Genomic DNA, 72,089 nt, shown 5'->3' on the forward strand with positions numbered 1-72,089 from the left:
ACTACTGGTTCTGTGGGCATGGTAGGGGGAGGATACTGTAGAATCTCCAGTCAGAGGTGGTATTTGCTGGTTCTCCGAGCTACTCAAAATTTCCGCTACCGGTTCTACAGAACTGGTCAGAACCTGCTGAATACCATCTCTGGTCCTAAAGCTACACAAGAGCACATCCCATTCTCATGCAGCCTCCACAGCATCTGAAAATTATGAGAGCATGGAGCATGCTTTTGAGAATTGAAGAAGATGGGTGTGGTGAATGCCAGTGTGTCACCCAAAATTTTGTGGTATATCATCTTTGACGTATGTCATAGATTTGCCATTGTTGATTGCAATTGTGTCCATTTCTGGGCATTATATTTAAGAAATAAATTGATAAATTGGATTATGTCCAGAGAAGAGGAGATATAAAGAGACATGAAGGAAAAAATATGAATATCAGCTGGAGATAGTATGTTTAGCCTGGAGAAGAGAACGTATCAGGAGATATGTTATTTGTTTTCAGTTATATTAGAAAAGTTATAATGCAGAAGACAGGACTTAATGGTTCAGAGTTTTTCCAGCCAAGCAACTATGGGATTAAATTACATGGAAGTAAACTGGGTTGATTTTAATACCAATAGTAAAATATGTTCAACAAAGAAATAAACTGTTTGGGAAGATGGTGTTTAAACAAAAGCTAGATGATCACCTGTCAGAAATGCTGTTATTCCTGCACTGTGGTTTAGAAGTTAATAGTTAACTGCACGCAAAAATGAATTATTGTGCTGCTCAAATGTAATTAGCTAGATCTACTAAGTATTAAGGTAAAATGTTTTGAATTGGAAATATTTTGAATTTGGAGCACTTAACAGTAAGCTCTGAATAAATCTGGGAGCTTGTAATGGGATTATAAGAGTCTTTCATTTTATCTACACTGCTTAGACTAAGAGTAGCAAGTTCAGATTCATTCATTCCTCCCAAGCGCTGGGTTAAGATGCTGTGTGAGCCCATTTCAATGCATCGGATGTGAGTTATGCTGTAACATGCTTTTTCTTTTGATATTTTGAATTCTGTTAGCCATATCAAGTCACTTGGTGACTGGGCAACCATATAAATTGAAGTGTTTGACTTCTATGACATTCATATAGTCTATTCTAAACCATTCCACTTTTCATTCACTTATATGCAGAATCTTCCTTTAAAATTCTGGAGGGTCAAACAGGTTAATTTTTTGTCTGCAAACACAATGTTCTTCGTGAACCACAGCTTCTGCCTTCTGCCTTGGATACTCTTCCACGAATCCCATGTTATCAAAGTGCATTTTTGATACAGCCAAGATGAAAGAAACCACCAGATCCACTTGGATCTTCTGGCTGAGATCAAGTGTAAATAGACTGCAGGTTCCTGGATATTGTTTTGGTTTCTTTGTGATTTTCTACAATGTTCTTCAATGGATTTTGATAGGCTAGCAATTTTAGAAAGTATGTTACTGTCTCATATTTTTCCATTTCAAGACATTGTCTCTGACTCTGAAGCCATGAGCTTCAGAGATTTAGAAATCGTTTTGTAGGCCTTTTCCAGGCTGGTAAGCATCAATTACTTTAAAAAAATGGTTTTCAGCAAGGTACGATGGGCTTCTAGAATCTGTACAGTGAAAAACTCATTGTAATGGTGTCGAGGGTGGAGAGGGATTTGGGAGTCTTCTATAGGGTAGGCAGGCCCAAATCACCCAGATTATTTTAATAAAGTATCCATACAATTGACCCTTCTTGGTCCTATAAATGAATTGATTAAACTAGGGAAGCAATTTTTCACACATTGCATGTTAGAACACCTTGTTTGTGAAATAAAGGAAAAAAGCACCAAGATTTGGTGTAATCTCCTCAGACTTTCTCTGTAAATAGGAGCCACATGAAGCTCTGATAACCTACAGTGGCAAAGATGTGCAAAATTTATAAAATTCAAAAAGATAAAACTGTCTGTCTACACATAAATATTTTACTGTTTCTAAATTCCTATGTTTCTTTAAGAGATGAAGATTAATAACAGACACAAAGGTTTAGAAAAATTTTCCATCCAAATCAAACATTTTTGAAACATGTATTTTTAAGATAACAACAGTTTGTTTTGTCCCTGAGTCCATGCTATAGATTTTCTAGGTACAAAGGAAAACGACAAAAAAGCTAGAACTCAGCCAGTCTTTCAAGTCTGTTATTACAACAATCTCCTACTGATTCAAAATCATTGCATAGCTAACCACAGCTTTAAATGTTGAATATTAATAATGCTCTTACACATGCATGATGTTTTTTTTTCTTTTTAAGCACCCTTCTGTTGACTTAATTGTACAGACTCAACATACAGACTCATATATATTTATGACTTTCAGTATTATTGCAATAAAGTCACATTTTGTAAGGCGGCCAATTTTTGAATTGCAGCCATAGTGAAATGAAGCAGGCATTTTACAAATGTATTAGATGTTAGTTTGCACAAGAATTGAAAGTCTTTTATGAAGTGTTTGGAAGTTGCTCTGCAATTGTGAATATTTGTGTTTATACATTAACTGGTGCAGATTACTTTTTAGGGTTTTCAGAAACCAAATATGAGATGTAAATATGGTGTTTACTATCTCCATTTTACATATAGAAAATCAGGATGTGGGGACTCATTTCTAGCCTTCAATGAACAACATAGCTGGATTTTCTCTTTTATAGATGCAGCTGCAAAAGAACAAAAATCATGCCTGCCGTGCTTTTTTTTAGGGGGGGGGGGAGGTCTACATATGTTCAAAGAGGTTAAAATTCTAATTATATTCTTCCATGTTGGGAAGCTTTGCTGCTTAGCCTTCAATTGGTGTTGGATCTAATTCTAGATGAGGAGAAAACATTTCTTTATTTTGATCTATGTTGCTGCAAAAAGTTTTGAAGTAGACAGGGGTAAAATTGTTATCTAAATAATTTGGGTTTCTGGGAAGTTTAGCTCCATGATTATATAATTATTTCGTTTATATTACAGGGATCTAAAAATTGTTTTGCTGCCCAAATCAATAGTCCTGTTTCTTAATGCAATAATGCAATAAATAAAGCAATTTGTCTCCAGCAATAGCCAGGCAGAACTATTGGGACATTGTAGGTAGGGCATGATGTAATGGCCCTGCAATTTGCTTTGAGCACCTCTGACCATCACAGGCATAAGACAGAACCTTGTGGTTGTAAACATATTTAAGGCATCTCATGTTTCCTGAATCTGGTAATTTCTTACCACATAGCTGGTGTGTTGATTTTTCAGTTGTCTTTATTGCATTCAATTCAATAGGAATATGATTGCAGTGTTGTAAGATAAATGGTATCACTGGTGAAGTCCAAGGCGTTCTTTCTCCCCCCCCCCACTTCCTCTCTCACACACACACAGTCTTCAAGTCAGAAATATTTGTCTACATGCACAGACGCACCAATAAATATATAAACTTGTCAAGTGGCCATTCAGTCTCTCTCAGCTTAAAGAAGCAAGACAATGGCAAGATTTCAGAAGTAGTTTGCCACTGCTTGCTTTCTAGAGCTGAACAAGAGAGACTGTCCCATTAGCAAGAAGTTGCCAACATGTTTTATTAATTCCTTCACACAAATGTTCTGGGAGAAAATCAACAGATGAATTCTTTGAATTATTATTTTTTTGCTTCCTGGCCCTCTTTCTTCTACTTAATACTTAGAAAATTTAAATGCTTCTGAAAAAATTATAATCAGTTTCATTGATGTAATAGTTACTGTTACAGGTGTTAGAGGAGATCTAACATTAGACACCTAATAATTGGATTCACTTGTGAAACCCAAAAATAACTCCAATGTTCCAGGCAGTTGATTCCTATTTTAAAATTCACTAAAATATGCATTATGTTTGACTATAGCCCTAATTGTGCACCAGCAACTTTTCCTGAATGTTGACCTTCCATAGGAAACATATATAATTAGGTGGTACTACGTTGGGTATGTGGTTTTAAATTACAAATGACTCCCTTGAGTTTTACTAGGATGTTAAGTAGATACAACTATGTTGTTTTCTTGTCAATGGTTTGCCTCTAACTTTTTCCCAGTCAAGCTTATAGCCATTGGCTATGCTAGTAATTGCTCAAGCACTAGCCTGGTCTAAACATGCATGTTTTTTTAAATCAGCCAAAATTTGATAAATGCTGCTGAATTCTATAAAAATTGAACTTTATTTTTAAATATCTCATCAAACTTTGATATTAAAGTTATACCTTGGCTAACAATGGCAACTGGGACTGGAATTGCTAAATGATGCAGCCATAAAGTACAGTATAATCATGTGACCATGCTACTTGGCAACAGCAGTTCTGGCAGACCTGGTTCCTGTCATTTGTAAGGACTGTACCAGTCATTAAGCAAGGACCTCACATGACCACAACTTACCAGTTCTTGCCACCTTCCCCATTGATTGCTTCTGAGAAGCCAGCAGGGAAGGTCATAATTACCACTCATTCATCACTACCTCAAATTTCAGGAGTTGCTGAACAAATGGATGTAAGCCAAGGGCTATCCTTATAGGCTCACCAAAATGTGTACTCAATCCCCTAAATTGTTTCAGAAAATTATATATTTAAATATCTCAATAGTAATAATATTCCCTAGCTTTCAGCTGATAAATCCTCCATGAAAATTTAGGCATCTAGAAAAAGTATGTTTGAGTTACATTGATAAGTCATCTTGATTTGCCAATTTCCAAGAAGCTGCTGTTACAAAGTCATTTAATCAAAGAGGATAAAAGTTGCAAGCACAAAATTAAAAGAACTTAGAATAATTTGGCTTATTTGTATGTGAAGGGAACTGGCATATTCTTTGATTACTATAATGTTGGTACATCTGACTCAGCCACATATTTGCCACCTGCTTTCTCAATAAGTCTTAAAGAGAAGCAGAAGATGCAATTTGGAAATAGAGTCTATTTTAACTATTTGAAACAGAGTATATTTCAACCCTATTTCAACTCCAAATTAAATAAATGCTCTAAAACCAATATCAAATAAAGTATATTTGTCACTCACATCATCTGTACTTCATGAGTCAGAAGTCCTATAACTTCCTGGAAAAGCATGATCATTAGCACATATTGATAAATACAAATATTATATTCTGAAACAACCAAGATGCTGACAGGGTTGGTATTCTTGGCTGCTATGCTAGAGCTCAGAAGTTGGTGCCAAGGAAAAGATAAGGACTCCCAGTGATTAAGTTTTTAAGCTTCTGGTCTGCTGCTATTAAGATTCCTTGCCAGGTCTCCATAGCGATAACTGATGAGCATCAACAACTGTTCAAAGCAGAAAGGCCAATCCATTGGAGGTAGGGGATGGATTTGCCATCAATTTCATGACAGTAAGGGTAAAGTGATTAACACCAGCTAATTCCTTTATAATCAAAACGAGCCATTTAGAAATTCAAGTTCAAGTATCATCATGGATGGGAAAAGAACAAATAGGTGAGAATGACAGAACCGGGGAAAGAAGCAAATATTTTAATATCACTTGGATTTCTATTCATTTTGCAAACCTTTTTTCATCATTTTGCCCTTTTTTAACATATTTAAATGAATTGTTTCAATTTTTGAGATAAGTATTTAGATTCAGAATCTTTATTTCTGTCAGGATAGTGTTCATCAAGAACATCACTGAATGGGCACTATTAGAAAAGTACCAAGATAATTGAGGTCTGCCTCTACTTTAGATATGAAACATTCTGTTCAATCATCCATTGTAAGTTTTAGATATATAGACCAGAATCCATAGAACTACACAGCTAATTCTTTTACCACAAGGATTTTGTTTTTGGATCATAACTCCATTTTTCCAATGGCATATGACAAATTACTTTGTAGTTAAGATTCTTCAAAAGATAATTATAATATGAGGATTTGTCATTCAAAATAAAAATGTACAAAACTCATGATACCTGTGTTCTTAAATACATGTAAATTACTCCCTAGATTTAAATATAGAGATATCAGAGGAGTAAATAGAAATAATCATATATTTATCATATTTCTTCTTGTTTAGTTATATTGATATGAAACTCTTGCACTTTATGGGGGGCAATATTACCCTCATGTATCCATTTGGGTAGGGTTTTTTCCCAGATATGGTCAATAAGTGTGGCAAAACCATGGATTACTTCTGCAGTGCAAATAAATGTTCCCCTTTTCCCAAAGTCAAAATAGGGTTTCTAAGATTTTATTTTTAAAAGATCAAGTCTTAAATTGTCCCGAGGTAAAAGTTCCCTAAAATCAACACAGGAAATGAATTTAAATAGGGTATCTCCATCGTAGTGGAAAATATTTTTAAGAATAAATGTAGCTGAAAAACAGGACGTGAATATTCCTATTTTCCTAATTAGAAGGAAGAAAACTATAATGAACTAGAAGAAATTGAAAAAAATTATCCTACCTCTGTTGTAGCTTTTAAAAAGTGATCATTTTTAATGAAGCAACCCTTTTCCAATACAACCTCAAAGAAATTAATTCATTCAGAAATAATGTTGATTTAAAGAGAGAATCCTGATGCTGCAGAAAGGGAATAATACCATTCAGTGTTGAAATGGACTTGGAAGTCCAAGCTTTCAAAATTTACATGCACATTATTTTTTAAAGCAAGGTGGACAAGGGGTGCCTGTGGATCCTAGTATGCTGGAAACATTATCTTTCCTACTTTCAGATTCTTTCTCCCATTGTGTAAAAGACCCTTTGAATGTAAATAACTAACCATAGGAAGCTAACAGCACAAAGTAAAGATCCAGCCACTAACATCAACTTATTTCATTAGAAATCCTCTGAGTCCCTTTCTTAGAAAACTGGGTGTAGTCGCAGCAAAAGCCTCACCGACCTTCTCAAGCAAAAAAAAAAAAGTAGTGGGAAGGATCCTGCATTGCTAGGGACAATAACAAAGCAACTTTGCCAAATTGACATCTGGTAAATGGATGTTTTGTGATCAGCCACGCTACTGTGGAAATCCTTTTGTGAAAACTCCAGTGACAAGCTTCAAAAATTCTAAACCCAAATAGATTTCTTATCCCTACTTTAAAGGGTACCTCTGTACTGAAGAGCCCATACATTTCTCTTTGGCATTCACTTATTTAACAGTTCAAAATCCTTTCTCCTTTGATATGTAATGTAAATCTACATATTAATTCACTTCCATTTTCTGCTTGGTATAGGCTTCCCTATGTATGGTCTTTCAAATATGTTGGACTACAGCTTCCATCACCCAGTATGGACCTTAGCTAGGGACATTGTGAACATATAACTTCAGCACACCTAAATGGCACGAGATTAAAGGAAGAACACTTTTGAAATGCTCCATATGAAGGCTATGTGTATTTCTGTTACAAGAAATGTCCATGATCAGCCTCATGGAAACATATTTTAAAAAGTTGCACACTTATAAATGTTTATGTTTGCATTTTTAAAAACAATTGATTTATGCACACACCAGGCTCTTCACTCAACTTGATTTTAATTTAGATATTTTTAATTTAAAAATAATAATCAGAAGCTGGGGTGCTGCAAAACATACGTATCAGCCTCTAATAAGAATGTCCCTAGGCTTTGTGGGCATCCTTTAAAAGTCCTTAGGAAATAAGGATTGCTGGGTAGCTACAACAATACTGACTCCACCTGCTTACAGAGGAAGGCTGGGTAATGGAGAGCAATGGCTCCAGTTGGCTTTCCGATAAAGGGTATTTGGGGACCTATCTGGATTTATCATGGACCTCATTCCCAGATGCACCGTTTTCTAAAAGTGCCCCAAAGCTTCCAAATGTACCTCTTGAGGTTGTCCATCTTTTTGTAAACACTTGATCATTAAATTACAGAGTCATTAATAGCATTGTAAGAAACTCTGAGTTACTAGTTGATAACCATGCAACTAATTAGATGGAGGAAAAGTAGTTGTACTACTTTGCCCTTTTCATAATCACACTTCCTCTGTAGTATTTGTAAACTGTTAATGTTAATTGCATCTACTCAAAATGGGCTCTCAAAGTTGTAGCTTTGCATCATGTGACATCCTGCACAGAGAATTCAGGTTCTATCTATATTCCACATGAAGTCAATGGCAAAATTCCCAGAAATATTCATTGTATTGCCGCGCAGTCTCAAGGCAATTAAGGATATTCCTTGATTCATGAGCAGCCATTACATCAACTCAGCAAAAGAAACAAATATACAAATTATTTATTTTTCACGGAAGGAAGTATGTTAAAATACATGTCATTAATCTTTAACTTGGGATCCGTTAGGCTTCTTTCTTGTTTTATTTGTGTTCCATTTTGCACAGGAACCTGGTATCTCCATTTGACATCACAATCTGTTAGGTTTTTTGTTTTTTTTGTCATGAGCATGATGTCAAAAAGAAAGGCACTGATGTCACAGGCTCTCTAGTGCAATAACAAGGGATGAAAAGAAATGACAGGGCACCATGTTCCTCCTGTAACTTATTTAAATTAGAATAAAGGTGATATATTCACTGGAAGCACCAAATTAGTCTAACACTGGCAACTGCTACAATAGCCAGTGTGTGAATTCATGCTACCTAAGGACCAAGAAACACACTCACACAAGAAACATGGTTTCTCTTAACAACCAAGATACATATATGTTTTTCCAACACTTAAAAAACCCATATATTGGAGATTCAAAGTTGACTTGCTGTCTTGTTTCTTAATGCTAGCAAGGCATGTTGTGTTTCATTCACTATGAGATCCAAATCAAAATCTGGAAATAGGATGTAGAGAAGATGGGACATTAAATTCAAAAACGTCATTGATCAGAAAACATATTTTTTGCTAAAAACAGAGGGAGGGGGAGAGATAAAGCTCAAGAGAAGCCCACAAAAGATCTACCATTTAATGTTGCAAGTTCATGAGAATGTAGGAAGTTCTCACAGGGGAGGGATGATTAATTTCAGAAAATGAGTGAAAACAACCCTCTTGGATGGAGAAAAGCATTGTGAAGAGCTAGTGAAGCTAAAAGTTAAAAGGATAATGCCCCACAGTGTAGACTTCCTGAAGTAGCTTAGTAGTTGTACTGGCGCTGGCATGGTTGGTAGACGAAGTGGCTTTGGGGTTTGGCCCGTGGTGGGCGGCACTCTCTGGCACGGTTCTGCCTCTTCATGACTTTCTGACTCAACTTATGCTTCTCTGCCAACTGCTTTGCCCTCTGAATCCGACGCACTTGATTGACCTTCTCCAAGATGGCAGCCTTGGTAGCAAGAGAAGTGGAGTGGTGTGTGGGACGGCGCTGTAAACAGTTTTCAGGTATTTCACTGCAGAAAAAAAAAGGCATACAGAGTGAGCTGGACTCAGCACTTTGATATGGTAACACCTACTTCAAAGGACAAAGGGCATATCATTTTCTCTAAATAGCAAAAGAGTGAGTCATAAAAAATTAATGTAAGCCACTCATCCACAAATGTGATAAGGAACACAAGCTACAACTCCCACAATCTACAACAAAATGCACAATAGCTGTATGTATGGACAATTCATGAAATGTCCCTTCCTCCTACTTTTTTCAGGGATAAAATTATGTAATTACGGATCTGTTCAGGCAGACAGTTCAGCTGTGCAATGAAAACCAAAGGCGAGGGAACGGGGACTGCTGATGGCCTTGTGCATCCAGGCAGCAGGGGGCATACTTGAGCATGTATCTGCTGTAATGTCCATTTACTGTCCTCCATAGGTAACAAAATTCCTGGGCTACATGATTCCAGCAAGTAGGAATCATGATATAAACAACATTGATAAGAACTTCTCGCCTGTATATGCTTCTATTCACAGAGAGGAATCAAACACCCAAATAGGAATACTGTCGTAGGCATAGCTGAAGCTCAGAAGTATGAATGATACTTTATGAAAGTTGAGAATATCTGAATATATATTTATTTTGCTATATCAAGGAATCCATTTGGTGGAAAAAACATTTAACTGGGAGAGTGATATTCCAGCCAGGCTAATAAAATAGGAAGTGGTAGTCAAACCAGAACCAGCATTTGCAAAAATGAAATTCCTTAAGCATTCTTTTTAAAACAAATAATATAACCCTGTTCACATGTACTTTGAAATAAGTCCCACAGATTTCACAGAGCCTTCAAAAATGGGGGAGGGGGAGAACTATTTCCAAATTGTTTCAATTCTTCCCTAACTATTTATCTCTTCTCATTCATTTATCTGGGTAAATTTTATATAAGGTTAAATATATACATAAAATATTCTGCCTGCAATGCTGGGAGATCTCAAAACACTGAGAACCCACCAGCTCAGGAAATATTGGGCTACAGAGTATTTTTGCCTAGCTGTGAATTTTGTGAAGAGGAACACGGGAGGCTCTTAGTAAATGTCTGGAACTGAACTTACTTCTCCTGGATGTTCTCCTCAGGATCCTCTCTTTCCACAATGATGCTGCTGGTGGTGGTGACATATACAGACATGCTGGGATGCTCAATCAAGAGGTCCTCCATGGGGCTGCTCTCCATACTGACAGCATCAGGACCTTCTGCAGTAAAACAGGGGGGAGGGGTAACAAACCAACTCTCATCCATCAAGCAGGGGTCAGGCTGAGAGGGCATGGACCTGCTGACACAGTCACTGAGGGAGTGGGGTGAAGACGTGGTAGGTGGAAGGGACCCATGGCGGCAACGGGAAGCGCAAACAGAATCCTTCTCACCTACCCACTGCTCAGTGCCAAGACTTGAAGCCAAACTATCTAATAAGAGATGGCAGCAATCACCGACCACACAAAATGGGAACAGCAAGAACAGCAGCAACAATGACACAAACAAAATTCAAAAGAAACATCATAGTGCAAAGCCATTCAACAAGAATGCATGGCAGTGCAGGGTGCGTACAGGAAGGAAAACAGTGCACACATTCAACATATTCAAAGGATGGGAAGGAAGAGGAGGGGAAGGGAGAAGGAAGGAAGGAAGGAAGGAAGGAAGGAAGGAAGGAAGGAAGGAAGGAAGGAAGGAAGGAAGGAAGGAAGGAAGGAAGGAAGGAAGGAAGGAAGGAAGGAAGGAAGGAGAAGAGAAAGGAGGGGCATTATTAGTGAAAAAGATACCCCAATGGCATTGGTGTCTTTTCTGAAGTCTTTTCTGATGGCTTAGGACTGACCCAAGATGTTTTACTATCCTGTGATGCCAATCCTCTGCATCATTTAAGACTGTAGCTGTGTGTCACTTGTGGCTTGCTTTCTGACATTCTCTGCCACATTGTCAGGTGTTCCATTTGGTATAAATCTCTCTCTCTGTGGTATTTTATTTGTGGACATAAAATAGGTCTACTTCAGTTGCCTGTGTAAATATCCCAATAATGATCATGTTGCACAAAGGAGGAAGATGAATATCCTGAACCAAATCAGGCAGTAGATTATGCTACTGGATTATTAAATAACCGAACAGACACAACAGTGAAAAGAATATTTGCAAATAAAAAGAATGCTTAATTTTCTCCCAAAGAATAATAATCAATTGCTGACGAACTATAGATACTAATATCTTTAAATGTGTACCATTCTAAATTCAAGGAGATAACAGCAAGACATTATTTTTGAAAAAAGGAACAAAAAATGATTCCATAAGGAAATTTGGGAACAGGGAGGATGGTTTAAATTAGATAGGTGGTATCTCCAGCAGACAAGGATTTTTCCTCCCTTCCTCAATAAAACATACCTTCTATCTTATTCTACTAAAATTGACCCACTCACCAGACTCTGGAAGAGAGATTTTTAAAAAAAATTAAAGCAACAATCCTATACATTTTTAGAGAGACCTATCAGCTTCAGCAGCATAATTTTAACAAATATTGCATCAAAATTTATCATATAATTGTCACTTGTTTGCAACTCCAGGAAGCAGTTCTGTCTTTTCTCAGGCTCACGTAGTAGCCTCATTGGCTTTACTTAACTGTTCCAGTTTCAGAGAGGGAAATGGGATTGTTTCAAAGAGTTGCATCAGGTGCTGTGTTTGTATACCACATGCAGGGGTGGGTGGCTGGGGGCTCGCAAGAGTTCGGGAGAGCCCCTAGATAAGTTTCTGTGCAGTTTGGAGAACCCTCAAATCCCACCCCTGGCTGGCCTCACCCACCCCTCCCGTCCCAGTAGTCCCCATGCAGCCCATTTTGGATGCAGGTAAATGCAGGGTGCCTGTGGGGGCTTGGGGAGGGCAAAAAATGGGCCTCCCGGAAGTTCGGGAAGGCCAGAAATGGGCCTGTTTCCGACTTCCACAGAGCCTCTCCACAGAGGCCTTTTTCACCCTCCTGGAGGCTCGAAGAAAGCCTCCAGGGCCTGGGGAGGGCAAAAAGCACCCCCCTGTCATGGTCCAGAAGGCTGATTAGGCCATGCCACCATGGTCACGCCCACCCAGCAACCGGGCAAAGAACCCCTTGCTAAATTTTTTGAAACCCAACCCTGGCCACATGTTTCAAAACACCTCTTTGGAATTAAATGTAAAGTATTCCACAGGGCTTATTAAGCATGTAAACCTCAAATGCTAAAAGGTCTATCAAGCCGGATGATCACCAAGTTTGCATTGCAATGACCCGATTCTCTCCCAGCTCCTGCATAATATCATTTGAGGTCTTTGTACAAGGACAAAAATGGCCTGACTATTCAAGACATCATCCTTCCTGCATATGAATTCATACCAAAAGCTGGGATGGTGGCACCCTAGTTATGCAGCCAGACAATTTTTCTTTCGGTTGTATGTTACAGCAGAGAACCTTTACATAGGAGATAGGAGTGGTGGTAGAAGGAGACAATGGCCTATTTTAGCCCAGAGACTGGGAAGAAAGATGAAACCTGTTTGTCACAGGCAGTTTATATAAGCAAAGAAAACCAAGCTGCACGGTATTTTTTTATAGGCGCCATAAAACTGATTTGAGAAACAGTGGTGAGGTTTGTTAATAAGGTTGCTTCTGAAAATCTACAGTACTAGAGAGCTCCCAATTCAGGCAGGGAGCGGAATTAGCCAAGAGTTCCCACAAAGAGGAAAGCAGGCCACGTCTAATCCTCCAGATTGTCTATTGTCGCAAACTGCAAAACAGACCTTTTGCTATTTGAACGGTGCCACAGCTAAGCTGGAAGAAAATGTGTTTGGCTGTTAAGGAGGGTGATGTCATGGGAACATGGCAGCATGTTGCTATGTCAGAACTGATGTAAACATCACTTGTGAAGAGCCCTCGGGAGTAGATTTTCAGGACACAAAGGCAGCTGTGGTTGACAGAGATTTGGGACTGCGTCCCGCACTACATTTCTGCACAAAGCTAATGCACATAGTATTCATTCTTTATTGTATTTGCCTTTATGTTGCCAGTTTCTTCTCTATTGCAGTCATTCCCAATGTGATGTTCCGGACGTCTCAACCACCTAACTTAGAATACTAGTGTTGCAATGCCTTCTTCCTTGATTTGTTGGTTTCAAACATAAGGTATGGAAGTATCTTTGCTGACTCAGATCATTGCAGAAAATAGAATATTTTAAAAGCCTTATTTTCACAGTGCTTCTATTAGAACCAAATTGGACATTGGTATGGCTATCATTATCCAAGCACAGCGGCACAGCATTAAGGTTACACATGGAGACATTTGCTTCAGTTACTAGGACACTGTGAGCATCCCAAATCAAGTTTCTAGTTAGATCTACTGACATTTGGGGAGGGGATTATCTAAAGAAAAATGAAGTGGTCTCTTGTTTTGATCAAACAATAGAGCTCTTTCCCTGTGCTATTTTCCTAGTTCTAAATTGCCCTGCCTCAAAGCATCTCTAACTGCAGAAGGAAAAAAGCATTGGTTGCTGTAACAAGTCTTATTCTATCCTTCATAATAGGGAAGGAAAACTTGTTTCTTCCAAAGGATAGCAGGAACTTCAAAACCACTCCAAAAGTACCAGGGGAATATAATGTGCTACTGTGACGAAGAGAGAAAACAATGAGGTGCATGTGGTGTAATAAGATTAACCTCACTGAATGAAAGTTTCCATTTAAATTATATCAACTTTTGTTTTTGTCTTGTTTTGGAGAAGTTTGCCCTCTAGTGCAGAGTTTACCAATCTTTCCAGCTTTGCGGACCGGCCAACGGGTGGGGGAGTGAGGAATCGGATGGTTCTGCATGAGCGGCGGGTAAGCATGTGTAATGCGCTCAGCTCCATTCATGCAGGCGGTGGGCACACACACACACCGCTCATGCAAATGGAGTGTGCACTCATGCACTTGTCCACTGCTTGTGCAATTGGGGACGCATGTGTGCACTCACCCTCCACTTCCACAGCCTGGTTCCGAAGGGCTCAAGGCCCAGTACTACCTCCTCTAGTGTGGGTTTGAAAGCTGGACATCTCTGCCCTGGTCTAATGGTATGTGGGAAAGACCTTGGGAGACAGGAGGAAGGAGAGCTGCAGACTGGATAGCTGGTGTGTAACTGGTACCACAGCCCACAAAAGGGGGAGAGTGCGGGAAACATTTCAGAAAGGACCTTCCCTAGTTTTCTAGAGAGTGAAAGGAAAGTATAGAAGAAATACTTTCAGTCTTGTAAAATTCTGTTAATATAACCTTATAATAAAGATAGAGCTAGTACTCCTGTGGGTGCTTCTTATGTGGACTACTTCACTGTGGTGACATCTGGACAATCAACACATCTTCTGGAGCTCTATACATTTCTAGGGTCACTTGCACAAACACACCAACACAGTATTACTTACACACCATTCTCACATTCCCCTCTAAGGATTACTAACAGTCAGTAGATAATTTAAAACAGGGGATACATGGAATCCCATATGGTCACTGTCAGAATTCTGATCAAAACCAAAATTCTCTGCAGCTTTTTAAAAATTAAATGGCAGTTCATGGCATTTCCCCTTCCCGGCTTCCATTTCAAATAGCAGCAGCAATTCTGAATTATCATGTATATAAAGGAATATAAAGTGTTTCATACATCAAACGTAAACTCTTTTTCAAAGAATTTAAATTATAATTCTCATAGACAACAAGTTGCATAATGTGTGCCAGTGCACTGATCCAATTATCTCATAGAATTTAACCTAGATTATGATTACTTCATCCAGAGGTGTGCCTGCAAATTTTGAAGTACAGAAGATTATCCTAACTGCCTAAGGACAACAGTAGCATATTATAGCTTGCAAAATATATTGTTTGCAATCTGTCCCCTGGAAAGAAGCTTTACTGAACTAAATGGTGCTTACTTTCTGCTTCTAAAACAAAATGAATTTTAATAAAAGCCCTCGATCTGTTGTAATTCATGTTAATTAAAAACCCGGCCTTTAGATTTAATTAGAAATCCAAATCATCTCACAATTAAACATTACTATTTATTCTGCTAGGTGAACTGAGATCTTCTGATAAAAAAAACTGGTTTCTGTTTAAAATTGTTTTTCTTCATTCTCTCATTTTCTCTTGGTTAGCCTACCATTCATAATATTAAAAAAGGAAAACTTTAAATCCATCTGATAATCCAATTTATTGGCAAAAACAAAGAAACCTATCCATTAGCTTGGTGCTTAAGCAGATGACATCCTCCCTCTGTTGCAGAAAAATAATGTTTACATCACTGCTCATCGCAGCTGATGGATTTGAAGGTGGATACTTTTTTGTTGATGTCTTAATAAACCTTGTGCAATTCTGGTACCAGGAAGAAGGTGATCATAATTATATCTCTGATTATCCAGAGGAACGTGTTTAGTTTTTTGTTTTTGTTTCTCTCCCTCCAAGCAACCAGCATTGCATTTTAATTAAGATGTATACAGACCATGGTTATTTTCATATAATCCTTACATATAATGATTGTTTTGATTTAAATGAATCTTTTCCAATTGATGCCCTCCAAACCGAATCAGTTTTAATTCCAATACCCCCTAGCTAGTACAATGGCTACGTTAGTTAGGGATATAGAAATGGAAGAAACACCAGGTTATATAACTGGATGGTATATAAATTTAATAAAGTATTATATTTTGTAATGGGGGTGGAGGTGATGGCTCAGTGGTTTAAAGACACTAAGCTTGTCAGTTGGAAAGCTGACAGCCTGGGTTCAAGCCTGAGCACTGCATGATGGGATGAGCTACTTGCCCCAGCTCCTGCCCACCAAGCATGTTGAAAGCATGCAAATGTGAGTAAATAAATAGGTACCACATCAACGGGAAGATAAGAGCGTTCCGTGCACCTTGGTGTATAGTCATGCTGGCCACATAACCACAAAAATGTTTTTGGACAATGCTGACTCCCTCAGCTATGAAATGGAGATAAATATTGATCCCTAGAGTTGGAAACGACTGGGCAAGAGAAACCTTTATCTTTATGTACTGTTATTACTTGTTTCAGGAAATTTTATGAAACATCCATCAGTCTCACCAATGTTGGCTGGGTTAGTTCACACACTGCAATGTGTAAGAATTAAAAGATGGAAAATTTGTGGGCCTTCAGGTGTTGCTAAATTGCAACTGTCAACATTTCCTAACCTTGGCCATTTTGTCTAAGCCTATTGGGACTTATAACTCCAGCTATAAATTCTGGAGGGCCACAGGTCAGGAAACAGTCAAGGCAAAGAACTATATCCTGTCCTCCAGATGTCTTTCTCTCATAATGCCACATTTGTAAACCTCTGTATCTCATGGGGAAAAAAAGGCAACTATATTTTCCCTTAGTCAGAAACTGCTGGTTAATGAACAGATTGTCTTCATTACCCTTTACTGGTTGTTCACTTGGCTTCCATCCCTGCCATTCAATACATTCTGTTTTTTTTTTTGGGGGGCTTCCTGTCCCTTCTCTAGAGGTTATGGGGTGTCCTCCAAAATGTTTTGAAAAACAACTACTACAAATGCTCATCACATGATCAGATGGCGGTATTGAGGGGAATTGTGATTTAAAGAAATGTGGACGATACCAGGTTGACTCTCCCTGTCTTTTTCAAGAAATAACTGAGCTAAAGCAAGGGGTGTGTGTGTGCTCTGAGCCTTATTATCTGGGTGCCTCTTTCCTGTTTCTCAACTGTTTCCCAGAATTCACCTAAACAACTTTGAGGCATTTTCATTTGAACCATATTGAGGAAGTTTAAATTGATTCATCTGTATTCCACAGCAAATAATTAATGAACAGTTGAACATTGGGAAGGAGTATTGGAGAAACAAGATTGTATGCTGCCTTGCCCCCATTTTCTCAGCCCCTCAGTGGGAGAGCATGCGGCATCTGCTAATTCTCCATGCCTTATTCATGAGTGTAGCACTCATTGCTTAATGCTCCAGTTTCTGTTCAGAAGTGCTAAAGGCTTTTCCTGCATGGAGCACATAAAGCCCAAGTCACAGATCAAATGCAATCATGTTCTTAAGGAAACAACAGTACTTTTAATCTGAAACATAATCTTAAAGCATACTCCAGTATATGGGCAAAAGTAAAAAGAGAAGTATAATAATTTAGTTCATGTTAAGATATTAAAATGTAATGTAATAAACTAAAGAGGATTGGTAAGAGAAACGAGTTAAAAACAAAGCTATGGAGAACATTGTTGACTCGACTTCTTCACTTAATTTGCAAGCAAACGATTGCCATTGGAAATAGTTGAGTCATATAATTTCCACTCAACAGCAAGGCAGAAATCTGGCTGGCCTGAAAAACTAGTCTGAGAAACACATAGAATTTCAAGCTAAAATGTAATTGTAAACAGATTATTTGGATTCTTGTCAGATTTCAGACATGGGTACGGGACACAAGTTCTTGTAGATGGCTAACAGGACCAGTGATCAAGGACTACCTGTGTATAAATTTAAGAATTGCTGCCTAACTTTACTTTTGTTTCAATCTCTCCTTGTTTCTTTTTTCTTCTATATCACTTTTAAAAAATGCAACTAGACACGCTCCTTCCATTCTGCAATTTGAGAAAGGTAATGTGAGAAACAGAGACAGTATGCTGCCGGTTCATACTGGTTCTAGTGATCCAGTAGTGACAGTCAGCAGTTGGCTCCGCCAACCCGCTCCCACCCTTTCCTGTCTTATATTTCCTTTGTTTGTAGTTCAGCTGATAGGTGCAGCAGAGTGGATTGCCATGTCTCATCTGTTTTATTCACCAGTGCTGAAGGTAAGGCAAGGTTTCATGCTTAAAACTCCCCTTTTTAGAACGCTCCACATGCATGTGAAGTGCATGCCCACAGAACCAGTAGTAAAATACTTTGAATTCCACCACTGGTGAGAATCCAATCATTTCCTCCAATGTTTCTCACCTGGCAGATCAATAATAAGCCATCCATCTTCTTCTTCCTCTTTAGAAACAAAAGGCTTAGGTTCCTCAACGACTTCAACTGTGCTGCTATCACTGAAGAAGAGGCTGGTGAAACGCTGGAACATGGTGGGAAATGGATTTCTAATATGGACTTTGAAAGAAAAATGGAAGCACGGCTATAGATGCTTGTTTCAGTGTGTGTAGCCAGAAGATGGTGCTTCTGTGGTGTAAATTTGGGGAGAAATTGATGGATGGGTCTTCCAAAAAAAGCAGGAGATGTCTGATGCTGGGGTATTTTTTCCCTCTGAAGTCTTATCTGACTTGAGTTCTGTATAGTGCAATCATAAGGTTCTTCACTTGGCTTCAGTGCAAAGTCCTGCAAAGAGTAAGGGTGGGGTGAAATAAGAGAGAAGAGAGAAAATAATTTAAATTATCTTTAAAAAAGCAGAAGTGTTTTGAATCACAAGGAACTCAGATGATCCTGAGAAAGAAATGGAATATAATTTCTGCCATGGATCATAAATTTAATTTGCTCTGATTATGACCTTTTCCTGATGTCTTTTAATTTCATCTCTGCAAGGAGCCTTCCTTCTTACTCTTACTGAAAACATTTCTTCAGTGCTGATTCAGCTTTTTGAAAATCCCCTCGGTCTTGGGGAAGGACTTTTCCTACAGGCCCATATTAATGTTAATATGTTTTACCTCATAAAAGATGCTTCCTGTTCCAAGTCCCTGAATTGGATTTGTTAAGAGGACAAATTCAGGATCTCTTTCGATATTCCATTTGCAAGTAATAGTTGATAATTCAGGATATCAGTCAATTACTTGTCTGTTTTCTCACCCCTTACTTTCATTCTATGCTTGAATGTTTCTACTCCAATGAATCCTTCCAATTTGAGGCCATCTCTTGGGATTAAAATTTTAAAATCTCCCTTCAGTTCCATGTAATTTTTCTTGGCATCAGTAAAGCACATATTTGTCATTGTCACCTTCTGAGATATTTTATTTGGCTAACCCCAATCTAGTCACATCTATGAGATTTCTTGATGGTCTCTCACCCAAGCACCCTCTTCAGTTTTTGAGATCTGGCAAAATTGTACAAGGTGTACTATACATCCCATATTTGACCATGCTAGCTAGAGATTTTAGAAATTGCTGTTTCAACCCCTCTGTAAGGCACAATGTTGAGAACATTATTACCTCAATATACCCTGATATTAAAAATTCCAATGTCCTCACTGTCTACAATAAGGAATTATAGCATGCTGCTGTTGCTTAACCCAGAACCCTTGATAATGTTACCTCTTTTTCACCATCTATTACCTTTTTTAAGATCTAGATTTTATGTAGATCAGTGGTATAACTTGCTTATTATTTCATTCTACCATAATTAGTTTTTATAATATACAACCCCAAGTTTCTTTGTGTGGTTTTCTGAATTAGATCCTTTTATAACAGAAGTTTGGCATTTTTACTAAAACAATATGCAAAACAACTTAGCACACTTATTTTACTTGCAGACATAGTATGCCACCACTAGTTTCTCTTACATTTGTGTTTTCGTTTTCCCCCCAAAGTCTATCTTCCCAGCCATAAAAAGGTTTCCTATAAAGCACTAGGCATAATTGCTAGTATTATTTTATTGTTGTTGCTGTTAGCTATCAGCTTTCTGTGCCGTCCAGAAGCCAGAAACAGACTAACAAAGGTTCATCAGCAGTCAATCTATTCCAATCTTCTTTACCGAATGCCTAAATGACTTGCACAACAAAACTAATGACATCCCAGTCATCTTGCCCATAGGACATGATCAGTTTTTCAGTCCAACTTACTGGTGGGCTTTAGGCTGGGGGAAATAGGTTGCTCTTACAATTCGAGAACTCCAAGGAAAAAAATTATCCCAACCCTTCCGCCAAAGGTAAATATTTCTACCATTACAAGATTTATCCCTCCCAAAGAATCAATCTGTAGTTTCAATCTGACATTTAAACTAGTGTTATGCATTTCTGCCTTGCAGTTCCTCAGTAGCTTCCTTCTAATATGAAAGATAATTTTTGTTTTTGTATCATTTTCAGAGAAATTAAAAATTTCTTTCAAAATTTTCTTGATTTTTTAAAAATGTTATCATATTGCTTGAAGTGAAAGGCAAGGCTATTTTGGGGATTGGGGTTCATTGTTATCCCTCTTTCCATCTTCATGAAGCCTCCCTGGCTGCTTTCACATCCTGAAAAAACCAAACTATTACAAGACATCCTTCCCTTGATGTAAGTGTGGGAAGTCAAGAAATTTAAAGACACTTTGAGAGACAGGTAAGAGAGATATGACAGTTATATATCTCTTTGCCACTGCAATCTACCCTTGAACATTTCATTCACATTCTTCTCAATTGAAACTTATTTCAAGACAAATTTTCTGCTATCTAGATCACTATTTCCCAGCCACCATGCAAAAGGCTGTGGAGTTCTGAGAATTGAAGCTTACCCATCTTATGGTTGCCAAGGTTGAAAAAAGTTGAAAAACACTGATCTAGATTTGATGAAGATTGGTAGAAAACTAATGCAGAGAATTTTGTGGTACAGCAATCATTTAAATTTACAGGTTTTTTTACTATTCCATTAACTTCCTCCCAGGCAAACTTAAAAAATCAGTATTATTTCCATGCTTGTTATCCTCACAGCAACCTTGAGAGAATTTATGCCAACAATCCTTACAGCAACCCTGGGATTACAACTGACAGGTCACTTCCTCTGCTGAAGAGAGATTTGAAAACAGAAGTCCAGCATTCTTAATTGCTATTCTGAATTGGCTCTAAAGTTATTCCATCCTTAGTAAATAAAGCAAAAAGCTTGCTTCTTTCCATCTTTTCAAGTACTTGAATGCAAGCAATGCATTCATCCAACTTGATGGAAGAACATCAAGAGCTGGTTCCTCTCTTAGCTACTAAAGAAGGATGGATCATAACTCTGTTGCCATTTCATGGCAGGAACATTTGCAATTGTTTGCTAGAAATGTTTTTTACACTGGTACCATTAAACCAGTTTTGAATCAAAATCCAGGAATTCGCTTGGTAGAGCACTCTGAGATACTGCCAAGTTTCAATTCCACTTCCAAACTAAATGTAGTAAAGATTCTGAATTAGCAATTTTACTTCTTACCTCGGTTGTAATTTACATGAAAGCTGGAACGTGACTGATTAGACTGTCTACTATTGACCTCACCCCTTTCCTAAGAGATCTGTAGGGGGCGTGCATAAGCGCACCAACGTGCCTACCATTCCTGTCATTGTTTCTTTTATTTTTCTTATATGTACCCATTTCATGTATTCATAATTATGTATATACTTATAACTATTATCTTGTAAGCAATTGACAAATCAAATCAAATCAAATCAAATAAATAAATAAAAACAAGGATAGAGAAAGTTCAAACAGCATTCTTCAAAATAAAAAAGGTCTTCTGCAGTCATGACATAAGCCTAAGATTGAAAATCAGGCTTGTCAGATACTACATCTTTTCTATCCTGCTCTACACAGTGGAGAGTTGGTCTCTGACAGAAAGTCACTTAAAGCGAGTAGAAGCATTTGAAATGTAGATTTAAAATCCAGGCACTAATATTGACTATACAAAAGTGTTTTTTTTTAATCAGCCTGTCAGTTCAGTGTAACACATCTTCAGAAGCATTTTTATAGATTACAATTATCCAAATCAGGTTTTCTGACTTTAGCTCAATCAAATTATATTTGTCAAATATTTGCCTAGTAGTAAAATGATTTTTTATTTTAAAAACACAGATCCCTACAGGATTATAATGTTCATCAAATTGTAGTAAGGATGGAAGAAATATGTTTCGTTTACTCTTGAATACAAGCTTTTTTAGTTCTCTATTTTTTTAGCTGATACACAACCTAATTTTTTTCCAAATCATCCCAAATTTCTTTATAATTGTCAGTGCAGTTCATTATCTATATTTAAAATATGCATTCGGGGGGTGGGGGGGTGGACCTTTAAAAAATATGATGGGAAATTGCTTGCAAAAGCTAAATAGTTAGAGAAATTTGCATTTAAAGTACAAATTTTAGTCTGGATTTACAGTATTAAAAATTCTTAATGAATCACACTTACTGTACTTACAGAAACAAGAAATTGGAAAAAAAACCTGAAATAGACAGAATGGCTAAGTCATTAGACAGGGAGAAAAAAATAAGCCTACTGACTGTGTAGCCAGAACTTATACATCAATTGGCACTGTTTAGAGTAGGGGTATCAAACTCAAAGCCCATGGGCCACATCCGGCCTACAGGTTGCTTAGATCTGGCCCGCGGGGCCATCCTGGAAACAGCGAAGGACCAGAGTGCCTCTGCCAGTGAAAACAGAGCTCTGAGGGGCCACGTGTGGCACTCCAGGGTTCCGTTTTTGGCCACAACAGCCTCCTGCAGCCCTTTGCCAGTGCCCCGCCTCCAGGCTCCATTTTTGCTGGCTAGCAAAACAAACTAAAAACAATACAAAAGGAGAAATGTTTCCCCTTTTGCATTTGAGCATTCAAGAAGGGACAGGAAAGGAGAAAGGAGAAGAGGAAAAACAAAGAAAAAGAAGGGAAGATGGGAAGAGAGCAAGAAAGGAAAAAGAAGGAAAGAGGGGAAGGAAGAAGAAAGAAGAATGAAGAGGGAAGGAAAAAGAAGAAAAGGAAGGAAGGAGATTATAATGAGAGGGAGGGAGGGTCTGAGGGAAGTCCTTTCGCATTTGGCAACCACAGGTGCCCCCCTCACAAATGATGTTGAGTTGGCCATACCCCATGGCTTTACACATTCCTGAGGTCAAACACACCCCTAATGCAGCCCTCAATGAAATCGAGTTTGACACCCCTGGTCTAGAGCAATTTTCTAGAAACATGAGGGCGGGAGCAATTTAAAAAAACACTTGAAGGAAGAAGTCTATAAATAGAGTTTGAAGAATGTGTGTGTGTGTGTGTGTGTGTGTATGCGTGTGTGGTATGTATGTGAATGTGTATAATGCAATGTAGAAGTACTTCAAAAGTTCAGCTTTAATAATGCAAATCTCACGATTGACATTGTTAATAGTGAGATTTGTTAATAGTTGCTTAGATACCAGAAAGAACTTCATCTGTTCTAAACGCTTTAACAGACATTGCACTAAGGAGGGGTATGTGCTACATGGTTCCTATTCTTCCTTGTAACTGCATGGTTTTATGATATGGTGGGTCTGCACCAGAAACAGTGGAAATGTTGTGGCCAAAAAGGATTACACAATGTAATCCTTTGGACATTTATCTCAAGCCTGAAGACCCAAGGAAAGGGTAGAAAAAGCATATCGCAGGACACATACGTAGCCTAACAGTATATATTTTGCATTTCTATTTCTTTCCCTCAAAGTTGGTTCCCCCATCAAAAAAAACCCCAAACCATCATTTGTCTGCATGTATCCATTTGAGGTTTGGGGCTGATTAAGAACCCAAAAGAGGAACTTAACCTTTGTAAAAACAAACTATCCAAATCTCCTTGGGCTCCAGTTCTAATTACTTACACAGTAAATGCCATACAAAGCCTGGGGATGACCTTTCAACCAACCAGAATTGTGCCTTTCTAGGATCAGAAAGTAAGACTTTGGAGAAAGAAGGCTCTTCCACCTCTCTGAGGCTACATCCATTATTAGTCTCGAACTTCTAGTTTCCACTGGTAAAAGACTTATTATTCTGTTTAATCAGGATTATATACTCAGTACTAAATCCCACTGAATAGGACACTCTGGTAAGCAGGACAAGATTGTTGTCTCAATATGGTTCTCTCATATCCCATTCTTCTCCGATGTTGGGTCCTGCAGATGTTTCTGATTGCAGTTATTATTTTGGTAGATTAGAATTCCATAACTACACAACTTAGTGCAAAGAATGCATATCTCACCCAGTTAGAAGATGCAATGATATAGAACTTTTCCTAGAGGGAATTCTGAAGTGAAGAGTTTAGGAAATTCTGGGTCAGAACTGATAGGATGTGATTTCCCAGCCAAAAATGTTCTTCATGTACTCTAGAAGTAGTTCAAATGAGTGAATATATGGATGAAATCTTACAGAAAGGAGACTTTTCCTCAGAGTTACCTCCACCACTTCTGCTGTCTACAGAAGGCCCACTTGATTCATCCCAATGTGTCTATTCAGTTAAATTTGCACAAAAAGATGGCTTCACTCAGCAACAGATGATTGCCTTTCTTTCCTTCATGATGACGTTTGTTCTATCCCATTGTCTTCTGGGACCTATCCATGGCAAGGTTGACTTGAAGCAATTACCTAAGGAGGGAACTTCAGTGGAAGCCATTATGATGCCAGCAAGCCTATCTCTAAGCTGACACCAGTGAATGAATCCAATAAGAGGATATAGGTCCCAGAAGACAATGAACAGGAATCATTTATCTGACATGTTTATGAAGTAAGTATACTGGCACTAACTCTTATCTTCAATCTTATGTTTTGTTTACTCTTAAGAACAAAGCCCACTTATTTCAACAGACTTCCAAGAAGAACATTCCTAATCATATAAACATTCCTTCCTGCTGTGAGATGGGCATTGGGAAGACATATAAGTTATTTAAACAAACAAATAAAATAAGCAAATACTTATCTACAGTGCTTCTATCAGATTCCTATTCCAGTAAACATGTTTAAGATCACACTATTGGTTTGCTAAACCTATTTCCTATGTGGTCAATGGAGCATGAGTACCCATTCTTTATTATGTATAGTGGAGGTCTTGTATGCTTCAGGCTCAGAAAAACCTGGATTATATTTCTGAGCAGATAGTAAGCTTATTCAATACAGTTTTAGTCAGATACATTTAGAATCTGGCCTGACCATTAAGTAGAATGAAGTAGCTGTCTCAGGCAGCCAATTGGGTAGCATCATATTGCTTAGTAAATATTATTATACTGCCTGGAGTGGAGGTGGGGAATGTGCTAGTGGGTGTACTAGCCTTACATGTTAAAATAACCATGTTGACTCAGAGCCATGGCCTTTGGTGCTTCAAAAGACGCAAGAAAAAGTCTTTCCAGCCTCGTTGATGGAGAAAAAAGAAAGCATTTCTGTCATAGGACTGTTGTTCTGGAAAAAGTATTAGTAGCACTAATATGTATTATAGTGCTAGCACAGTATTCTTCATTTGAAAAAACAGCAATTTCTGGAACTCACATGAAATACCAAACAACAAAGTATTTAAAAAATTGGTCCTGGATATATGCTACTGCCAAGCATGAAGGTCCTTGCATGAGTAGGATACTCTTTTCCAATTCAGACTGTGGAGGAATTCTCATTAAGTGGAAAGTAGGGAAGATGCTTCTTTGTACAAGTCATTTTATAATCAAGTACCCAAATGTTACTCTCCCAGAGTTCCTTTAAAGCCCCAGGAAGTCCAGTCTTGAATGTCTATGGAGATCCTCAGTCATCCAGGTCATGGTTGTCCCAAAGGTGTTTTTTCAGGAGGCAACTGGACTTTCTGATTTTTTTTCTTTTGAAGACGTTTCGCTTCTCATCCAAAATTCTTGGATGAGAAGTGAAACGTCTTCAAAGAAAAACAAGAGGTTCAGCAAGGAAGGTGATGATCTTCTTTAGATTTTCCATCAGCAAAACATTCTGCAATTTAGTCCCATTAATGGTACTGAAAAAAGAACTGACAAGAGTGTTGGTTGGGGATGAAGGTCCATTCCCATCATATTGCAAGGAGGTGGTTGAGAAGAAGAAATATGAGAAGCAATCATGGAACATGAGCTTCCCATGCACTGAGACTGCCATGCTAGCTGGGAATTCTAAGCACTGAAGCATCAAGACAGCACAAACTTGAGAGAGGCTGCAGAATGAGAACAAGAGGCAAGAGTAGCAGAGGTTTATCCAAAACAAGAGGCTGGTGTGTTTGCTAATAACAAAGCATTGTTTGCATCTTATTTTCACAATAGTAAGTGGTAAAAGGCCAGCTTGCTTTTTCTTCAAAAGAATGGTGCGTTTATGGAAAAAGTAGTTACCAAAATGTTAGGCTAAATAATAAAAAAGAAACTCATGAATTCCTGCTCTGAGCATGGTGTCAGATTCCGTGACCTTAATTGGCTCCTTCCAAATTAGGTCTCACAATTATGGGATGTTTAGCAGGCCTTTTCCTTACAATCATGCTCCCAGCTCATGGATTCCATAGGCCTGACCAAACAAGGGACCCCAGAGGAATGGCAGGGATCACATAACTCTCCCCCTGAAGTTATTTACATCAAAAGAGTTATCTGAACAGGTAACCATTGCAAAGTGGCCAGAGACCACTGCAATGGCCCCCACATCAAGTACAAGCAGACTCTGATTTGTAAAATGTTTGTGTTTATATAGAACAGAAGTGTACAAGCTTCAAGACTTCAGGTGGCTCCAGAAAAACCTGGAGTAAACTCTCTGAACCCTCATCAGAGTGCCAGAAAGCTGCAACTTTGAATGTGATAAGCAACCATATTAGCAACTAATGAATATTGCTTTCCAAACCTATTTTAGTTTTTCTATAAATTTTATTCAGTTTTTGGTTTCTCAAAGGTCAATGTAGCTTTTGCTTCATTTTTTTTAAAATATACTCCCCAGGGAAACAGTTCGTCCCAACTCCTGTGAAATGTGTCCTGTTTCAAAGGACCATTGTTTGTCACTAAAGTCATTTTGAGCTCTCAGAGCCTCAGAAGCTAATCTCCCAAAATTTTACTCCCCAGAGCACAACAAAGCATCACATTGATTCATATTTGTAATGCAAAGTTGCTCTATTCACCCAGCTCTCTTGGTTACTCAACCCATTTTTAGGTTCACATAACTCTAGGATTACCATATTTGGGCTTCTTCAGACATTAAGAAAAAAGCATTTCATTGCTGTTAGCAGTAAAGCATCTGGCAGGGTAAAGTTCTGGTAGCCCTAACGTGTACTGAACAATAGCCAAATGGATTGAGTTTCTATAACATGTTAAAACACAGAAAACAGAATAGATACGATAATAAACAAGTTTAAGCAGTTTGAGCAAATGCATTTTCTATGGTTTGAATTGACGAGGTTCAGCATGTTGCATGAATGCACCCAATTTGTTGTCTTTCTTTCATTCATTTTGTTACCAAGAGCTATTTTTACAGATATTCCCTTGCATACCAGCAGTCAGTCCATGCTGACTAACAGTTCCTTCTTCCTGGACCAACCAATCACAGTTATGTAACTACCGTCACATCGATCCTCAATCTGTGTTAGTGATGCTTCACTAAAGCTTTCTCTCAGTATGGCTTGCAGCAACTAAAAATGAACTAGTCAGGCTTTTTAGGTGACTATAAAAGTAAAAATACTTTTACATCAAGCTCGACTTATGGTGACCGCATAGAAACTAAGAGCTTTCTTGGCTTCAGTACAGGAAAAAGTTTGCTACTCCTCTTTTTTGAGAAGTCTATCAACACTCCAGTGAAGGCCTCATTCCTGGTATTTTTTGATAGTCTCTCACGGAAGTGCTAAACAGTCATTATTTTTTGTAGCTTCTATGGTCAAACAGGCTTGTGGTATTATCTCATCCGGATAGTTTTTCTGTTCCATTTTTTTTTTTTTTGGAATGAGAAACTCTGGAATGTATGTTGACTTTTTTTTTTTTTTTTACCATACTCAGTTAGTTGGCTTCCTCGTGACTGCCCATAGCAATCTGACTTCAAGGGTAATGTTTCTCAACCTTGCTAAGTTTTAGATGTGTGGACTTCAACTCCCAGAATTCCCTAGCCAGCATCATTGAAAAACCTAGAACCATGATGGCGAGCCTATGGCACGCATGCTGGAAGTGGAACACAGAGCCATTTCTGCTGGCACGCGAGAGGTCACCCGAAAGTGCCCCACTGCGCATGCGCACATGCCCCCTGCCAGCCAGCTGATTGTTGGGTATCTGCCATGCATGCTTGGGGAGAGATGCATGCAGGGGAGATGCGCATGCATGAGCAGGGTTAGGGTGCATCGGGAATTGTGTAGACATGTACAGAGGCACAGGGTGCACAGGAAAGAGTCATGCATGCACAGAGGCACGTGGCATGGGGGATCATGTGCACATACATAGAGGCAGGGGTGGGATTCTACTGGTTCGCACCGATTTGCTAGAACCAGATGTTAACATTCTAAGCAGTTTGGAGAACCAGTTGTTAGAAGAAATTACTGGCCTAATCCTGTAAGGAAGGCAGGAAGGAAACATTCTGGTGTTGCTTACAGAAACTGCCTCTCCGTTAACCCTTATTACATTCATGGTAGGACTAGACTTCCTGTCTCTGGAACTTATCTGGAGTTCTTTTCCCCTCCTTTGCTGGTACTTTGCTTGTGTGGAGTGACCATTCAAAGTTACAATGGCATTGAAAAAAGTGAGTTATGATCCTTTTTCACACTTACGACTATTGCAGCATCCCCACAGTCACGAGAGGCCAGGCGAGGAGATGCGTGCCTCGATGTGAATGATATTGAGTTGGCCACGCCCAGCCAGTCACATGACCACCAAGGCATACCCACCAACTAAGCCACGCCCACAGAACTGGTCGTTAAAAAATTTGAATCCTACCCCTGCACAGAGGCATGTGATGCATGCACATGTGCAGGGAGGGGGCGCGTGCATTGCATGCACTTTCGGCACACAACGTGGAAAAGGTTAGCCATCACTAACCTTGAATGTTAAATGGGCTGAAGGATACTATACATCCTAAATTCAGGATTTCATTGTAGAAATCTCCAGTAATGAAGCTCTGAAATTCCCTTGATGCTCTCATTTATTTATTTGGCTCAGCTGATGAATCTAAAACTTGCTTAATCATTTCTTTTCTCCACCAAAAAGGGAAAATAGAGGTCTTGCTTTCAGATCGTTTGATACCCTTCTGGTACCTACAAGCAAATATAGTTCCATGAACCGTCTGCCATGTGAGCTCTGGAGAGTTGCTTCTTTAATTACATTTCAAAGAAGCGAAGAAAGATTAAAACACACACAAATGGAAGTTATATTTAAAAAGGAAATGAGGCCAGGAAAGTATTTTAGGAAATCTACATCAGATCTGAAGGAATGAAGGATGTTAACAGAATAAGTGTTGGAAAGGACCTTGGAGGTCTTCCACTCCAACCCCCTGCCTAGGCAGGAAACCCTATATCATTTCAGACAAATGGTTGACCAATCTCTTCTGGAAAACTTCCAGTGTTGGACCATTCACAACTTTTGCAAACAAGTTGCTTCACTGATTAATTGTTCTAACTTTCAGGAAAGTTCTTTGTTCTAGGCTGTTTCTCTCCTTGATTAGTTTCCACCATTGCTTCTTGTCCTGCCTTCAGGTGCTCTGGAGAATAGCTTGACTCCCTCTTCTTTGTGGCAGCCCTTGAGATATTGGAATGCTGCTATCATGTCATCCCATTCCTTCTTTTCATTAAACTCGACATATCCAACTCCAGCAACTGTTCTTTATATGTTTTAGCCTCCAGTCCCCTAATCATCTTTGTTGCTCTTCTATGCACTCTTTCTAGAGTTTCAACATCTTTTTTACACTGTGGTGACGAAAGTTGGATGCAGTATTCCAAGTGTGGCCTTACCAAGGCATTATAAAGTGGTATTAACACTTCATGTGATCTTGATTCTATCCCTCTGCTAATGCAGCTTAGGACTATGTTGGCTTTCTTGGCAGCTGCAGCACACTGCTGGCTCATATTGCATATTTGCAAATAAAACCAACAAATGGGACAATAACCAGAGTTGTTACTTGCCAAAAAACACAGTCTTTCTACCAGCTTTTATTACAATGAAAAACATATGGATGGGCCCATGGAATCTGATTGAAATCTATGGTCTTCTGATAGAAGATGCTAGAATTCAACAGAGCATTCTTTTACGAAGGCATCTGTAAGATTTCACTTCACAAACATAACATGCTATCTTCCTTGCATTTATTTGGAGTAGTAGAAATAACATATTTGAGCCACAGAGATTGATCATATTTATGTTTAATTTGGACCAGAGAGATGTATTTAAATTTAAATGTGGATTGGAATTACATTATCAAGTGGGGTGAATCCTTCCATTTCACCATTATTTCAGTGACAAGGCTCTTATCAAGAGATCTTACAAAGTTCCCTCTTAAATTGGAAAGTAAAATACACTTGCAATTGAAAAGTGTTTAGGAAGAGGATTAATATTTGCTAATCCTGATAATACTGTTATTACTGTTATGTTGACCATTCAAAATGAGGATGGGGGGAAATGCAGATTGAAAGAGATAAAACCACATCTGTACAATAAAAATATTAAAACCAAAGATATAAAAATAAATAAACCCTGGTACCATAACTAAACTTAACTCACTCTGTCCTAGCGCTTGAGGGGGAAAGTCAGGTTGTGAATGCTTTTTGGGAAGTTTAATATTGTGGGGACCTGCCAAATCTCAGGGCTCCATAGGGTGGTGGCTGCAATGAAAAAGGCAACTTCCCAGATCTCATAGATGGCAACACTTATGGGAAGAGACTAAGCATGTGCCCATCCTATTCAATCTGATAGAATAGGCAGATGTTCTGAGGGAGAGGCAGTTTCACACTAAACTTGACCCCATGTCATGTAGGGCTTTAAAAGTAATAAATAGCACTTTGAATTGCACCTGGAAAGAAACTGGGATCCAGTACAACTTGCGCGACAAGGATGTAACATGGGTAAACCTAGGAGTATCATCAATCACTGCATAAGCTGCCACATTATACATCACTTGTAATTTCCAAATGTTTTTTCTATGGCAGCTCCTTGTAATGTGTGTTGTAGAAATAAATGTGGGAAGTGACCAAAGCATGAATAACTCTGAGCAAGGCCTCCCAGTCCAGGAAAGGGTGAAATTTACACACATGACAAAACTAAGCACAGGCCTCACTAGCCAGAGCTGCCACCTAATACCTTGACCAGGAGCTGTGAGTCCAGGAGGATTCCTAAATTGCACATCAGCTTCATCCAGGGGAAGGTTCCTTGTCCAGAGTCAAAGATGACACATGACCTGTGCTTGGGGAGAACCAAAGATCCAGGGCCACAAACACACACAGAGACAGACACAAACTAATGCTATTAATTAATTTGTATACACAGTGGATGAGTACCAAATTTAGCGCAAGACCTAAGGCACTCACCAAGACTGATGGCAGCACTTGGCTTCCTTTATCTAAAAGATAACTAGTGAATTCAGTTAACACTTAGAAGACCACCAGGAAATATCTGCAAAACATCCAGAAAAATGTCAGTGGCAACCCACATTAATATTACCAAAAGAGATACATGAATGTGCCTGTGAACTGAGGAAAAATAAAGCTTGATTCAAAGGTGTTTTCCTTTTTTTTTTTTTTTTTTTTTTTAGAATAGATCCATTAAAATGAAAGTGTATAGAATATAAAAAAATATTCACCAGCGGGAAAAGCCTCCAAAATAGTACACTGAAAACTGAAAAGCCTCACTGATTTTCAAGCATTAGAGAAGAAAAATAGAAAAGAACATGAGCATTTGAGTGTGGCGTGTGTGTGAAAAAGGCAAGACAGTGGCCACAACTAAGCAATTGAAACACCACCATCCCGTCCCCATTTTTATAGATATTGTATAATGTACAGTCACAGAAACCGTCTTGATTTTTTGACCCTTCCCCACAGATCCCTTGGAACAGACTACTCTGAAAAAAGCAGAGCTGGATGAAACACTAACAAGAGCCTTGTACAACTGCTGCATTTAATTGAAAGTCCCATCTGTATCGAAATAAAATTAATCATAAATAGTAGCCATACTCTTTATATTATGCCAGCTCTTCTGTGTTGGCCCTGAGAATCCCCTTAAACTGCGTGACATGGCAGGGGTTTACTTGTGAACATCTAGATAGATGCCTTCAGGATCAGAAATATTAAAAATTTGGCTATGCTGAGCAAAATAAAGCTGCTGGGTAGACATCTGCAGATGACCTAGTTCTGAAAGCATCTGCCCCAGGAAAAGGCTGGATGGGGGAATAACCATATGCGTCCCCCTTTCCCTTCCAAGGGGGAGGAGGAAATGATACCATTGAGATTATGGGTCAGTAAGCTTAATAGCCATCTGTTGTAAGGAGAAGAGATTAAACTCTTGGGAGACAGTGACTTTCCTCTCCTTTCCATCGTAAGGACCAGTTACAGCCTTCCAAGCTCTGGTATATAACTTAAAATACACCGAGTAATCTCCTTCACCAAACTCCAAACCTTTCAGAAACACCCAATTGTTCTAATACATTGTTCCAGAGGAAGATCTTCGGTATGTAGTGGGAAACAACTCATTTAGATAGTTTTGCCTGCCCACACTGGTGTCTTGCAAACTCTGTATTGTGCAGATTAACCTAGAATCATAGCTTTAACATAGAATCAAAACCTTGAGGCTTTCTAGCCCAGGGGTGTCAAACTGGATTTCTTCAAGGGCCAGATCAGCATTGTACTTCTCCTCCGAGGGCCAGCTGGAGATGGGAGACAGGACGGACCCCTCCTCATGGGTGGGATTCAAATTTTTTAACAACCGGTTCTGTGGGTGTGGCTTAGTTGGTGGGTGTGGCTTGGTAGTCATGTGACTGGCTGGGTGTGGCCAACTCAACATCACTCACATTGAGGCACGCATCTCCTTGCCTGGCCTCTCATGACTGTAGGGATGCTGCAACAGTCGTTAAGTGTGAAAAATGTTCATTAAGTCACTTTTTCAGTGCCATTGTAACTTTGAATGGTCACTCCACATAAGCAAAGTACCAGCAAAGGAGGAAAAAAAACCTCCAGAGAAGTTCCTGAAACAGGAAGTCTAGTCCTGCCAAGAATGTAATAAGGGTTAATGGAGAGGCAGTTTCTGTAAGCAACACCAGAATGTTTCCTTCCTGCCTTCCTTACAGGATTAGGCCAGTAATTTCTTCTAACAACCGGTTCTCTGAACTGCTTAGAATGTTAACAACCAGTTCTAGTGAATAGGTGCGAACCAGTAGAATCCCACCCCTGCCCCTCCTGCAGCACTTTGCCGGCCAAAACAGTGTGTGGAGGGGTTGTGCGTGGCGTTCTGCAGAACTTTGCTGGCCAAAATGGAGTGCAAGGGGGCTCATGTGGCCCCCCATGCCTGTTTTGGCCGACAAAGTGCTGCAGGTGGCCATCCAGGCCCAAAACAGGGTGCGGTGGGGCCACACATGACTCCCTAAGCCCCATTTTGACTACCAGTGCCACCACAGGCCAGCCCTTTGCCATTTTCAGACCGGCACAGTGGGCCAGGTATAAGCACCCCTTGAGTTTGACACCCCTGATCTAGCCCAATCTTCTTTTTAAGGAAGGACCAGCAAACAGGATGTTCTGTTTGACAAAAGCCCCACCTACTTCTGTTTGAACAATAGTGGGTATGGATCTGCCTTACCAAGATGATTCATCTTGAAAAGGCATATTGCTCTTGCTTTTTTAAAAAAAATAAAATTTATATTTGGCAAGTTGCTCTTCCTTGATGGAGACAAAGTGACGCCAAACTGCATCAGATGACTGATCCATATCACAATCATTTATATCTGCATGCAAAAGCCATTGTCCCAAGGGAAGGAAAGCTGCATGGTTTCTTCATTGATTGGAAGCAATTTTCATGGAGGCTTGCCTAAGGGACAATCCCCTTGAATCACCGTCAAAGCATAATGCCAGCTTTATCAGCCCAATTATACAACTTGAGAAATGGAAAAGCATCAACTACTAAATTTTGTTTTTCTGTAAAAGTAGAAAGGCTTAAAAACTTGCCCTGTCTCTAATGTTTGTACAACTTTACCATACACTGCTTCTAGATCTTCCTTCTGGTTTGCTCTGTCTACATGCATCACTCACATGAGGGATAATTTAATTTTGTCACAAATTTATGTGAGCATCACTTCCCTCTTCCCAGTCAGGAATTGATCTAGACTTGTGAGTGAGGTGGGGAAAAGCTTATCCTAAGTAAATGTTTCTGGATATAAGAGTGGAGTGCCTTCTCTTAACTTTAACTTAAAAAGTGTATCTAATTAGTAGCAATACTATTTGTGGCTTATGACCACAATTAAGAACTTCCGGGATTAAGAATGTAGTAACTAAGTGAGTCAGGCCCAGTTTTACATTTTATTTTTTGCTGTGGTTAATCACAAGTGAATCCAGCTCCACCCATTGTCTTCATCAAAAGCTCACTAGGAAAGTTGCAAATGACAATCATGTCACCCCAGGATGCTGCACCATCACACATGCATACTGGCTACCAAGCACCTGGATTGTGATCACCTGACTGTGGGGATGCTGCAACAGTCATAAGTGCAGGAACCAATCATAAGTCCTTTTTTAAAAAGAGTGTTGCAATTTTGAACAATTGTTAAATAAATTGTCATAAATAGAGGACTAGCTGTACCGATAGCAAAAAAGAAAGAGTTGTAGCCAATACAAATTCTTTATCTTTCAAGGGAAATGTTGTGGAATTACAATATTCACATACTTTCCTAGCTCACTTTTATTTTACTGTTATTATCCTTAATTCCAACCTCATCTGGTAATTTTGAATGTATTAGATTATCCATTGGACAGGACAAAGATGTAAAACAGATAACTGTAATTCTAAATAATCAAATGGCTGTCAGTACTTATGACCAATACACTCTGAAATCCTCTGTTAAACGTTATCAGAAAGATGATATTAATTTATACACAAAATGTTCTCATATTGCTTGATTGTATGAGGCAATAAACAGGCCAGGTTTAAAATGTAACACCAATATATACTGCAAAGTTTCTTAGTGTGTAAGAAAATGGAAATGCAATATATAATCTCATTCACTTTATCAATTGCACTAAAAGTATATGAATGCAAAAGTTGATATCGCCCAGGAAAACATCTATTACTTATTCTACAAGCAACAAAAAAAAGACAAAAGCTGAACTGGCTATTGGAGAACTAAACTCTGTAGCACAATTCTGGTACCTTCAGAAAAGTGGGGATTGCAGTTCTCACATTCTTGGCTAGTCTAATTGAACCCCAATATATGTGCAGGCTCTCAAGCTGCAGAAAGGTGTTTGGTGCATAATTTAGATAGGAAAACAATTTCTTATTTCATTTTGATTAAATCTTCGATATTTTTGCCCTTGAAAAATTGGGAGAAAAAACTAAAAAATAATATTTGGCAAAGAGATGCAGAGAGTAAGATAACTTCCTATGTTTCAGAGTTGTTACTGCATGATACCAAGGAGAGAGAAGGAGAGGTAGAAAGAGACTTTTCTGTTTAGCATTTAAGATCTGCCTGAAAACTACACAGCTTGTAGGAATCTTGATGTCAGTGTAGTAACAACTTTGGAGGACAGGAGCTTATTTTAAATATTTACATAATGATTCCTTATCAAGAATAGCAGTACCACCCAAGTGGCTGGAATTCTGTACACACTTTCCTGACAGTTCAGGGTGTTGAACTGCATAATATGAATGTATGGAAACTGTAAAGTTTTAAGAAAAGTAATTCAGTTAATAGAAATCCAATTGCTCACGATTGGAAAGAAGGGTTAATTTTTAAACAGAGACAAGAATAAATTATATCAAAGAAAAAGAAGTCTGTATTCAAGCATCTTAATTTTTTAAAAAATTATTGATCTATTCTGTATTTAATAGGCAACATTTTTGGCAGAGGGCACATTTTGAATTTTGTGAAAATGCATTAGGCACACAGGTAGTTATCAAATTATAATCACAATTGAACCCAAACTTATTGTTCCTAAGTGAGACAAATATTGAGTTTTGTCCCATTTTACGACCATTCTTGCCATAGTTGTTAAGTGAATTGCTGCAGTTTTTAAATTAGTAATACCGTTGTTAAGTGAATCTAGCTTCTCCATTGACTTTGCTTGTCAGAAGGTCTCAAAAGGTGATCACCTGATCCCGGGACATTGCAACCATCATAACTTTAACTCAGTTGTCAACCATCTGAATTTTGATCACATGACAGTGAGAATGCTGCAACGATCATAAGTGTGAAAAACAGTCATAAGTCATTTTTTTCAGTGCTGTTGTAACTTTGAACAGTCACTAAATGAACTGTTGTAAGTCAAGGACTACCTGTACTTATAAAATAGTTCCTATGTGAGACTTACCTAATCACAAAATAATTATGCTAGAAATGTGGTCACTTATATCTCTATATTTCTACATTTATCAGAAAGTAAATGCTCTCTAGCTTTCCAACGCTTATACCTCCCCAAAAAATCACTTCAGGAAATAAATATGAGGCTAGCAGGTGAGACAATGAGCCACTGTTCTATTTACTTTTGTTTTTAAAATCTTTTACAAGTTAGATAAGATTATGAGCCTGATGAGGACCAAAGAAAGAACTGGATATGATATGCTGAGGACATTGCATTGTCTATTTTTGTTCTATATAATCTGACTCTAATGCTTTTAAGACCTTGTCATCACCTCCTTCAATTGATAGAGCAGCCGAATTCTATCCATTACGATACTCTTGTGCTCTGGAAGATGACATCAATACCAACGCTAAAAAAAGTGCTAGCACTGTGTTCTTCTGGATTTCTCCTCTACTGCATTATTGGAAATTCATTTCATAATTTCAACAGGTTGTACATTGATTTGAACATATCAAGCCATAGCTTATTTCTTTTTCTGAGTTCTGTTTTATGAAGCCCAGGCTTTCCAAAATTAAGAACATAGGATGGGTACAGAATGATACAGAAAGAAACAGGTAGATCAGCCAAGTCAGAGTCTTTAAACCAATTTTCTTTTTAGAACTAAGACTTTTTAGGAGAAGCTTCAGAGCCGAATGGCCACTAATGGTTGCCAAGGAAAACTTTACAAAACATACCTAAGAATACTCATAAGGTCATTGTTACAGCATAAAAATACTATGTGCTTATGATCTTTGTGGATTTCATCAGCTTCTATTCAGATAGGACAGTTAATGCAAAAAACTAGCTTCACCCTCACTTTGGTGTCTCTACTCAACTGTATTTCTTATATCAAGAAATAGACTTTACAATCTTTGTCTATTTCAGATAAGACATTTTTCTTAAAATAAGATGGATCAGAACTCCATAGCTAGAAGAACATGAGTAATGTCATAGAAATTCTAATCTACATTTACAGTTTACAACTACAGTTCATCTTTGAGATACCTGGTGTGTCCAAATCCATCATTCCTAATTTCATGGATACAGATGAACTTCTGAGTATTTTTCTAGTCTATACAGCTGCAGAGGAAAATTTAAAATGTTTATACTTTTATTACACAAGTGGTTTACTTTAATATAGCAATTAATGTATTGTCAGATCTCTTGGCATTCTTAGTTCATCTACTACACATCTTGGAATCCTGTGCTATAAAAACAGATGGCAGCCAGATCAAATGAACACTATAGAGCACGGGTGTCAAATTCACGGCGTCACATGACGTTTTGTGATGTTTTTCCCATTTGCGGAGCTGGGGTGGGTGTGGCCTGTGCATGATGCATCCAGCGCATGGGCCGCCAATTTGACACTCCTGCTATATGATGCTTGATATATATGAAATCAAACATGTCAAAAATATTGACATTTCAGCAAAACTTAGACTATTTTAATATAGCTGCATTTTAGAAGTTACACTTCGGACTTTCTGAATCTGTTCTTTCAGATGTGCTAGAATTTGATTCCAATAATTCTCAGACAGAATATCAAAATCAAAAACATCTGCTTAATTATTTAATCAATGCAGAGATGAAAAGAAGGTTTTTCAGTTCAGGAATGCACTGGTTAAATAATATTCAGCGTAACAATGACATCTGAATATAAACACAACTATTCCTCTGCTTTCCTCTCACACAGAGTAAGAATCATGATTTCAGACCTAGTGCTGTGTAAATGTAAAATAACTTTTTAAGTTCCTGATGAAGACAAGACATGTGATTAGGAAATGCCCATGGAAATCTCAGGCACTGTAAGGACTGCTGAATAAGAGTAAGTGGAATAGGATTTATTTATTTATTTATTCATTCATTTTATTTATTTATTTTAGAGTCGTAGCTATTTCTCTGTGCCATTGAAAGTATGCCAAATAATAGAACATAAGTAATTTTCTGATTCAGAGCAGGTTATAGTTCATAGTTTTATAAAATGTGTGTGTGTCTAAATTTCAAATTACCCATTTACCATGACTTGTCATGGACAGGCAACTTTATTAAAAGAATTCTATTTCAGCTAAGCCGGAAAGACACATATAGGGCCTGCAGAAGCATAATTTTCACTTTGATATTAATTGTGGCAATGTCGCATTTTAAACCAGCCATGATTAATTATATCCAAATTTTCACACCCACACTCCCCTTCCTTTAGCTTCCTGAAAACCCCACATTTGCAGATCCCATTTTAGCAATGCATCTAAGATTTGACTTGCCAGCCACTATCATTAAATTATGCTTGCTAAAATACGAACTGAAATATGAACTACCCTGCAAAGCTGTCCGTAATGAAGATAAGTTGAGGTCAATCCTCCTCAGCCTTTCACTTGTCTTTTACTTGATACCGCTGCCAAACCTGCTTTTCCATCGATACCAGAGTAAAAAGGTGACATTGCTCCCCGCGGGCCTTTGCCATCCAATTATCAAAGGCCCAGGCCCGAAACTCCAGCCCTTCAAAAACGTGACAGCCCATCCACCCAGGTCAAAAGAGGACAGCTTCAACATGCGTAGGTGGGGAGAGGGAGGAGGGAGATTGGAAAGGGCTGGCCTTGGTGACGTCACAATGTCATATGCAAATGACGAGACCGTCAACACAGGTTTTTAATCCTAGGCAGCCAATGGCAACGGAAACCAGTTTTTAATCTTAATCCGTTGACGAAGAAGCGAGTAACAAAAGGAGGCAGCAAGAGAAGACAATGTGGGATGTGAGAAAGAGGAGGAATCGCAGTGAAATTAAGGAAATTAGGCGTTTGTTGTTGTTTTTCCCTTTCCCCCTTCGGGACTGGATCTAGAAAGTTGTCATTTTAACATGATCGCTCCCCTTCTTCTCTTCCCACCCCCAACCTCTGTTTCGTCTTTAAAGAGAAAAAGACACCCATTCTGCTTTATTGTATCTGACATAGTGGGCTTTAGTTCAGAAGCTGATGTCACTCAACAGGCAAGTCCTTTCGGAAAACGCCAGGCCCTGCCTGGTTTTACCCAACGCTACTTGCCAGGGATCTGGCAGGAAAGAAGGAGTTCCAGATCCTTTTTCTTTCCAGCCTCTCCGCCTGCCTTTCCCGAGTCCATCCAAGGACGCGCCTGAAAACCAGGTTGATTCTCGGTACCGTCTAAACCCCAGAGGCGGGGTCCGATCAGTCCCTTCGCCCAGCTCCACAAAAGGTGAAATCGCCAGCGAAGCAAAACAAACGGAAGGAAGAAACCGAGCAAGCCGGGTCAAGAGCCGCGCTACCTCTAGCTGAGCCTTAGCGGTAGTAGGGACCCATATCCCACCTCCGCCCCACCTCAGCGAGAGCGAGCCGGCCGGATTGCGGTGCGTAATCCGTCCCTGGCAGAGCTACGGGTAACCCGGCGCTCAAGGCTACAACTGAACGCAAAGTCCCCGCTCTGAGATCTGCAGCTAATTTACGAGGAACCCTTTGCAATTCGCCAGCGCCTGCTATGACCTCAATGAGAGGGAGAAGCGAGCCTCCGCACCAACAAGGCGAAGAATATATATCTATATATCTATATCTATATATCTCTAGATAGATAGATAGATAGATAGATAGATAGATAGATAGAGATATTCTCGTCTTCCTTTCCTCCTCTCCGCATCTTTCTTTCCTTCTCTCCCCGAATTTTAGTCATTTCTGCGGGTTGGCTGCCGAATAAGGCTGCTGGGTCTCTCCGTGCTAACCAGAAGATGAAACCACAACGCGTCCATAACAACACGTACTAAGAAATCTACAACTAAGCACCAAGGCGGAAAGATGTACTGCCAAATACAAAGGAGAATTAAAAATATCCCCCCAGAAAGAAAATCGGTATGAAAACGGCATGCCATACGCTACTGCGAAAAAGAAAATATGTAGCGCTGAACCAAAGAAACAGAAAACAAAGAAACAAAGACCCGAGCAACATCTACAGCATACAGGATCTATACCGCAGGTGGTTTCTTTCCCACAAAGAGAGGTTAAAAATAAACTCTCGGAGAGAGGGAGAGCATCGCTTACCTTCACTTGCCTTTTACTGTCATCAACTGTTTTGTAAATCACGCCACAAGAACACACACATTAAAAAAAAACCTACAAGTTGTTTGTTAAAAGCACCAGCTTTAGGCGAAGTCTGTGAGGTAGTTTTAATTGAAATCAACAACTAAGGTTCATAATAGAACTGAGGATTGTTTTTTTAAAAAAAAGAAAAAAGAAAGACACCCCACCGGAAAAAAAATATTAAACATTAGCAAGAGAAGGAGATGGTTGCGGCGGTTAATGTCAGTCGTGTCTCTGATCTTCTCAGAAGATATGCAACACTGCCAAATGCATGCAGATGCCCTTGCATCCGGACGCTCTCCCTCTCCAAATGTAGTTTTCGTATTTTTATTTTTCGGTTATTGCTGAATCCCCAGTTGATCTTGGCTCAGAAATTGGAACGTTCAAACAGCTGATTGTGGCGTCACAAAGGAGCCCGCCCGCCGCCGGAATGGTAACCGCTGGCACCGGCCAATAAGAGACGGCCAACGGCTGGAAGGCGGGCCTTTTTGTGCCTCGGTGGGGGGAGTTCTGAGGCTCCACGTGAGTGTTGAGACCCGTGGTGGAAAGAAGGGCTGGGCTTGCGACGCGATGGCAGAAGTATAGGTCTCTAATACAGAGTAGATCCGTGTGGTCAGTTCGTCCGAGGGATCTGCTGAAGCAGGCGGGGCGAAGAACCGAAAACAGGGAGGACACCCTCTTATGTAGAATCCGGTGAAATAAAGAACTTTTTCTGTATCGGCCCGTTCGGCTCTTAAGTGAGGATCTAAAAAAAGCTGCTCGGGTCGCGTTCAGATTTCCAAGGGATCACCCTATCAAAAAAAAAACCCAAAACAGAGACCCGTGGGAGAGGTATTTGTAAGATATTTGTTCAGAAATCACGTTGTTACCTAATGTGTTTCTGCCACCAACCACGAATTCACAGTAATTGTTGCACTTGTTTTGCATAAGAATTATGTGGTTACATATCCTGCGTTTCCTTCCCATTCTTAGACATGCACACTAACATTGGGTTGTTGTTTTTTTTCTCCACACGTATCTGCCAAACGAGATGGTATTTTGCCCATTTTGAAGTTGGCCCTTGTTTTTAAAAGTTTAGGGTAAAGTATGGTTTATTTTAGATCTTTCTCTTTTTACATAAGAATGGTATTCAGACGTTTTGCAGTTTTGTTTTAATCACTCAGTCTTTAATTATAGTCACAGACCAGGATACAGTTTTAGTTTAAAGATGGCAACCCCTTTGAATTAAATAGAAGCAAAGGCATTTATACTAAGGTTGAAGGACACTATGCAAATATCTACTGTGTGTACTTACAAAGTATGTGTGAGAAGCTCTCTTGAGTGTGGCTTCTCTCTCTAAAACCTTCAGATAAGCAGATACGTTTAAAAGATCCTGTAACATAACCCGGTGCCTTTTGCTATGCTGCAAATTGGTAATGTTAAAATTTATATAATCTATTGGAGGGCACTAGGTTGGGTAAGGCTATTGTAGCAATATTTTAAAAGGAAGTCAAAGTTTTAGTTCCAATGGTGATTAATTCTGCCTTAATATATACCTTTTGAACAAATCAGACAAGATATTAAGAAATAGAATTATATAACGCTACATTATAATCTTATCATATCACTAGGATATGGAGATGCTACATTTGTTTAAAAACCTGTCTTGAGGCATTTTAAAGGACATGTTTACACTCTTGCCTTCTTGACTATCCAAAGGAGCTCAGAGCTGATCTTTGGCCGTCTGCACTTCTGCTGACTTCAAAACACAGAATAAGCAGAAAATGCCACAGGCTAGCCAATATTCTGTCTTGCATCAGTGTGTGCCTTCGAAAAACATTTTACTATTGATACCTTGGCAGAATGACTGCAGGTTCCAAAGTAAAAACAACAACAACAACAACAACAACAACAACAACAAAACCCATACCCAAACTCCACACAAAATGGAAAGAGAAGAAATTGCTAATATACCTGTCTCATCATGCTTTCTGTTCAGGTTGTGTACTTTTGTTCAATTGATTGTAAAAATAACAAAAATGACCATTAGCAAGAAGGGAAGCAGCAAAGCTGCCCAGAGACATTTAACCAGACCCTATAAGCTAGGATAGTGAAGAACAGCTTCGTACATGCTACTGCAGCAATTGGTACAGGGGAGATACCTTCTAAAATCTAAATAGAATCTGAAGTAACAAAAGATGCTGCTTTGAATCTGGGAGGCAGAGAGAGGGAAGAATTCCCAGTGGTACTTGTGAACTCCTGTTTACATGTCATCCACATAATATACCTCCAAACCCATGCTCAAAACTTTGTCTCAGTTTTTCCTGTATTTAAAAACCCAGGGTTTTGTTTTTTTACTGTGAAACTCTTCAAAGATCAAACATCGCCAAATGCATTTTCCTTTCTGTGTGGTGATCTTTCTGTTACATGAGCCTTAAGATCCCCACCTTTACTCCATGGTCCGACAGGTTTCACAGCTTTGCAAATCTTTGACTTTATTTGCACTGTGCAGTGGTAAACTGTAAATCTCTCTTAGTTCTACCCATCACCTCCTCCCACAAAATGAGACATACATTTTAATAATAATGCGAACAAATTATGCCCAAACATTTGCTCATAAGCTGCTCCTTAAAGGGCTGGAGGAGTCCAGCAGACTTATTGTGATATGTTTAGATAAAGTGACTTCTATTTCACAAGTCTTTTAACCCTTGAGGTGCCTAAGAGGCTCTTTATTGCTTATGTTGTGGCAAATTAATCTAGCTGCCTGTGTCCAAATGTGGAGAATTGCCCTGTCTAGTGAAGTGGGGTTCTTATCATAGTCAAACTGAATGTGGTTTTAGTTGAGGAGCCATGGTGTAAAGGAAAAGCTAAAAAAAATCAGCTTGTTGGCTAAAATTATAATATAAAAATTACCAAATGAATAAATTGCCGTGTTATAGAGAGACAAGTCTTAAGAATTTCCCCCCCCCCCCTTGCATTAATCACAGCAGAAAAATGACCTTGGCAACAGTTTTATTTTCTGTTATGTCCTCATAATATGGCCTTCATCTTATTCTCAGGCCATAAATGAGATGTCCTTAGATGTACCAGATTAATATTTTCCTCTTTCTTCCAGTGCTCTCCAAGGGCAGCCTCAAGGTTGGCCAGTTCTGTTAGGTTTGGTCACCTTTATTTTGGAGGGAGGTCAGGTGACTGAAGTGATTTGAAGCAGCAACAGATGGGGATCAGCAATAGGAACAATGTTATGAAGGCAATGTTTAATGTCTACTTAAGGATGAGTGGATAGCACTTCAACTCGGGAATAGAGAAAGGACCCGTGAAGGGGAAAAGATTCCTATTGAACTTCACAATCCAGCTATGTAAATCTGAACCTTCATTTTAGATTTGTTTTCTGTTACTTTGTTACTGTGTAGTGTAGGGTAAACTACATTTAGAACTCAAGGCCAATTGGGTCATCCTTTCAGAGGTATTTCTTTATTTAACAAAGAATAATCATGGATGGGCAAAAATCAGTGGGAGTGGGAATGACTTTTGACTACCTGATGGCTTCCCCGATGACTTTGCTTGTGGGAAGCTGGCAGGGAGCATTGGATGTCAAGATCATCTGACTATGGCTGAGCCCAGTCACACTGCAATGGCCACAAGTTCATGAATACAACTGTTCTGAAGATCCTTAAAATTTCAATTCCCTGAAAGTCCTGGATTTTAGACCTGTTATTTAAATTAGCCCATTTGAGGTACCTTATTTCAAAAATGGTTGCCCTGTGATGCGCAGTTTGGGCTAAAAGGAGATCAGAGAGTTTTAGAGGCATATAAATTAAACCATTTTGAACACTTACTGGCTTCAAGCTTTTTGACCCAATTGTTGTGAAATGAAAATTTCATTCTAGTTTTAACAGCCTAAAAATAATGGATTCAAGAATTATAGAATTCTCAATCTTGTATAGCAATGTCTGTTATTAATTCTGAAGTTCAGCATATGTCTTTTGACCTCCAATCTGCTTTACATGGTGATGGAATATGTGTTAAAGAAATGTAGCATATTCTAGAAAAAAACATATTTGAGTAAAACATTTAAGGAGATCTAATTGGATATTTGCTATATCCCATCATTAAAATCCCCATGTGAACTCATGAATGTCAGGTGTTGCTATGCAATTATCTTATGCAGTGTTATTTTCCTTTTCACTTTCATAATCCACTTTTTAGAGTGGAGGATTTTTTGGTTTAGAAATAAGTTACATTGCAATACCTTCCTGATGTTTATTCCTTTTTTCCTCCTTTTTTTTAATCAGTGAAGCAGGGATGAAGTCAATGATCTCAGCACTGAAGCAACCAAAAAGTTCAGAGATGGAAGTTTCAGTATAATGGAAACCTCAATATAACTATGCAGGTGAAGAGCGATAACATGTCAGTCAGATCTCATACTGTCTTTGGTTGTTCTTTAGCTCTGGAAAACCTGGTGTGAAATCTCTTGGTAAGAACGATTGTTCCATTTAGCCACCAGGGACCAATTCTGGCATCTCATCTGGATCTGCATTTCCCACCTGAGGTTTCTGCTGCGATTATTCTAGAGTGATTTCATCTCTGCATAAGACTTGTTTAAAACATTGCCTCTTTCCTACTCTGACTAGTAGTATGGCTGGGCCAGCACTTCTGGTACAGAATGAGTTGGGCAGAAATAGAAATAAGAACAGACAGATTATACCGGAAAAGAGCATTGGGAAAGCAGCAGGAATTTATATGTTCCAAAATCAGCACGCTGATCTTTTTTTGAGTCATCATCAGTGATTGACACAACATGTTTCCATTTATTCAAGGCTAACCAGAGTTATATATTGTGTTCCCAACCAATTTTATTTCTGTGATTGGTTGTTCCTGATATTCCCTTGGATGGCAGCTGTGGAACCTTCAAAACAAAGCAAATAAAAAGAAGTATTCAAAACATTATGAAATAGTGAAATATGAAATGTCAAAGTGCTAAAAACCAAGCAATTTACATAATTTTAGGATAAATGTCCATTGCGGGGAAAAACACATGAGATTTTGGCATTCGTTTGGATCGAGATGGACAGCTATAGAAATTGAATGAATGAGTAAATAAATAAATGAAAATTAAAAGTTCTGAAATTGTGAAAAATTGTGGAGATTTGACAGATTCATGAGGTGTCACTTATTCTGATGGATTATTTAAGTTTGGGCAGTGGTGAAAAAGTGATAATTCCTATTGAACTACACAACCTGAAACATGTATCCCAACTTCTGATATACCAGTACAGAGTGTCCTGCAATGTAACTTTAATATTATACGTTTTATAACATAAACCAGGAGACTGAGTTCTAGTCCCGCCTTAACCATGGAAGTTGGCTGGGTGACTTTCAACTCACCTCACCTCACGGGTGTTGTAGTTGGAAGAAGGAGTATTATGTATGTTTGCTGCCTCTAGTTATTTATAAAAATAATAAATGCCGGATCAAAAAAATACGGTAAAATAAATATTAAAAATAAAAAATATTACAATTGCAAATAAGTTTGTTTCAGCAGTCAGGAGTTTTTTATCCTCCATTTCTCAAAGAATTGGGCAACTTTTCTTTAAAACAATGAAAAGGATTTTCTTGGCATGCTTTTCTTTTTTTTTAGCATATGGCACATGTTAGCCAGGAATCACCGAAGTGGTTGGCTGCCTCTATGAAGGGAATTTTTTCAGATTCTGTTATCTTTACCCGTGGGATGCCTGAATTTATTTTTATTTATTTTATTTTATTTGGTTTGTCAGTTGCTTACAAGATAATAGGTATAAGTAAAAAACATAGTTATGAATACATGGAAACATATAAGAAAAATAAAAGAAACAATAGGACAGCGACGGTAGGTACATTGGTGAGCTTATGCACGCCCCCTACAGACCTCTTAGGAAAGGGGTGAGGTCAATAGTAGACAGTCTAAGGTTAAAGTTTTTGGGGTTTGGGGAAGAAACCACAGAATGCCCCTACACGGTTTATTCGCTAACAGGAATCGAGCCGCCGACCTCAGCGGTGCACAGGGCCAGCATCTTATCACATGAGCCACCACGGACCTCATCTTGGTATGCTAAGGATGCTGAACAGCAGGCTGCCAGAAATACAAAGTCAGGCTGAATGGGCAGGTCTTAGTTAGGATTACCATATCAGAGTGGCAAAAATGCATAAAGAACTCCTAAGTGGCAGGAAAGAGCTTTAAAAAATGCTAACAGTCTGCTTCCATCTGGTGACATCTAATTTTTGCAGCCCATCTCAGCCTCGATGAACATTGCAAAGCAAGAACTAGATTTTTGAAGAAAATAAGAAGTTCTACAGGTGAAATTCAAAAAATTAGAATATCGTGCAAAAGGTTTGATATTCTAGGCTCAAAGTATCCCACTCTAATCAGCTAATTAAGCCATAATAGCTGCAAAGGGTTCCTAAGCCTTTAAATGGTCTCTCAGTCTGGTTCAGTAGGAATCACAATCATGGGAAAGACTGCTGACCTGACAATTGTGCAGAAAACCATCATGGACACCCTTCATAAGGAGAGAAAGCCTCAAAAGGTAATTGCAAAAGAAGTTGGATGTTCCCAAAGTGCTGTATCAAAGCACATTAATAGAAAGTTATGTGGAAGGGAAAAGTGTGGAAGAAAAAGGTGCACAAGCAGCAGGGATGACTGTAGCCTGGAGAGGATTGTCAAGAAAAGGCCATTCAAAAGTGTTGGGGACTTTCACAAGGAGTGGACCGAGGCTGGAGTCAGTGCATCAAGAGCCACCACACACAGACAGATCCTGGACATGGGCTTCAAATGTCGTATTCCTCTTGTCAAGCCGCTCCTGAACAATAAACAATGTCAGAAGCGTCTTTTACCTGGGCTAAAGAAAAACAGAACCAGGGTCAATGCAGCTGTCTACCAGGAGATTTTGGAGCACTTCATGCTTCCTTCCACAGACGAACTTTATGAGGATGCTGACTTCATTTTCCAGCAGGACTTGGCACCTGCTCACACTGCCAAAAGCACCAAAACCTGGTTCAGTGACTGTGGGATTACTGTGCTTGATTGGTCAGCAAACTCACCTGACCTGGACCCCATAGATTATCTATGGGGCATTGCCAAGAGAAGGATGAGAGACATGAGACCGAGCAATGCAGAAGAGCTGAAGGCCGCTATTGAAGCATCCTGGTCTTTCATAACACCTCAGCAGTGCCACAGGCTGATAGCTTCCATGCCACGCCGCATTGAGGCAGTAATTGCTGCAAAAGGAGCCCAAACCAAGTACTGAGTACATGTGCATGCTTATACTTTTCAGAGGTCCGATATTGTTCTATGTACAATCCTTGTTTTATTGATTGCATGTAATATTCTAATTTTCTGAGATTGTGGATTTGGGGTTTTCATGAGCTGTAAGCCATAATCATCACAATTATGACAAATCACAGCTTGAACTATCTTGCTTTGCATGTAATGAGTCTATCTCATATATTCGTTTTATCTTTTAAGTTGCATTACTGAAATAAATGAACTTTTGCACAGTATTCTAATTTTTCAAGTTTCACCTGTATGTCAGATTGAGAGACATCATAATTGAAAAGACTTGAATATTGGTCATGCAAATTGGGCGTGTGTTGTTCTACAGGGAGGTTTGTAGTGCTTCCAGGTACTACTAATCAAAATGTGCAATTATTTTAATAGAATTTTTGAGGCCTGAAAAAACAGATCTTTAGTCTTAGCAGTTCGTGTTTGTTTAGAAGAGAAGATACTACTAATGTCTGAAGATAGCTGGAGAAGGGTGTAATAGTTGCTGCCCAAAGTCTATTGGTTTGTTTGTGCATAATTTAGAGTGTTGCTTTGAGTATTGTACCATGGCAACTTAATGTAGAAAGAGGCTTCTCATAACCACATCCATTTCTCAGACTCTGCACGCTCACAGAAACAAATATTCTATCCTTGATTTCACTTTGTATGTGCGTTTTCTGACCTTCATGTACAGCCAAAGTGCATAACTTTTTCCATGCAAAGGGATAATCTTAGCCTTTGAGTGTTGGTTGAGGCTCATATCCCAAAAATGGTTGGTGATTGATTGGTAAATGCAATCACAATAATAATCTAAAATTCATTTTATTTAATTGTGGGGGTATTTAAATATAAAAGTTATATTTTATATTTATGGGAGACAAATTTCTTAAGGTGAACAGTCCTAAGGAATAAATTAGCATAAATGTAGAGGCTTCAGAAGAGAATGTTGCTTGACAGTACCCTTGTCAAAAGGCCAGTCATGCATCACCATATGCTTCTGATAACCACGGGATACTATTTGGCATTTGGGGCATCAGAAGAAGAGGCTGCTGGCAATTGAGGGTCATGGCAATGTGCCTCATGAAGCAATAGTCATTTTGCCCTTTGCATGGTTCACCAAGATCTGACCGGCTAGGGGAAACCAAAACCTGGATTGCTTGTCCCATTTGGCATTGGCTCTGGTATTGTAAGGCAACAGTGGATGGAAATTAAACAAGGAGCGAATCAACCTGGAATTAAGGAGAAATTTCTATAGTGAGGACAATTAACCAGTGAAACAGTTTGCCTTAAGAAGTTGTAGGTGCTTCATCACTGGAGGTTTTTAAGAAAAGACTGGACAGTCACCTATCTGAAATGATATAGGGTCTCCTGCTTGAGCAAAGGGTTGGACTAGAAGACCTCCAAGGTCCCTTCCAACTCTATTCTGATTGATTTTTCAACCCTGCCTTCTGAAGAGGAAGAGAAAGGAGAAGCATGATTGTACGATCAGGCATTGTGGGAGGCATTGGTGGAAGGAGTTGTGGGGTTGGGGATCCTATGTTTCTTTCCCCCAGGGTGCGGAATGGAGGAGAGAATGGGTATTACCTAACTACTAAGCCATTGTGGATTGCTATTTTTTACCCTGTTGAGAGCAGCAGTAAGCAAGGGTTGGTGTGGGCAGATGGCAGCTATTGTCCCAGGATTGGGATGCTAAAGTGAGGCATCCCATCATTGATTTCTGAATCACTAAACTAGAGGAGGGTTTAATGAGTCCATAGCCATTGGGGATGGTTAAAAACAAATGCCAAGGAGAGAATATATGTTAGAAACATTAAAGGTAAGCAAAAACATCCTGATGATGTAGGCAGGAGGAGCTATTGTAGAAACAAGAAAGTTGGCTGTTATGTCCTGAGGACTCAAGGAGTTCTCACTCAGGTCCACTCACTTTGTGTGGCCGTTATTCCCCCATTCCCATTGGTCGGTTCTCCCCAGCAGCCAGCTATAAAAGCAGGCTGCGGGGTCCAACTGGCTGCTGATTGCTGCGAGCCAGTTCCAGGCTTGGCAAGCACGGTCAGCCCTTTATTTGTAAAATAAAGTACTGTTGCACTCATGCTCTGGTTCAGCCTCTCATTGCTCAAACTTAACACTGGCGACGAGGATGGGATTGCTACCAGAAGCACCTTGCAACCGCTGAGTCACTAGCCACCGATCTACAGCCCAGAGAGAGCGATCGGCTGGCGACAAGGAAACGCTGATCCGCAGCCAGAGAGAGCGGTCAGCTAGCGAAACGAGCGATCAAAAAGAGCAAACGCAGATCCGCAGCCAGAGAAAGCGGTCTGAGTCAAATAGTTAGAAGCGTCTGTAGCCGCTTGTTAGCCTCGCTACGGGAAAGTGAAGCGCTGCGAGCCGCAGCCGCTCTGCATTTGGCGCGAAATTCAAACGGGTGTCATTTGAATTTCGAGCCAGTAGGAATCACAGCACAGCGCTGTAGAGAGTCACTAACGCCCACTTTTTTGGCGCGAATCAAGACACCTCCAACGGCTAGCAGCCAACGTGGTAACCCAGAGAGAGAGAAAGAGAGGGTAGCAAGAAACCTCTCCAGAGCTGATATCACTAGTAACTCACGAGCGTTCGTAGTCCCAGAGAGATTTTTTCCGCAGGTAGCCCAGCCGTTCCAGCACCATGAGTTCCAATCCAGTATTCCCGGCGTTTAAACCAGACGAAGAGAAGTGGGAATCGTATAAGAACCATTTCAATCATTACATCGATGCGGTCGGCCTGTCGGATGCGGGAGAGCATCGGAAAAAATCCTATTTCCTAATCTACTGCGGAGCCACCGTTTGCGATACCGCTGCAGCACTCGTGGCGCCGAGAGAATTAAAAAACGTTCCGTGGTCCGAGTTGCTTGAGATCCTCACAAACCACTACGCTCCCAGGCCTTCACAAATCGCCAGGAGGTTCACGTTCCGAATGAGGAAGCAATCAAGTAAGGAGACCATCAACCAATATATGGCCGCCCTCAGAACAGCAGCCCTGCACTGCGGGTTTGGAACATACCTGGAGGACATGCTCCTCGATCAATTGGTTTGTGGGGTCAAGGATCTCAACCTACAGAGGCGTCTGCTAGCTAAAAAAGACCTCAACCTCGCGCAAGCGGTAGAGGAGGCCCTAGCAGCCGAGCTAGCAACGAACTCAGCCACCGAAATTCAGGGCCCAAGCGCCAAGCTAACAGCGTTCCCAGTCCATTCCGAAGAGGTGGAAGCGGAGGAAGGCCACAACGATGAGAACGATGTCCATCGCCTCACCAATGACAGACGGTCGCAGGTAGGGGCCAAACAAGAATACACCGGTCCACCCAAGCACATCACCCTGTGCCTAGCCTGTGGGGGATCACATCAAAGGGCCACCTGCAAGTTTAAAGGAGCCGTTTGCAACAACTGTCATAAGAGGGGGCACATTGGCAGAGTCTGCCAAGCCCCCAAAGCGCTGCACAAAGACCCCCGTCCTCGCACTCGGGACCACAGAGGCAAGTATTAAACTGTCGCACGCACCACCTTGCCAGGCGTACTTGCCACTCTGTTAGTAAAATTTATCTCTCCGTTTCCCTAGAAGGTAAACCGTGCCACATGGAGGTTGACACAGGGTCAGCGCTCTCAATAATCTTGTGGAACACCCTCAAGAGGCTCCACCCCAGCCTATCTACTACCCGGCTTCAGAGATGCCAGTTCGGTCTGAAGGACTACCAGGGAAGGCCATTCCCGTGATCGGCAGAGGCAAGTTCTTTGTCAGTTTTAGAGCTTTTAAAGGCCACCTACCTCTAGTGGTAGTTAACGGCAATCTACCCACCTTATTGGGGCTCGATTGGTTTCCCCACCTCGGCCTAGGGTTAACAGGAGTCCATGCTGTCTCAACCTCAGACACTGACTCCTTATTCGCTGACTACGCAGATGTGTTCAGCGAGGAGCTGGGGTGTTATAATGGAACCCCATCTCGTTCACCGTTGACCCCCAGGCAGTCCCAATCAGATTAAAACCACGAGAGTTCCATTTGCTATTCGACCAAAACTAGATGCTGAATTGGATAAACTACTAAAACAAGGGGTCATTGAGCCAACAGATTTCGCCAAGTGGGAGACGCCCATTGTCACACCCTCAAAAAGATGGTAGCCTGAGAATTTGCTCGGACTACAAGACAACAATCAATAAATATTTACAAGTTAGCGCCTACCCGTGCCCGTCATTCAGCACTTATTGCACACATTCGAACCGGGCAGTATTTTTGCTAAATTGGACATGTCTCAAGCATATCAACAGTTCCCTGTTGATAACCAAACAGCGGAACTTCAGACCATCGTCACTCACAGGGGTGCCTTCCGATGCAAGCGTCTCCAATTTGGCGTAAGTGTTGCCCGGGTATTTTTCAATCCCTCATGGAGCGGATTTTACAGGGCCTCCTGGTGTAGTACCCTACTTCGACGACATCTTGGTCTCGGCCAGGGACAGACCCCAACTCTTCCAGAGAGTGCGAGCAGTGTTAGAGAGGTTCAGACAGCATGGCCTCAAGTTAAAAAAAAGAAAAATGCGCCATTGCCACTAGACAGGTGGACTTTCTGGGTTATAAAATTGACGCCTCTGGCATTCACCCCCTGGAGTCCAAGGTCAGGCGATCCACGAAGCTCCCACACCGACCTCCAAAACGGAGCTACAAGCTTTCTTGGGACTCCTAAACTTTTATGCATCCTTTTTGCCCCATAAAGCCTCAGTAGCCGAACCCCTACACAGATTACTAGACAAAAAGTCACCGTGGCACTGGGGGCACAAAGAAGACCAGGCGTTTAACGCCGTCAAATCACTACTTACGTCAGAGGCAGTGCTCATCCAATTCGACCCCAACCTTCCTTTAGTACTGGCAGCAGACGCATCCCCTTTGGAATTGGGGCGGTCCTTAGTCACCGACTCGCCAATGGCGCCAAGGCCCCCATCGCCTTTTTCTCCAGGACGCTCTCGGCCACGGAGCGAAATTACAGCCAAATAGACAAGGAAGCCCTAGCAGCTGTTGCAGCCGTGAAAAGTTTCACGAATTCCTTTTGGCCACTTCTTCGAACTGGTCACCGACCATAAGCCCCTCCTGGGCCTACTGGCGGCGACAAACAGACACCTCAAGTCCTCTCCCTCGGATGACAAGGTGGACACTTTTCCCAGCGGCCTACTCATACAAACTTATCCACCGCCTGGGCAAAACTCTATCCCACGCTGACGCGCTCAGTCGCTGCCCCTTACCCGCTCCGGCTGAAGACCCAGCTCCTGTCAATGCCATTTTTGAAATCACCCAGTTGGACCTGCCCATCACCGCCCTTGACATCGCCGCCAAAACCAAGGCAGACCAAACGCTCGCCCAGGTACTCGACTGGGTGAGGAGGGGGTGGTCGGGAGGCAATGTTGATAACAAATTCACACCCTTTAAGACTCGCATGCAGGAGCTGTCCAGTTTGCAGGGTTGTCTACTGTGGGGCACTCGAGTGGTCATCCCGACCTCGCTGCGTGCCCGAGTCCTGGAAGCGTTGCACGAGGGACACCCCGGCATTGTGAGAATGAAGGCATTGGCACGCAGCTACGTGTGGTGGCCGGGTCTAGACGAGGACATTGTCAATTGGGTAAGTTCCTGCAGCATTTGCCAGGAATCCCGTCCTGCTCCCCCCATCGCCACCCCTACCAGATGGGAGAGCGCCAGCGCCCCTTGGTCTAGAATCCATATCGATCTGGCCGGCCCCGTGCATGGAAAGATGTTCCTAGTGGTCGTGGACGCTTATTCCAAGTGGATAGACGTGGCGCAGCTATCCACGACCACCACACTAGCAATCACCAACGTGTTAACGCGCCTGTTCGTTACACATGGACTACCCGACTCGTTGGTCTCCGATAATGGCCCACAGTTCGCATCAGTAGAATTCAGCCGTTTTGCAGCCAACCTAGGCATTCGCCACATTTTCACTGCCCCATTTCACCCTGCGAGTAATGGGTTGGCTGAAAGGGCCGTCAGGACCACCAAAGAGGCCCTCGCTAGGTTTGGCAGAGATGACTGGCACCACAAACTCTCACGGTTCCTGATGAGCCAGCACTCAACCCCTGTGCAGTCACCAATAAGTCCCCAGCGGAACTTCTGATGGGCCGGCGCCTGAGGACTGTATTAGATAGACTGCACCCACAATACTGCCCTGACTCTCCCTCGCTTCCACTTCGGGGTTAGACATTTTATGTTACAGGAGCCGATATTCGCAAGGAATTTCGCTGGGGACCCACTTTGGATTCCGGGCGAGGTCATCGCCGTCACCGGGCCGAGATCGTATAGAGTCAGGCTGGAGGATGGTCGCGTCTGGAGGAGACACATAGACCAACTCAGAAGGCGCCTCAGCAACCTCGCAAACAAGAATCCAGAGTCTCCAGTCGAAGGGGAACAGTCCCATCCGCCACCCAGCCACACCGCACCCAGTGACCAGTCTGCGCCAGCGGTCGTTCCGGTCAGCCCAAACTCGGACAACAGCGCCCAGAGAGTTGACCAACCGGATCCAACCCACGAGAGTTTGACTCCAGAAACCAACCCGGTGGTTTCCGAGGATGCCCAGTCCAGAGAGAGTGTTGGCGACACTATGCCAGCTCAACCGTCACAGACTGATACCGAACAGTCAGACAATATTCCCGAGTTGCGCCGCTCCGGGCGCCAACACAAACCCCCCATCTACCTCAAGGACTATGCGTGTTCGCATCTGGGGGGGAAGGGGTGTTATGTCCTGAGGACTCAAGGAGTTCTCACTCAGGTCCACTCACTTTGTGTGGGCGTTATTCCCCCATTCCCATTGGTCGGTTCTCCCCAGCAGCCAGCTATAAAAGCAGGCTGCGGGGTCCAACTGGCTGCTGATTGCTGCGAGCCAGTTCCAGGCTTGGCAAGCACGGTCAGCCCTTTATTTGTAAAATAAAGTACTGTTGCACTCATGCTCTGGTTCAGCCTCTCATTGCTCAAACTTAACATTGGCCCTTTTAAAAGCACACCCTGCAAGGTTTACCACTGACCTTGTGCTCCAGCCCTGCCCTCCATAAACTCTATTATTTTACCTGTTTATTATGTATAAGATGACCTGGTCTCCAACTGTAGCTACTTAATGTTGAGAAGAAAGTAGATTCCTACAGTGAACAGAGGGTTCAAGTAGAAGATTTGCAAAACTTTTATATTTCCTACATTATATAGGAAATTATTTTCAAATTATATAAATTATAGATCGATCTATCATCTACCTACCTACCTAAAAATAAAATATTAATTGCATAAAATCAGGTTATAAATTAATGATACATATCAAGTAACATCACATTTAGGACATATGTATCAGTTGACCCCAGAATGGGGGGGGGTGTGATTGCTTCATTTAGCAACTGTTCACAGTTACAACAATGATAAAAAAGTAACTTTACAACTTTACAAATATGAAGATTACTACCAATCTTCATATTTCAAAGATCTGTAAAGCAAAGGAAAGCTAAAGTAAGGACGCAGGCACAGTTGTGGTTTTACTTAGCAACTGCTTTGCTTAACAGCTGAATTGCTGGGTCTAATTATACTCACTAAATGAGAACCATATTAATAAACTAAATATAATCTTGAAGGAAAATAACATGAATGGAAGAGTACTTTTTATTGACCAAGTGTTGTATCAAATGTCAGTGATTTTGACAACTTAAATAATTTTCATCCTTTCCTCTGTTGCCTCCTTGAATTCCTTGCTGGAAAATGACCAGGCAGGTGACTTCATGATAATTCTGAATCCCTAAATTAGAATAAAGTCAGAACATTAGCTTTATTACATTTATTTTCCACCTGTAATTCCCACTCTTTTCAAATTTACCAAGTTTAAAGTCTCCAAGTATACTCTATGTCAGGGGTCCCCAAACTTGGCAACTTTAAGACTTGAGGACTTCAACTTCATGGGAGTTGAAGTTCACAGTCTTAAAGTTGCCAAGTTTGGAAACCTGCTCTGTCCTCCCTGGGGATCCTAATACAGAACTGACTTGTGTTCTCCAAATTGCCTTAATAAAGTGCTAAATTTAGAAGACCAAGTCATTCCCTAACTGGTTTACAATATAAATAGCAAAAGGGAGGGTTCTTTCTTGCAACTATTGCAATCTCTGCTGTTAAGTTTTCTTTTCATCACACTAGAATTGTCATGTAACCCATAATATGCTAGGCTTTGAGGGGATCTTCTTGGTAATTTAAACCTTTTTCAGCCAGAAATTAGTCAACATGTTTTTTGTCTTAGTTTTGTAAACTTAATACCACAGGAATTATCTGTACAGGCAAATTTTAAGAAGAGAAGTTGGACCAAATCAGTCCAACATATCTATATATAAATGCAATGAAATATTTAACTAATACTTCATATTTATAATTTAAATAATGCAGATACCTGCTAGCGGATTCAGTAAAGCCAAGAATGTCACTGTGTTCATTCAAAGGTCGACATGCATCTTTAACCAAAGTGGCAAATCCCTTAACCTCTTGTTTCATTTTTAAATTGCTGATATTGACCTCAAAATTCTTTCCATATATGTTTCCATGTATCCCATCCATGAACACATCCTTATTTGTAATATGAGATAGATTGGTAGCTGATGTCAGGTTTAGTTCAACATTATCTAAGCTTTTGCACATCTTAGAATTTTATAAATATACTAAAATTAGTTTCATCTGTCTATCCCATTCTTATTTTTTTGCTTAAAATAACTTTGCACCTTTCATATGCATTAGTAGAGTCAATTATGCTAAGGAGTTATAGTTCTTCATTGCCATATTTTGAATAATGTCTGCATCTCATGAAAAAGAAGCTTACACAATTACTTGATTTTATCTTTTTAGAAGACAGCAACTGACTGAAGTGATTTTGCAGTGAAATCAATTTTGTTTTGGCTGGTCTATTTCCTTGGCTACCTTAACTCTATTTTATTTCTTAATTTCATTTCCCCTTGATTAGAAAATAAGACCTGTTCTTCATGGGACATCCTTAGAACATACTTCATAATAATCTTGTTGGTCTCTGAAACCGACTGTCTGAAATGTGATCATCTTACTAAATATAAATTGTTTGCCAGTGTCTCATAAAAAAATCTAAAGGAGTTGGCCCATAAGACCATTACTGTATTATATGAACAAAGAAAAATATCCTTCTGTATAACAGTGATACCATGAAATATACAAGCATTATTTACAATAACAGTTACACCTTTCTGCCAAGGAATACAATATAAAATATCTGAGAGAATTCCTGTTTTCTCGTCACAAATAAACCTGGGAAAGAGTTTTGGACTATATCATAATTAAGCAGTTTCATGTTTTGAAGCTTCAATGTTACTTCTCAACATTCTTAACAAGATGAATAGAATAGAATAGAATAGAATAGAATAGAATAGAATAGAATAGAATAGAATAGAATAGAATAGAATAGAATAGAATAGAATTCTTTATTGGCCAAGTGTGATTGGACACACAAGGAATTTGTCTTGGTGCAAATGCTCTCAGTATACATAAAAGAAAAGATACATTCATCAAGAGTCAAGAATCATAAGGTACAACACTTAATAATAGTCATAGGGTACAATAAACAATCAAATCATACTAGGCAGCAGTCAATATAAATCGTAAGGATACAAGGGACAAAGTTACAGTCATGCAGTCACAAGTGGGAGGGGATGGCTGATAAGGAGTTATGAGAAGATTAATAGCAATAGTATTGCAGACTTTGTAAATAGTTGGACAATGTTGAGGAATTATTTGTTTAGCAGAGTGATGGCATTTGGGGAAAAACTGTCCTTGTGTCTAGTTGTTCTGATGTGCAGTGCTCTATAGCACTTCTATGTTTTAATATGAAACATTAGCTGGTCAAACTTTTTAGAAAGGAGACCGTTTGGAGAAGACAGATATATACAATTCTATCTATGCTGTTTCCTAATGGAATAGTGTCTTTTACCAGAAAATTTGGGAGTTTTATATAGATAACTGTCTGGTTTGATACAGCAACCAAACAGGATTGGTACAGACTCCAACGGATGGCTAAGACTGCAGAAAGAACAACTGCAACCAGCCTGCCTTCCATAAAAGACCCGTACATTGCATCAGAGAGAGGGCTGAGAAGACCCCTCACATCCTGGACATAATTGTTTTAACTCCTCCCCCAGTGCTACAAGGCATTGTGTGCCAAAATAACTAGACACATGGACAGTTTTTTTTTCCCTTGTGCGATAAGTGCCGTCTTATGTCTATGTATATTTACCTATATACTATGGCTTTAGTATTATTTATTATTATTATCTTCTTTACTCCCACTCTTACTGATATTATTATTATCATAATGATTTGCCTTGTTCACTGAGTGTTTCTGCACTGGAGACAAATTCCTTGTGTGTCTAACCACACTTGGCCAAATTAAGTATTCATTCATTCATAGATCTATATTCAGATTGATCCTAGCATTGTGATTTCTACAGAAGATCCTCTGGCATTCAAAGAAATCAATCTCATTTTTTTGTGATATTCTCTAAAGAATACAGTAGTTTATTATTTATTATTTATTATTAGAACTCTCTGTTAAATTTGAAAATATTCAAAGTGACTGGTAAAAGTAAACCCATATGGAACTTTTCAGTCTCTTTAATAATGCTACCAGCTCTGATGTTGAAACTCTACACATTTGAAGATACAGCTTTGCCTGACCTGATGTACAAATGTTATTCTACACCAAAGGTCTTCAAACTTGGCAAGTTTAAGACTTGTGGACTTCAATTCCCAGAATTCCTGAGCTAACATGACTAGAGCAGGAATTCTGGGAGTTGAAGTCTTAAAGCTGTCAAGTTTGACGACCCCTGTTCTACATCTTCCATCATCATTTTTTCTACATTGACTAGGCTAGTTAGATTCCATTTTCTCCAAATCAATGCATTATACATTTTAAAATCTTTTCTCTTTCCCTTTAGGAACCTTCCTTCCTTCCTTCCTTCCTTCCTTCCTTCCTTCCTTCCTTCCTTCCTTCCTTCCTTCCTTCCTTCCTTCCCGCCCACCTTAACCTAGCAATACTCTTGATGGCATCATGAGTGCTTTTGTATTTTAATGAGCAAATGAAATTACTCTCAGGGAGTATGTTGGCAAAACTGACTTTTATCTGGATTGGCTGCTCAATCTGTTGTCCAGGAAATTATTGTTGATGGGCAAAATCATGCCCCAGGTTTGCTTTTTTTTTTTTTTATTAAGCATAAACAGCATTTTGACCTGTATGCTGTATATAAAAAGTGGTGTTTATGAACTCGGATATATGACCACATTAAGAATCACTCAGAGAAAGATGGATTATGTATGGTACCTGGCCTCATTTCACAAACCCGTCAAAGTGATAAACTAAGATTTCTAGGAAAAACTAAAGGCATTTGAATCATACTAAGCCATGATTTGTGCTTCATATTAATTTTGTGGGTTTTTGAACCCAGTTATTTGTATAGGTTATTGCTTGTTTTGCTGTGCAAAAGCAGACAATCGTAATTTATTAAAACAAATTTCAGCTGATTTTTCCCCTTTTTTCTAGAGTTGTGGAAACAAATCATAGAGATGTCAGCAATAGGTGAGGCCAAGGCACACATATAATTTGCAGATTGATTTTATACACTCCTTTAGATGCAGGTCTGACATCAACAGACATACAGTGCAGTGGGCTTTAATCCACAGTTATGCCCATTTCCCATTATGGATAATCAATACTGCCATGTTAAGTTTTTATTACAGTATTACAGGATTTTACGACAAACATCTGTTAAGATCATTACCCACAGAGATTTAAGAGAAATAACATATGTTCAAGTTAACTTAAGGACAAGTCTAAGTCTAACCCTAGTAGGATTATATTGCTCTGATGGAAATAACTAGAAATAGGAAAAAATGTTTATTTTATTTCTGTTATTGTTTCAGTTATTGATCAGTGCTAAATTTCAGCAAAAATACTCACATTTGCTCCTATTCAGCAAGGTGTTCTTTGCCCAAGGACTTGCTCATTACGGCACCTTCTTAATAATAGCGTTACTGTGAACATAATGTGTGTTTGTATACGTGTGAGAAAGGAAGAATTCTATGTGTCAGTTCAAGCTTTTTTGGAAAAAAAAGTTTGGGGAAAAAATGTAACTATGCGAGCTAATAGACTAACATTTCCAAAGTACAATATGTCTATATGCCTGGATTATTAATAATGATAGCAATAATTGAGGCACAAATTCAGGAATATTTTATGATGTTTTGTATATGTATCTTGTATATACTACACACACACACACACACACACAGAGCACAATAGTACTTAGACTTATATACAGCTTCATAGTGCTTTATAGCCCTCTGTAAGTGGTTTTACAGAGTCAGTATATTGCCCCCAACAATTTGGGTCCCCATTTTACTACCTCGGAAGGATGGAAGGCTGAGTCAACTTTGAGCCTGGTGAGATTCGAACTGCCAAATTGCTGGCAGCCGGCAGTCGGCAGAAGTAGCCTGCAGTACTGCATTCTAACTACTGCTCATATAGTTTTGTTACTTGGAGAAGCAAAGGTAATAGCTGTTTTTGACTGTCTTTTCTTTAGAGGAGATACAGCAGCACATTTGGTCAGAATGCAGCTTGCCTCCAAAGTTGTGTATTAACTTTGTTATCGCTTAGATCACAGGTGTCAAACTCGATCACGTCGCGTGACCTATTGTGATGTATCATGAAGTTTTTTGCCTTTGTGATGCATCCAGCCCATGGGCCGCCAGTTTGACAGACCTGGCTTAGATTATTATCCTGATCACTAATTCATCTCTACAGTATTATGATCTCATTGTGCATTTTGTCTTTTTTACTTTGAGCAATACTTTGGGGTGGATGGGTGGATGGATGGATGGATGGATGAATAGAAGGAAGGAAGGAAGGAAGGAAAGGAGGAAGGAAAAAAGAAAATTCCTGTGACTACAGTTCAGTGTTAAAATCTTCTGCACACAAATGAATTTTGTATGCATGGAATTTTTCTCCCATCATTAATGACAACGATCACATGCTTGTGAAGGGCTGTGGGTCAGAGCTACCCTGGTTTGATGTGCTATCAATCATTTTGTAGCCATCCACAACACACGTTCAAATCACTCTATTAACAGTGCATTGGCAAAAACAGTAGGCGTTGACATGCTGATACACATAACTGTCTTTTCTGGGAGATGGAAAAAAGACTCCTGTCTGGGTTTACTCTGAATGAGAAACCTCATTATGATAAACTTTCCTTTTGTGCAGCAAATAATAATAGTATCCCAATTAAGATTAACCTGCAAAAAAGAGGCAGGTAGTTTACTGAAATGAAGTTCAAAATTGCAATTCTTTTCATCAATATTATGTATACATTCTATATGCAATAAAAGCACACACATAAAATGCATATGTACAAACACATTGCAAAGCAAGTGATTATTTTAAGAATCTTATTTCAGTTTTGTTTGTTCTTTGTGGACCACAATTTTTATTCAGTTGTTTGAGATTGACCAACATTAGAAAGGGAGGTATTGTTTACATTGTTTTCCTTTATCATTTAATAATAATAATAATAATAAAACAAAGTAAAAAAACTTACTGAAAGGGAAAAAACAGTACAACATTAATAGCAAAGAGTCCATGCAGCGGGCTAGAGTGGGAATTTTAAAAAATGCAGGAAGAGGTTAATAGCAAACCGGTTACCTATCATTTGCAAGAAAACTGCTTTCAATCTCCATGTCACTAGGCATCACTATCAGTTTGAAGTCACTTTATTATTTTTTTTCATTATATGTTTCCTGATGCTTCTAACAACAGGTCCAACTTGCTTCCCCCCCCACAGCACAGTAACATGCTGTGTCATCTTCCACTATTTCTTTAGGATTGTGAGCCTTATTGTTTGGTACCAATACTTCTGAGTCATGCAAATGTGGTTGCAATGTTGTATTACTCTAAAGCAGGTGGGCAAGATTTTTGTCAGAGTGGCAGAGCTTAGTGCCACTCCTTCCTGTGTCTCCATTCTCTGCTAGCACATGACCTGCACAATCCATTCTGTTGAGCAATGTCACAAGTTCATGCAGCTGAGAAATAAAAATACTGCAGGAGAAATACAGTAATTGATGTGACTTTCCTTATTTGTTAAAACATCATTTTATTGAAATATTCATCCACAACAAAATGCTGCCAAAAGAAAAGCAAATGGAAGACAATCACTAAGGGGGCGGGGGGGGAGGATAATGTGTAGTGTACTTAGCAACAGAAATTTTGGGCTCAGTTGTGGTCATAAGTCAAGGACTACTTGTAACATGACATCAAACCATCCACTATGACCAGTATGTGCAGGACTGATTAACGGTGGTGTAAAACTGAGGTGCGTTGAGTTCACATGCAGACATCACATTTACTGGCTGACTTTCAACCATTTACAGTGTAACTCATGTTGTGGTATAAAAGGGAGAATGGTAGGTAGGCTATAGAGGGCTTGGACACAGATCATGAAATCAAGATAATACATAATAATAGTTTGAAGCCAGTGGTGGGAATTCAAGTTTTTTTACTACCAGTTCTGTGGGCATGGCTTGTTGGGTGTGGCAGGGGAAGGATACTGTAAAATCTCCAGTCAGAGGTGGTATTTGCCAGTTCTCTGAACTTCCCAAAATGTCTGTTACCAGTTCTCCAGAACTGGTCAGAACCTGCCAAATACCACCTCTGGAGGAGAGGAATACTTTCAGACTTGCCAAGAGTCTGTTAATCAGAGGTGGTATTCAGCAGGTTCTGACCAGTTCTGGATAACCGGTAGTGGAAATTTTGAGTGGTTCGGAAGACCAGCAAATACCACCTCTGACTGGAGATTTTGCAGTATCCTTCCCCTGCCACGCCCAACAAGCCACGCCCACAGACCGGTAGTAAAAAAAATTGAATCCTACCACTGCTGTTAATGTAATCTTTCAATAAAGGTAGAGTTTATATTCATTATTGTATGTCTTGTCTGGATTACCTCAAAGGGCTAATATCAATCTTGCAAGTCTGAAAGTATTGCTTCGCATCTCAGTGAGTGGCAATAGTGGCCAGTCTTTTCTGGGATTGAAAGCTAAGCAGGGCTTGGTGGATATTTGGATGAGATATTACCAGGAATTCCAGGGCTGTAGACTACATTCAGAAGTAAAAAACCTCTCAGAATAAGGCAATAGCAAACAATGTCCATGCTGTTGCATGCATACAATCTTCCATGGTCGAGCTTGGTTTGAGGGCAATAGTACTTTTCCTTTATTTTGCAAAATAAAGATAAGGATCTTTCAGTTATGATACCAAGCTGTGGCATGAAAATGCAGGCAGAAAAATGCCTCCTATCCAATATTGCAGTTCCCAGTCATCCACTGAAATGAAATACTTACATTGCACATGGATTCTTTCTGGCTTCCTCCAAGGAACAGATTTCACACCAAAGGTGCCATTTATGCTTTTCACCAGTAGAAAAGTTGCTTTTATTAGACCTTTCCTCATTTCTTATGGCTCCAGTATTGCACTGAAGTTCCAAAGTTTACTCATTTATTTTTGTAAGCATGCCTTTTAAGTTGTACAAAGCAGCAGGACACAGGAATACTTTTCTTGATACTGCCAAACAACACTGAACAGGAAGAAGCTGTCATCTATTTTTGCTTGTTGATGTCCTTGGGTCAATTACTGGCTAGACAAATATGCTTGTGTAATCCCATAATGTGGTGGGGGAGCAGGGAGGTTGCAAATCATTTCAGTAATACTGGAAGCCCTGTTGGCTACACTTACATGCCTTGGTTCATGTTGCTTTGAACTCTTTTGAGGGGACACTAAAGTTTCTACTAATCCCTCCAGATACCTAGGTTTGGTGTAGATCTCATCTTCAGTGTTAAATGTTTAACACTAAGATCTCTGCATTGGTTGCAATGACTATCCGAAGGATGATGAACATAAATCCTTGGCATAAGAATGCTGACAAGCCCAGTCAAATTTTAAAAATTTGTGAAATCTCTTGTGAGATTACAGTGATGTTAACTGTTAATAATCTCTGTCCTGTAACAACCAACTAATACAATAGGTGTTTTCACAGTATCTGGAAGCTGTAGGGGCTGGGGTGAGGAGAACAAGCTCATACTAGCAAAATTAAATGGCTCTGAACTTTGGAGGCTTCCTAGATCTAGGAATTAACCTTCTTCGGTATTGAATGGTGTGGCAGTTCCCCAGAAACAATTGATGCACAACTAGATGTACAACTTGCCTCTTGATTAGGAGGACCTTTTTACAAATTTCATCTGTCAGTCGCACTCATTCCTAGTCCGAAAGTCCCTATTCATTGTCAATCATTGTTTCCCCTCAAATTTTGGATTATTGCAAATATTGGGCTGCCCTTTAATACCACTGAGAATTTACAGCTGGTCTAGGATGCAATAGCACAGGAAGTTAGTGACTATAAAGCCCCATGACATAAGCCAGGTCTTATTTATTAAGTTTATGTACTACCCAGAGTCATTAGGAGTCAGATGCATTATCATCATCAAGACTATTTGTCTCCAGTCATCTCTGTTCATCTCACAAAGTTTAATGATGAGTATGGTCCCTATTAAATAATGCCATCTAATACAATTCAAGAAATTGCCTTTGCTATTATGGTGCCTGTTCTATAGAACACTGAATAGCTGAGTCTTCCCACAAACGTTGGACTAGGTTTTAGGGTGACCCTGTCCTATTATTCTATTGGCATCTGTGTTGAGTTTCTCCTGGTGCATTGGTGTGTTTTAATTGCTTTTAGATTTTTAAATATTATTACTGGTTATTCTATTGCTTGTGAGCATTGAAAAATATGTAAAGTGGACTGTCATAATTAATCAGTCTCCATACTCCATCTACTCTGCCTATCAGAAGTATAGGCAGTCTTGACTTCCAGAAACCACAATATGTGCTTATCTTGTAATCAAAGAATTTATGAGAGTGAATGACAAAAATTTGATATGAATGACCTATAATGAATGACCTATAAATTTGATATGTGATAGGCAAAGTGAAAGGAAAACTTATAATTAAGCTTTCCTCATCTGTAAAATTTATTTGAACCATTTCCCATATTGATCAGGGCTTATCAATTAATTATATACCTGGTGGATTTGGGAAAACCAATGTAACTCTCTTTTCTCACAAAAGTCTTAAGATTTTTTCAAGATCCCTTCTCTATAGAGATTTCATTGGAAATTTTAGGAATGCCCCCAAAGTCATAATCTGGTCTTGTTAACAAAAAGTCTGTTTCTGTTTATATCTTCACAAGCAGTTCTTTGTTCCAGCTAGCAGTATTTGTGAAGGTCAAAGTTAATTTCTAAAGCATGGTCTATAAATAGTTCACCTGTAAATACTGCATAAAGCTAGCTAAATTAGGTTTAACTGTGGGTTAGATGACCTTAAATTGGTAGGAACCTCTTTCATATCAACTCACCTTACTTGCTCAGGTAACTCAGTGTTAATTGACAGGTGTTGGCTTTTCCAGTTCTCAAACAGATTCATTTTCCATCTATCAGCAAAATAATTTTAACTAAGAAATGGGATTAAATTTAAGGAGTCTTCACATGTGCTACACCACTAACATGTTGCTTACTCCTAGTGGAAAGTAGTGACAGGCAAATCTGAAAAATTAAAATGCTAAATTTTGAACTGGCCTTGGGAAGCCCAACTTGTTTCATCATCAGTGAAATTAAAATAAAATTAAATGAACCAAATATCAAATATTAGGATTATTTCTCATGTAGTTAATATTTAAGTGATGTAAACTGTTTGCAATTTTTTAATGAACTCTGAAGCCTTTGGACTGGGAATCCCTATTGTACGGACCCACTGGGAGGTGAGGGGGAGAGAAGATATCCTATTATGATCCGTTCCATTAATGGAATCTGAATCAGAAAATTAATTCTGGAATAATCTTAGTTGTCTGGAGTGCATATCTTTGCTAATATATGGATGATTGATTATTGATTGACATGATTGAAAATCACTAAACTCTCCAATGAATTACATTTAAAGTCTTCAATCTCTGATTCTGTGTCTCAGATTGAAGCCACCATACTCTCCATCCATGGCCCAGAAAACCATGGCAACGAAACGTGGCATTCTTTCATTTGGAGTTGCCTACATTTGACTATGAGTTACATGTTCATCTGATTTTAGACTGAGGTCTGTTCTTGGTTAAACAACAGTACAAAAAAAATCAAAAATAAAAAGTGATTAAAATTTAAACCTAGATTGAAAATGTGATTAATTAATGAGTTACTCCTGAGATATTTCTCTTCTCTTTCTATTTACGGGTTACCATAAATACTGTGGTATTTAAAGTAAGTTTTTGAGAAGCTTTGGATAGTGAATAGCTATCAGAAGTGCAGAAGGAAAACTACAGTTTTGGTTTCTAAACTTAAAGAATTGTTTTTGGCTGACTCCACACACATGAACTTCACCTGCTGTCTCATGAATGCATTCCCAGCTGGGTTGCACACATAGAGGGATTGAATTTCCTTTCAGCCAGTACTTGCGTGCTGTCTTTCATTTAACTCAGCTGTTTGTTTCACTGATCCAAAATGCCAGTTGGTATGTCTATGGTCCTGCTTTGGAAAATTAATCACCCTGGAGAAAGGAGGACCAGATGGGTAAATTTAGTGACTGTCTGAGTTATTTAAAGACCAGGGGGGAAATAAAGAAAAAGTTAAGAGGAAAGGTATTTCAGAGTGTTTATTGTATGGCTACCAGGAATTCTGCATTTCCACAGTGCTTTCTTTAATGTGATTTCAAAAATGACCTACATAAGATTATGCTACAGTCTCCTGAAGGCATTGAGTGAACTTCCTAGCTTCAAAGTGATTTCTTATGCAGTCAGAAGGTGGAGGTTGGTAGATTTTGTAGGAAATAGTCAAAGAATTTGGTGAGGGTAACATGGCTAAAGCTTCTATTTATTCTCAGTATCCTCAGTAAAACTACACGCCCACTTGTAAAAATAAGGCAGGAGGAAGGGTGTGTTCTTTAGTAGCTAGGGAAAGTCTGGTCTGCTTTGATATGAAAGGTTCTACATCTGAAAATAGAAGCAGGAGAGGAATGGGAACAAAATCATCAGCTCAGTGAATTTGATAATGGACATTAAGTGTCTGAACATGATCCTTTATTCGTCTATGTCCTTGGCATTAAATTCACAATATGTGTCATTTTATTTTGGAATCAGTATTTTGGATTTATCGTATAAGAGTTTGCCACATTTTGAAATTAATTGGAAAGCTACATGACATTTCAAGGTGAAAATTTCTGTAAGGCTATTCCCTGAAGAGCATTATCTCCTTTTTCCTATCTTTATAACAATAAACAATTTTCAGAGTTCAGTCAAGGGATGTAAGCTATTATCTAATTTACTATTTAGTGTTAGTTAGTTTAGTGATAGTTTTGTAATTGGCCATAAGTGGGCTCCCTGGGCCCCTAGGCAAATCTCTCAAATAGGCCCTCAGAATGGGTTAAGATTATTTGGCTTTTGAGCATGCTCTGGGCTGCAGCAATTGAAGATGGGTTGGAGAAGGGGTCCTCTCGCCACTTCTTTCCTCCTCCTGCTGCTGCATCAGCTGCCACCACCACAGGCTCAGAAGAACATCAAGAGCCAGGAAGCTCTTTGGGGAGCTTCTCCTGCACTATCTGGACCCCTCAGCCCACCTCCATACAATCCAACTGATCAGAGAAAGACGAGGAAGCTGCCATCTTGGGTGCTGCTCAGGGGTGGGATCCGACAGGGTTAACTACCAGTTCGATCATTTACGAGGTTCGGTGATTTATGATGTGCTTCCCTGCACACCGGCACGCGCCTGTAAATCATCATCAGCATGCTGCATGCAGAGAAACAGCCTTTCAAAAAGCCCTTTTTCCCTGCTTTTTAAACTGCAGCTGTGCCTTGTATGTCAGCTGAAGTTGAAAAAATCAGGAAATAAAGGTCAGGGTAGGGTTAGGGTTAGGGTTGGGTTGGGTTAGGGTTTTTGCCCACTTGCCCTGGGTGGGCAAGTGGGCAAAAACATCAGCAGACATAGAACCGGTTCTATGTCTGCTGCTCTTCAGAGCTACTGGTTCTACAGAGGTGGACAGAACCGGTAGAAACCCACCCCTGGCGCTGCTGCTCTTGTTACTGCTGTTAGCTAAGACAAGAGCTGACATCAACGGCAGTGGAAAAGATGATAGGCAACAGCAATGGATGTTCCTTTCCTTCCTACTGCTCCTCTTATTGGGACTTTATGCAGGCAAATTTGTTGAAAGTTGAGACAAGAGGGAGCATGGGACTTCCTGTTCCTGCAGCTCCCAAGTCAGCTGCCTCTCCTGCCTTCACTGTCTGCATGTTCCTGCTTGCAGTGCAAGCTTATTGCAGTTTAGTCCAAAGTTGCCTGGTTTAGTTAAGAAAGCTTATCCCCCCAGCCCCCGAAAATTAGCATAGGATTACAGTTGTAAAAATTAGAACATATCATTTAACAAGCACAGAAGTGATGCATGGATTCAGCTTTAGCACATGTTATCATAACAGCAAATGAATAATAATAGAAGATTAAATTACTGTGGGATTTCTGGATACAACTGATAATGTTATGGCATATAATAATACAACAGATTTAACCTGTGGTTGAAAAGAAAATGTGGAAATTGATGTGGCAATACCAGGAGGCAGCAGAATAGAAGATGAAGAAATGGAGACCATAACAAAGTTTCAAGATTTGAAAAATGAAGTTGAAAGATGATGGCATAAATCAGCATGGTGATTCCAGTGGTTAGCAACATATTGGGTGATCTTGGATGGCACTTGAAATTTTGTTGATGAGCATGTTTTCTATGTCAATTAGAAAAGGCCACACTGTTTGGATCTGCACATATACTCCACCAATACATTACAACATCCTAAGTTTTGGGGAAGAACATGATGCATATGAAGACCAATACCAGCTAAGGAGCTGGCACTATGATTTCACATTGTTGCGTATAATATAATAATAATTTATTAAATTGTAATAAATAATAATTGTAAATAATAAAGCAATAATTAAAGTGTATGCAATGTAATTTTGTTCTCTTCAAATATTTCTGTCATCTTTGTTATCCAAAAGCCTCCAAACTACTAAAGGTGGCATTAGCTTATTAAAAAAAATTAGACAAACTAGCTCCAAAGACTTAGGATTACTTGAACCTCAACATAATTACTGTATCCTATGAAACACATAAAATATCAAATAAAATGTAAATGTGTTACAGTATTTTTGTATCTCTCATTTTTCCCAATAGTTACTTAATTCAAACATATTTCACCAAGTTCACCTGTCACACCCCTAGAAGTATTTGCCGGAAAGGTATTTCCCATTGTTATAATGAAGTCACAAAAGAGGGAATATAATGTTTTGGAAATTTTATATTTGATTTTTACTCTGGTACATTCACTCATTTTTGTTGTTACTGCTATAAGTTAGGAAAAAGCCTCTCATTTCTCCTTATTTTTACTCATGGCCATCTTAGTCTAACTCTTCATTTCTTCCTTCTATTTCTTTTAAATTTCCCTCCCTGCTTTTCCATTGTTATTTCAACACAGCCTCTCTGTTACTAGCTTTTCACCCATCACTGAAGACATTAAATGTCTTCCATGGAGCTCAACTGGTACTTTTACCTGATTTGAGGGGTGCGTTACTTTAATTTCTCCCCATTTTACATTCACAGTCTTTGGTTTACAGTCTTTGGTTAAGTGCCTGTAATTCAATAAATATTGTGATTGAATATGTCCAGTTCTGTCCTTAATTGCTACAATTAGTTCAATCTCCTGACCACTGATGCCTATGAGGGTGCCAATGTTTCTATTTTTTCCTGTACTTTGTATTGTCCTGTTGACCTTAAGGCTTATCTATGTACAAGAAATGTGATACAAGCTTGTATCAAAATTCGGTAAGAGAGGGGGTATAGCAAGGCAAGAGAGTAACCTAAACTTGTGATATAATTAGAACATAGAACATAGAATAATAGAGTTGGAAGGAAACTTGTATGTCTTCCCCAGTTCTGGTATTTTTTTAAAAAAGTGCCATTGCCTTGGCACTACCGACCAAGTTCCCTAATTTTAATTTTTGAAGCACTGCTTTCCTGCAAATTCTGTAAATAAATACTGGACAATAATTCAAATAGTGTAAACCAGGAGTCCCCAACCACCGGTCCCCGGACCGGTACCGGTCCATGGAACAATTTCTACTAGGCTGCCGGTTTGCTGGGCACCGCCATCTTGTTTTGATGAAAAAGTCCTTCCGGTGAGCTTTTCTGGGTAGAAAGCGGCGTTTGGGTACTGAAAGAATCCTCGCGCCTTAGTTTCATCGAAGGGGGCGGCGGCTTCGAACAAAACTAAGGTGCGAGGATTCTTTCAGCATGCATGGCAAGGCGAGCCAAGTGACCATCCCAAAGCCATCACGAAGCCCATCGACACATGTACAAAGGAGGAGTTGAAGGTGGCGGGGAGAAGTGGGGGACGGCTGGCTGGCCAGTCGCTCAGCTCGCCTTGCCATGTGTGCTGATGCCGGTACCGGGCCGCAGATGATTTTGTGATGCTGGTACTGGGCCGCGGCACAAAAAAGGTTGGGGGCCACTGGTGTAAACCAATAGCCTCATCTCCCCTCCTCCACCCGAAAATGCCTCCTTATGGGCTCAGAGTTTCTGCTGGAAGTATCTCTTCCTGCCCAAAAGAAAAGCAAACTGAGTTTATACTGCAAAGGGCTAACATATTGGTGACTTTTTCAGGTCATAATAAAGAGGTCTCTATTGAAACTTTATGTTGAAAATCTATTTAGTAGATTGAAACTTTTGTAAAATAACAGAGGAAACGTCAAGGCTTCAGCACAAGCAAAGGGACCATGTTATTTCACTTTTAAGACCCCCTTAAGCAAAGCTTTTGTGTTGCTTTCTTGGCAACAGCACAGAGTTGCTGGTCATTCCCTTCTTCTGGGATTCATTATCTGATTTATAAACTGCCTTGTTCCAGAGGCTCTATGTAGTATAGAGTAATCAAAGTGGAACGCAAAATAATACAGTGAAAACAAGTTGTTGATTACTTTCTAGTCTAAGGATTTCACAGTGGTCTCTAGAATTGTACATGGGGTATGGTTTAAAAAAAGGTGAGTTGGCAGCTGAAAAGGTGCAATTGAAGCTTCACCTCCAGGTGAAACTCAAAAAATTAGAATATTGAGCAAAAGTTCATTTATTTCAGTAATGCAACTTAAAAGGTGAAACTAATATATGAGATAGACTCATTACATGAAGAGCAAGATAGTTCAAGCCGTGATGTGTCATAATTGAGCTGATTATGGCTTACAGCTCATGAAAACCACAAATCCACAATCTCAGAAAATTAGAATATTGTGAAAATGTTCAATATTCTAGGCTCAAAGTGCCCCACTCTAATCAGCTAATTAAGCCATAACACCTGCAAAGGGTTCTTGAGCCTTTAAATGGTCTTTCGGTCTGGTTCAGGAGGAATCACAATCATGGGAAAGACTGCTGACCTGACAGTTGTGCAGAAAACCATCATTGACACCCTCCATAAGGAGGGAAAGCCTCAAAAGGTAATTGCAAAGGAAGTTGGATGTTCCCAAAATGCTGTATCAAAGCACATTAATAGAAAGTTATGTGGAAGGAAAAAAGGTGGAAGAAAAAGGTGCACAAGCAGCAGGGATGACCACAGCCTGGAGAGGATTATCAGGAAAAGGCCATTCAAAAGGGTTGGGGACTTTCACAAGGAGTGGACTGAGGCTGGAGTCAGTGCATCAAGAGCCACCACACACAGACGGATCCTGGACATGGGCTTCAAATGTCGTAGTCCTCTTGTCAAGCCGCTCCTGAACAATAAACAATGTCAGAAGCGTCTTACCTGGGCTAAAGAAAAACAGAACTGGTCTGTTGCTCAGTGGTCCAAAGTTCTCTTTTCTGATGAGAGCAACTTTTGCATCTCACTTGGAAACCAAGGACCAAGAGTCTGGAGGAAGAATGAAGAGGCACACACTGCAAGATCCTTGAAGTCCAGTGTGAAGTTTCCACAGTCTGTGTTGATTTGGGGAACCATGTCATCTGCCGGTGTTGGTCCACTGTGCTTCATTAAGTCCAGAGTCAACACAGCTGTCTACCAGGAGATTTTGGAGCACTTCATGCTTCCTTCCACAGACAAGCTTTACGGGGATGCTGACTTCATTTTCCAGCAGAATTTGGCACCTGCCACAC

General features: G+C 39.7%; 1 protein-coding gene across 6 annotated transcripts; it reads right to left on the reverse strand.

The window, feature by feature from the left end:
- Positions 1-8,196: 8,196 nt before the first annotated feature.
- TP53INP2 (tumor protein p53 inducible nuclear protein 2) lies at positions 8,197-40,927 on the reverse strand. 6 transcript variants are annotated; one of them, XM_087929131.1, is made up of 5 exons: positions 40,462-40,899; positions 18,259-18,633; positions 10,705-10,743; positions 10,395-10,533; positions 8,197-9,304 (listed from the first exon to the last, which is right to left on the reverse strand). In XM_087929131.1, exons 2-5 carry the CDS (start codon positions 18,380-18,382, stop codon positions 9,055-9,057), a joined length of 552 nt encoding a protein of 183 aa, XP_087785257.1. In that variant the 5' UTR covers positions 18,383-18,633; positions 40,462-40,899; the 3' UTR covers positions 8,197-9,054. The 6 variants fall into 6 exon arrangements, with proteins under 6 accessions (XP_087785257.1, XP_026553413.1, XP_087785260.1 ...); XM_026697628.2 differs by lacking the exon at positions 10,705-10,743 and having other exon boundaries at positions 40,462-40,927; XM_087929134.1 differs by lacking the exon at positions 10,705-10,743 and having other exon boundaries at positions 10,395-10,530.
- Between the last annotated feature and the right edge of the window lie 31,162 nt (positions 40,928-72,089).

Source organism: Pseudonaja textilis, chromosome 3 (genome assembly GCF_049901715.1).
Source record: "Pseudonaja textilis isolate UNSWEBS1 chromosome 3, rPseTex1.2, whole genome shotgun sequence".
Lineage (NCBI taxonomy): Eukaryota > Metazoa > Chordata > Lepidosauria > Squamata > Elapidae > Pseudonaja > Pseudonaja textilis.

Excerpts from the sequence above, each read along its gene's own strand:
- TP53INP2 (XM_026697626.2), bottom strand. The coding sequence starts at position 18,382 with ATGTTCCAGCGTTTCACCAGCCTCTTCTTCAGTGATAGCAGCACAGTT. Across the intron at positions 10,744-18,258 it reads GCTTATTATTGATCTGCCAG|ATAGTTTGGCTTCAAGTCTT; the intron begins GTGAGAAACATT and ends ATCTCTTATTAG. Across the intron at positions 9,305-10,394 it reads GAGGAGAACATCCAGGAGAA|TGAAATACCTGAAAACTGTT; the intron begins GTAAGTTCAGTT and ends TTTTTTCTGCAG.